At 37.6% G+C, this 70,655-nt stretch overlaps 7 protein-coding genes across 9 annotated transcripts in view; 5 read left to right on the top strand and 2 right to left on the bottom strand.

Annotated features, from left to right (window-relative positions):
* Positions 1-5,982, top strand: part of LOC131610842 (dephospho-CoA kinase) — a 6,825-nt gene extending 843 nt beyond the window's left edge. The window contains exons 1-4 of one of the 2 annotated variants that reach the window (XM_058882893.1): positions 1-702; positions 4,701-4,873; positions 4,973-5,118; positions 5,205-5,982. The exon at positions 1-702 is cut by the window's left edge and continues 598 nt beyond it. In XM_058882893.1, the coding sequence (XP_058738876.1) occupies positions 4,766-4,873; positions 4,973-5,118; positions 5,205-5,655 (705 nt within the window). In that variant the 5' untranslated portion in view covers positions 1-702; positions 4,701-4,765 and the 3' untranslated portion in view covers positions 5,656-5,982. The remainder of the gene's footprint in view (positions 703-4,700; positions 4,874-4,972; positions 5,119-5,204) is intronic. The other variant, XM_058882894.1, reaches the window with a different exon arrangement.
* Positions 5,983-7,399: 1,417 nt separating this feature from the next.
* Positions 7,400-8,862, top strand: LOC131612988 (heavy metal-associated isoprenylated plant protein 36-like). The gene is made up of 3 exons (XM_058884717.1): positions 7,400-7,559; positions 7,646-7,721; positions 7,922-8,862. The coding sequence occupies exons 1-3, from the start codon at positions 7,482-7,484 to the stop codon at positions 8,686-8,688; spliced, it is 921 nt and encodes a 306-aa protein (XP_058740700.1). The 5' UTR covers positions 7,400-7,481; the 3' UTR covers positions 8,689-8,862.
* Positions 8,863-15,626: 6,764 nt separating this feature from the next.
* Positions 15,627-18,480, top strand: LOC131610841 (bifunctional protein FolD 2). The gene is made up of 5 exons (XM_058882892.1): positions 15,627-15,899; positions 15,988-16,171; positions 16,513-16,670; positions 17,405-17,617; positions 17,933-18,480. The coding sequence occupies exons 1-5, from the start codon at positions 15,807-15,809 to the stop codon at positions 18,167-18,169; spliced, it is 885 nt and encodes a 294-aa protein (XP_058738875.1). The 5' UTR covers positions 15,627-15,806; the 3' UTR covers positions 18,170-18,480.
* A 949-nt stretch (positions 18,481-19,429) lies between these two features.
* LOC131612987 (protein LOW PSII ACCUMULATION 1, chloroplastic) lies at positions 19,430-22,728 on the top strand. 2 transcript variants are annotated; one of them, XM_058884715.1, is made up of 9 exons: positions 19,433-19,709; positions 19,795-19,898; positions 20,809-20,944; positions 21,041-21,272; positions 21,482-21,639; positions 21,724-21,912; positions 22,013-22,113; positions 22,223-22,319; positions 22,393-22,728. In XM_058884715.1, exons 1-9 carry the CDS (start codon positions 19,470-19,472, stop codon positions 22,465-22,467), a joined length of 1,332 nt encoding a protein of 443 aa, XP_058740698.1. In that variant the 5' UTR covers positions 19,433-19,469; the 3' UTR covers positions 22,468-22,728. The 2 variants fall into 2 exon arrangements, 1 of the variants encoding a protein (XP_058740698.1); XR_009287526.1 differs by lacking the exon at positions 22,393-22,728 and having other exon boundaries at positions 19,430-19,709; positions 22,017-22,113.
* A 3,489-nt stretch (positions 22,729-26,217) lies between these two features.
* Positions 26,218-28,658, bottom strand: LOC131610840 (heat shock factor-binding protein). The gene is made up of 5 exons (XM_058882891.1): positions 28,521-28,658; positions 28,212-28,265; positions 27,074-27,097; positions 26,950-26,992; positions 26,218-26,569 (listed from the first exon to the last, which is right to left on the bottom strand). Exons 1-5 carry the CDS (start codon positions 28,521-28,523, stop codon positions 26,427-26,429), a joined length of 267 nt encoding a protein of 88 aa, XP_058738874.1. The 5' UTR covers positions 28,524-28,658; the 3' UTR covers positions 26,218-26,426.
* A 14,680-nt stretch (positions 28,659-43,338) lies between these two features.
* Positions 43,339-48,344, bottom strand: LOC131610839 (dol-P-Man:Man(5)GlcNAc(2)-PP-Dol alpha-1,3-mannosyltransferase). Its single transcript, XM_058882889.1, has 12 exons — positions 48,086-48,344; positions 47,811-47,983; positions 47,484-47,552; positions 46,695-46,852; positions 46,556-46,622; positions 46,395-46,448; positions 45,975-46,063; positions 45,605-45,721; positions 44,374-44,507; positions 44,207-44,285; positions 43,914-43,970; positions 43,339-43,815 (listed from the first exon to the last, which is right to left on the bottom strand). Exons 1-12 carry the CDS (start codon positions 48,270-48,272, stop codon positions 43,647-43,649), a joined length of 1,353 nt encoding a protein of 450 aa, XP_058738872.1. The 5' UTR covers positions 48,273-48,344; the 3' UTR covers positions 43,339-43,646.
* A 13,653-nt stretch (positions 48,345-61,997) lies between these two features.
* On the top strand, positions 61,998-62,773 carry LOC131612986 (translocator protein homolog). The gene has a single exon (XM_058884714.1). The coding sequence runs from the start codon at positions 62,071-62,073 to the stop codon at positions 62,680-62,682; it is 612 nt and encodes a 203-aa protein (XP_058740697.1). The 5' UTR covers positions 61,998-62,070; the 3' UTR covers positions 62,683-62,773.
* The last annotated feature ends 7,882 nt before the right edge of the window (positions 62,774-70,655 follow it).

Genomic DNA, 70,655 nt, shown 5'->3' with positions numbered 1-70,655 from the left:
AAACCGAATCCGACCGGCACATTCACTATTTCTTTTATTATTAGTTTTGGAGTCTAGTTTTGGAGTAATAGACTGGATTGAAATCAATAAATTAGTTAACTAGGCCCAACCCCATACAAGACACCACCTCACTTCTATCTTCTTCTTGAGATTTAGCCACCGCCGCACAACCCCACACACACCATGTAACCCAGATTGCAAGAATTTATGTAGAAAATTTCTAGAGACTATATCACAGAAACAAAACTAATCTTAAAGTTAGATCTCTTCTAACAGTGTTTTGAGTTTCTTATAACTTTGCTGTTTGGAATTAGTTCAAAACCTTGTTATTCCTTTTTGGTTTTCTTAAATCTGTAAGCAAGAAATTGGGTCTGACTGTCTGAGAGTTGAGATATTTCCAAGTTAAGACAACACCGATTAAACCGAGTTACCAAACCGAATCCGAGAAAATCCGAACCCAAAAAAACCGACTACCAAAACGGACGAAATTGGACATGTATTCCTCAACCGTGGGTTGGTCCGGTTGAAGGTTTTGGACCCGAAACCGAACCGGTCCGACCGGTTGTCCACCCCTACCCAAAACCCAACAAGACTTCAATTTACTGTAGCTTGGAGACTCCATTTTTTTCAATTCCGCACAGCTTCACAGCCACCGCCACCGTCAACCGTGCCGCCGTCAAATTTTCCCCATTGCAAAACAAAGTACTCTTCTCTCTCCATTTCTCTTTAATCTCTAGTTTTTCTAAAATCAACTTTCATTTTTTATCTCATTTGAATTCAAATGATATAAATCTTCATGTTATAGGAATGAATTAATAGAATTATAAATGGATTCTTTTTCATCTTAATTGAATTCACATGGGTCACCCTTTGTTTATAATATTGCTTAATATATGCACTCACAAGCTGTTTGTGAAAATGCCTCAACAGCTTTATACATGTTATAAATTTGATTATATAACAAGGAAACATGTTATTTTTGAATGAAAATGGAGGAAATCAGACATGTTTATGATTTAGTACAAATGACATGTCATGCCTCAACAGCTTATTTTGAAAAATTGTACTTTTATTTCTCTATGATCAATGCATTGAGCTCTTGGTAAACAACTCTATCATCTAGTTTGAATACATATTAATATGATATTATGCTATAGCCTATAAGAAACTGAACAATCTATAAAACTAGACCAATGCTTTGCACAATTCGTACTAATATTTGCAATACTTGCCACTGTAAAACCAATTAAACAATTCACAACCAGCCCTTTTTAATCTTAACAGCCTTCTTGCATGTGTAAGAGGCAAAGAACCATGGACACTTCAAAGTAGCTGCTGCACTAGTGTTCAAGTCTATAGTTTAAAATCTAAATTCTAAAAGAATATTCGTTTGGATAACTCTTGTAGTGTTAGCTCTTGATGAAATGTACTACCATAGCTGTTAGTTGCTGCAGCTCTCTAATTATATTTGTAGCACCAGCAAGTTAGGATTTACTATTTGTATGTTGACCAGCTTTACTAATAATTATAGATTTATTTTCATTAAATTCTGTGCTAGTGAGAACTTCCTACTAATGCATGGAGGCAAAGGAAACAAATATGCATGTGTGTTATTTTAAAATGCTTCGCATGTGTTTTCACTCTGTTACATTTGAATCACATTGCTTCAAACTGAGTCTACAAATGTTAAATTAATACTAAATATTGTATTTTCTCATATACTTATCTTTTGATTGTTTAACCAATATTCAAGGTCACTTGTTAGTATTTTTAGAAAAATATTAAGATGATAATCTTTTAAATATATGTTTTTGTGACTTATTGTGAGCATGCCAAAAGACATCACTATCACAAGAATATAAACTTGTTAGATAGCTGGATGATTATGTAACATAAACTTGTAAGATAGCTGGATGATTATGTAACATAAACTTGTAAGATAGCTGGATGATTATGTAACGCTGAGTCGAATTATATTGATGTCATTGCCATCCAAACCAACTCACACCCGAGCTAGCATTGCGTTCTTTGGTTCCTTGAAAGCTTAGGAATAGATGCTTACTTTGTAAAAAAAAAATTGTGCGGATTTTTTGGTTACTTTAGGCCGCACTTTCCAATCGTTAACCATTTTTGACGTCATCCCCATATATATTAGAAGTGACTTTGTAAACAACAGGTTGGGGATGAGCTTCTCAATGGATAGCTTGTGTTTTAAATGTGGAGGTCCTTTTCATCCTATGCATCAATGCCCAGATAAACAACTTAGAGTTTTGATGGTTGAAGAAGAAGAAAAAGAAGATGTGGAGGGGAACCTACTGGCGGTCGAAGTAGATGAGACCGAAGAAGAGGTTGATGGAGAAATGAGTGTGCTGTGTTTGAACAACCTCATAACAAATCCTAGAGACAAGCCTCAAACAATAAAATTTCAAGGTAAAATCCAGGGGGTATTGGTGTTAATCTTGGTAGACAGTGGAGCCACCCACAATTTCATTTCCCAAAAATTAACACATAAAATGGGTTGGGCAGTAGAGGATACCCCAAACATGACCATTAAAATAGGGGATGGATTTCAAACAACCACACGAGGGAAATGTAAGCAGGCACAGATAGAAATTGGTGATTTCAAATTCCCCATGGAAGCATTCTTGTTTGAATTAGGAGATTTGGACGTAGTGTTGGGAATAGAGTGGCTCAAAACTTTAGGTGACACTATCGTAAATTAGACTAAGCAAACGATGAGTTTTTGGAGCGGTAGAAAATCAGCCTATGAAAAAGAGCTCATGGCAGTTGTGTTAGCCATCCAACATTGGAGGCCGTATTTGCTTGGTAGACGTTTTGTGGTATCAACAGATCAAAAACGCCTTAAACAATTGCTACAGCAAAAGATTGTAACTGTGGAGCAGCAAAACTGGGCTGCGAAGTTACTTGGCTATGATTTTGAAATTGTTTACAAACCTGGGAGATTAAACCGAGGTGCTGGTGCCTTATCCAGAGTGAATGAAGGCGCTGAGCTGAATAGTGTAGTTTCTTACCCTATATGGAATGACAAACAACATTTATTAGAGGAGGTACACCTAGATCAGCATCTAAGGAGGATTATTGAAGCATTGCAAGAGGATCCAACTTCTAGACCTGGATTTTTGTTAAGCTGCATGCGCACCGGCAGCAGTTGGTGGTGTCGCGTATCAACGCCAAATTAGCAGCCCGGTATTACGGTCCTTATCCCGTTATAGAAAGATTGGGAGCTGTGGCATATAAATTGAAGCTTCCAGTGGGTTCCAAGGTCCACCCGGTTTTTCACGTATCTTTGTTGAAGAAGGCAATTGGAGATTATCATGAAGAGGAGGAATTACCAGATAACTTGGAAGGAGACAGCACTGAACTGTTTGAACCTGAAATAGTGCTGGCAACACGCGTAGTACAATCACAGGGGGAGGAAAAGGCTATAGTTTCAGAAGGGAGTATTGATAGGAGCCGTACAGCCGAGGCTGTCCCAATTGAACAATTGATCCATCATGGATCATGTGGGCCTAAAGTATGGCAAGTTTATTCTAGAAGGGGCAAAAGAGGGAGTAATGAATAACTCTTGGGATGGCTGTGGGGAGAGCAACAGACTATAACCATTTCCATTTAGTGAGTTATTATGGATAACTCTTGAGATGGCTGTGGGAGAGCAATAGGCTGTAACAGTTTCCTTTTATAAGCAGTGGCAATGGGGATTGAGGAGGCATCTTGGTGAAACTGAGAAACTAGAAGGAATAGGGAGCATTAGCATCCTATAGGAGCCTAGCTCTGGTCAGGAAATTAGGGATTCTTCCCCTTTTCTGTAATCACCCTCAAATTATAATCAATAAAAGCTCTTTCCCTCATATTATGGTTTTGCTACTCTTATTCTATTTATTTCTACTTTCTGGTTCCTATCAGATGAGGGAACTGCTAATCAGCCCAAGGTGTGGAGAATGTATGAATGGAGAGGTAAGCTAAGTAAAAGGAAAGATGAGCTGGCAATAGTTGCAACTAACTGATTGTGAGGAGTACACAACTATGTAAGGGGAGAGATCATAGAGAGAGGGTATTGCGATATTTTGTATTGAGTTTGTTAGGCAGAGAGATGCTCTCTCTGTAGGAGCTTAGCTCTTCGCAGTTTAGGGATTGTAATTCCTTACTGAAGCATTTTCCATTCCATTAATAAAATTCCCCCTCTTCAACAATCTGTGTGTTATTTTCTAGTTCATTCTCTGTTTTCTTATCAGAACCCATGTATTATTTAGTTTGGGAAGCCACCAGTATAACCACCCTATCTAGTGTTATTTTAAGAATTCCCACGATCTTAATACGTTGTTTATGATTATTTCTTTCCTTGGCCCAGAAAATGTTATGCGACAGTAATATTTTAGCTTGGCGCCATTAAATATGATAACGGTTTTGCTTTTGAGAATAGTTATCTTGCTGATAGCTTGTTTTGGAACTGGTAGAGTTGAAGATGTTCACTGCTATAGGTGTTGTACCTTTATTGATGAACAAACATATTTGATCTGTGTTTTTACATCTGTATCTCATGCTCGCTGTGTTGTAGTTTGTAATATTAGAAATTTATGTACAAAATGCTTACATTTGGATAATTATTTGAGTTATTTATGTTTGTACCTATAATATGTTCCAAATATTTAGCGTTTTCCTGACCGTTACTGCTTGACCAGGGCAAAGGAAAGAAAGCTCAGAATATAGCTGACAAGCTGGAAGGGTGCAGTGATCGATAGGAGGAATGAGGATCGTTGGACTGACCGGTGGAATAGCAAGTGGCAAGAGCACTGTTTCCAATCTATTCAAGTCTCATGACATTCCTGTTGTCGATGCTGATGTAGTTGCTCGTGTATGTTTCTTTTTCCGTGCTTTATTTTACTTGTTAGGTTTTCTTTTAATGTGGCAAACTCCTTACAAGTTCTGCGGTTATTGGGATTTAAATTACCAGGAGGTTTTGAAGAAAGGGAGTGGTGGATGGAAAAAGGTCGTCGAGGCGTTTGGGGAGGAAATTCTACTAGACAATGGGGAAGTTAACAGACCCAAACTTGGTCAAATCGTTTTTGCGGATCCCGATAAGCGTCAATTTCTCAATCGGTATTCTAAATTTATGTTGCGTGAATAATATTTTATTTTATTTTATTCTATTTACATCGAAGTTCTGGTTGTGATGGTTGCTTTAGATTGTTGGCTCCTTATATATCGTCGGGGATCTTTTGGGAAGTCGCGAAGCTGTGGTTGAAAGGTTACAGGGTCATTGTTCTTGATGTCCCTTTGTTATTTGAGGCCAAGATGGACAAGTTCACGACGCCCATTATTGTCGTGTGGGTTGATCCTGAAACACAGATTCAGAGACTCTTGGCAAGAGACAAGTCTAACGAGGAGGATGGTCGGAATAGGATTAATGCTCAGATGCCACTGGAAGATAAAAAGAGTAAAGCTGATATAGTAATAGACAACACCGGCTCACTAGACGATTTGAATGAACAATTTCAGAAGGTTTTGGTCCGGGTCACGGGACCCTTGACATGGTGTCAATTTTGGCGTTCTAGGCAGGGGGTCTCGATCATTCTTGCTTCACTTTCCTCTGGTGTTGTTCTATGCGCAAAGGCATTCAACAACAACAGGTCATAGCCACTTGCCTATTTTGTGATTTATGAAGTGCTTCACACTGTATCTCTTTCTAAGTTCCGATCAAATAGATACCATACTACAACCCGAGTTTCAAGATGATATTAGAATTTACTTGTTTATTATAGGATTTATTGCATACTATTACTGTTAGTGTACTCCAAAAGACGAGATATGGAATATTGATAATGGTAATAACAGGGAATTTGTCCATAGACCTGTCAAACCATTGGCTTACATTAAGTGGAAGATGGCCTATTGTCCATTATCATATCGTGCTATATTGATATGGATGTTTTTGTTTTAATGTTGAATGTTACTATTTGCCAATAGACTCAGTAACATCTAATATTCTTTTTCTAATGATTGATGATTTGAAGTGCAACTCCTACACTTCAGTCATAATCCATGTTTTATTATTAAATTAATTTTTTGAGACACCACTATTGTATTTTATGCAATTTGCTTTCATTTTTTATTTCTAAAGATTAGGTGTATGACATGCATGCATACATTTAGTGTGCTATGAAGAAGCTGTACAATTTGGTGACTGGCTTCAATATCTTGGAAGATTATTATTATTACATGTGTGTATACAAAGACTAAAATTGAAAACAAGAGATTTGCACTTAAAGCAAGTAGGTGCATGCATGATTAATTCATTATCCTTTACACCCAATTCAACAGTATAAATAAATACATGTCTCAACAAAGGATCAATTGGCTTACTTGTTAATCAAGCCATTGCCATGATGTGAACTTAATTTTGAGTTGTATTGGATGATATTGGTCACTAAAAAATCATATCAGTCTTGAAGTAAAAAAGATAAAGATAAAAGTAGCAGATATGTACACTTGAAAGCTGAAAGCCTCTTCTTTTTGGATGTACTTTTTATTTTTATTTTAATCGTTACTGAATATTCTCTCTTTGAAATCACGTGATTGAATCACGTGACTTGATGATTTAAATGTCATAAGTATATTAAAGTATAATGGTGATTGCTTTTGTGGGATATACTTGTTAAAAGGGATGTGGCATCCAACACTAAAAGAGTGCTTTGATGATCACAACCAATTTTTTTAGGGTAATGCTAACGAGTGCCCCTGGGGCACTGGTTAAGAAATTAAAAAGGAAAGTTGAACATTGTTTAATAAAGTAAAAAAATAAGTTTTTTCTTAAAATATATGTATTTAATGCATTGAAGACATAAATAATTAATTTTTTTAAGGAATATTGTATGTATTTAATAAATTGCATATAGAATAATTTCTTTATAAGAAATGCTTAACCAGTGCCCCTGAGGCACTCGTTAGCATGACCCTATAATTTATAATTACTATCTTCTTCATATAAAATTATACTAATATTAAGAATATGATAAGAAACTAAAATTTACTAATATTTAATTGAAATTATGAGATAATTTATCATATTATTTGTCTTGTGAAAAAACCAAATCATAAATTTAAGACCATTATGTCAAGAAATAATGGGTAACGATGGTCGATAGACTTTGATATTATATTAAAGTCTGACCTAAGTTATCCTTACAAATAACATGTTGGTAAGATGATGGGTGACACTCTTCATAGGAAACTTGTTTTACCGATCCAAGACCTCGGGTGACCCTCTCAGATATCTCACTAGTGGAAGAATTTGTAATACTAAAATAAAAAAACATAAACTAAAAAAAAAAAAAACATTGACACATGTGTTTCTCACCCTCTTTAAAAGCATTGCAAAACCAACCCTCACCCACTTATACAAACTTTCTCCATCCCTTAATTTACACTCCACTAAGCTACGTACCAACCAAACTTCATTTCAAATGGCTGCACCCAAACTACCACCACCTGATCATCATCCACAACTTCCTCCTCCATCAGAATCGAGTCTCAAGTATCAGGTAATCATAATCAAACACAACTTTTAATTTTCTCTGTTATATCAGCTTCACTATAATTAGTAGTAATTAGTTATTATATATTACAGACGTGGGTTTTGAAAGTCTTGATCCACTGCGATGGCTGCACAAAAAGAATCAAGAAAATTCTTCAAGGAATTGAAGGTATATTTATGTATACATCATATATTTTTTTTTTTATAAACATGATGGTATCTTATATCATATATGCAATAATGCATGTGTTTGTTTTCATGATAATTTTTTATACAGTATTTCTATATATAGAAGAGTTATGTATATTTTTATTTTTTATATAAATTTCAATGAAACATTATTAATCATACTATACATGTTTGTGACAGGGGTTTACACGACAGAAGTTGATTCTATGCAGCACAAGGTTACAGTTACAGGCAACGTTGAAGCTGAAACTCTCATCAAAAAGCTTTCAAGATCAGGAAAATCAGTGGAACTTTTGCCACAAAAACCACCAGAGAAGAAAGATAAAAAACCTTCAACAAAATCAAAGGAAGAGATCAAGGAAGATCAAAAGAATAGTACTGAACCAGTTGGTGAAAGTGAAACTAGTCATGAAGATTGTATAGATGATGATGGTGGTGATGATGGTGGTGAAGAAGATTCAAATCATAATGATGGTGGTGATGGTGGGGGTGATAATAAAAGTGAAGGGGGTGCTAAAAAGAAGAAGAAAAAGAAAAAGAAGAATAAAAGTGGTGCTGTAACTTCTGCTCCTCTTAATAATAATGATGGAGGAGAAAAAGTGATTATTAGTACAGAAAAAGTTGATACTCCCAAGGAAATTATTGTCCCTCCAGTACTTCAACAACAGCATGGTTATGGTTATGGTTATAATAACCCATATCCACCACATATGTACTATTCACACCCTCCTATTGCTCATGCACCACCACCTTATGGGCTAAGCTATAACACATCCTATCCTGTTAATAGTACTTCTGGTTATTATGTTGGGGCTCCTATCATGCCTATGCATACTAATTACTCCAGAGTTCCTCCGCCTCCTCCTCCGCCGTCTGATCCGATTAATAACTATGGTTATCATCATGATCATGATGAATATGAAGGTGGATATTGCTCTATTATGTGACATGAATTTCAAAGTGGATGATGATGATGTTGATGTTGTGTATTACTTCCTAGTGTTGTTGCTTGTTGATTAGTGCTACTAATAGTAAGGGGAAGTGGAGGTTTGATATTTGTATTATGTGCTAAGAAATTTGAAGTTAACTACTAGTTAATAAAATCAAGATTTGAATTTGGATTTTCTGCGTCGGATATTGTAAATTTTAAATGTAGTTTTTTAGAATTTAAAGAAATTAAAATTTTTTTTTTTCTTATCGTTTGATCTTAATCGAACGATCATCGATCTACTGATGAAATAAATGTGTAAATTTGCAATTACATAGCGTAAACCTGTAAATTTGTAATTGCAACAAACTCTTTAAGGATGTTTATTTGTTCGTATGGTGGGTCTTCCATGTTTTTTTTATTCTTCTTTTTAATTTAAAAAGTTGAAATTTTGGAGTTTGCTAAAAAAAAAAAAAGGCCAATAGCATTATAATGCTATGCAATTTGTAGAACTAAAAGTCTCTCTTTCCTTCTCTTTGTTATGTACAAAGTTTAGTTTTCTTTTTGATAATCTTTATTTACATGCCATTCTTTTGGTAATTCACATGCATGCAAGTGAGTTCTAGCTGGCCAACAAATCTTAGCTACTAAGTAATTACTAAAGAGAGTGATTAATAAAACCAAAAGAAAAAAAAAGATAGTTGTTTGTATTTTTTTTTTTGCTAGCTTTGGCCAAAACCCATCTTTTCAACTTTTCATTTGTGAAATTCTTACTTTAGTTGAAGTAGGAGAGTTTTCTAGATTCTAGATAAGTTATAGGATTTTTGTAAGAAAAATAAACATCAATTAATTAACACAGAAGTAGTTAAAAAAAACAAAGAACTTATGATCCCAGTGATAATCATCCATTTATGAGCTCAGCTTTGGACAATATCTTAGTGACCCCATATCATAAAAGTATGTGTGAGTGTGAGTGTGTACTATTATCTCTATCAAAATGTCTATGTTTGCTTCATACTTCCTTCAAATTTTCTTCAAATTCTATAAAGTCACGTTGAATAATTATGACTGTAAGACTAATGATTAGGTCAAAGAAAGAGTAATTTATCTGTATTTAATTTTTTAACATATCTACCTCTGATGCACTTGATAATTGATATCAAGACCCAAAGCCAAATATGAGCATTCTCGTCGGACTGTATCATCTATATTAAATTATTATTATTATTATTATTATTATTATTATTATTATTATTATTATTATTATTATTATTATTATTATTATTATTATTATTATTATTATTATTATTATTGTTGGGAGTATGATTTTTCTCGACTTTATAGAACCCTTATTTCTGTTTAATAAAGGTAATCAAAATGTTATTTCAAGGTTAAAAAAAACGTTATAATTGGATCATACAGTCCATGATTTCTACATGTTCTCTCGTGAAACACCGTATGAAAAGATTCTGTTAAAAAATGAGATTCAGCCTAACTCATCATTACAAAATCGGTTTATAGGGTGAGCATTGCCCCCACTTATAAGCGGTGGGTGGCCCGATAGCAGAAACCATAGAAGGTGGCCCACCGGATCTTAAACGAGGCTCTTGATACCATGTTAAGAAATGTGGTTGGCCCTAACTCATCATTACAAAACCGGTTTGTAGGGTGAAGATTGACCCCCACTTATAAGGACATGTTTAGGCCATATATTGTTCGATGTGAGACTCTTCTTAACAAACCCCTTTTATATTAATTTTAAACATTTTAAATTGTCAAGAACAAATAAAATGATCAAAACTAAGACAATTAGTACTCCTTCTTTATTTTATTATAATAAGTCGTTTTGAAAAAATAATTTATACCATAATATAAGTCGTCTTACAATTTTAATAAATAAATAATATATTTTTTATATTCTTAAATATTTATTATTCTTTCTCCTTTCAATTATTAAATTTATTATTTTTTTAATATATATGGATAAATCAAAATAACTTATAATAAAAAACGGAGATCAAAACTAGATGTAATATTGAGGTAATGAAGATATCTTTTAGAGGTGTTATGGAATGGGTCAGGCAGGAGTGGACAACTGTTTTGGTGTAAAATAACCACTCAAACCAAATTACTGTGTACTTCAATCCTCATTTTTTCCCAAATGTTTAAACAATTTTGACGGGATTAAATTTGAACAGGTCACAAATGACTATTTTAGATTATACCCAGATGTTAGACTGTTCACATCTCAATAACATTTTTTTAAATAGAGATGGGCATCCAAACTCAAACCTACATTCGAAATCGACATCCAAACTCAAAGGTTGTTCGAGTGGCAAAACAATATCGACGCCCACATTAGTTGGGTTCGTGATTTTTCACCCAAACACAAACCTTCAGCAAAATACATGAAATATAGTTTTCCATCTACTCTAACAATGACATCCTCCAGTACTCCATATGAATATGTGATTAAACAATCAACTAGAGTCACGGTTATTTGTGTTGGATTTGGTTCACCACATTTCAACTTTCTCATCGTGGATAAAGGCATCAGATTGGTGTTAGCTCTTAAATCACATAATGCATGATTAATGGTTTGTGAACTAATTGAACAAGGAATAGTAAACATATCTGGATGAGTGAGTTTTGGTGGAAGCTTCCTCTGGATGATAACATTACACTCTTTCGTCAAAACGATGTTTTCATCATGCTTCAACTTCCGCTTTCCCATAATAACTCTTTCATGAACTTTGCATACACAAGCATCAACTCGAGGGCTTCACAAAACAAAATGTTGACTTGTATCTTGTTCAAAATTTTCATAAGTTTCTTAAACCGTCTCACTTCCTTCTTCTTTTTTAGTGTCTTTTTCAGAATCAGATAATGTGGTTTGATGTAGTCAGGTAGCTCGAGGTTTGGCTCAATGAATTGGTCAAGGGTTTAACTGCCATTTGACGAGACAATTGACCGACTTACATCTCTAAATTTTTTATGGATACTTCAGTATTCTTATTCATAAGGATCTAATTTTGTACCATCTCTTGGTGATATTTAGTCATGTTTCTTCAAGAGGTGAGGTCTTACGTTAATGTGCTTGGGGAGCTTGTTGAACACCTTGATTAGCATTCAAAGTCTGATTGTTGCTCCACTTGAAATTCATATGATCTTTCCAACCCGGATTGTAGGTGTTGGAAATAAGATTATTCTTCTAAAATTAGCATATTGAACTTCAACATTCTTAACCTGGATAGAACAATTATCATTGGTATGTTTTCCTCCATATAAATAACAAAGAAGTGCCTAAATCTAACTCACATTAGCTTGAGCTAGTTGGGTTGCAACTAACTGTTTGGTAAGTGATCCTATCCAAGCTGACAAAATTATGTTCGAATCAACTGCATGAACACCTTTTTGCTTCATAGCTCTCTCACTTGAGCGATACTCATTCGAACACATATTCTCAATCAAGGTTTTTAACTATTCATCAGTATTAAATCTCAGTGTACCTCTCATTGAGGCATCAAGAAGCATTCTCGTTTGTATTATCAACCCATTAATGAAGCGTGAAATCAACTCTATAGAACTCATGTTGTGATTCAGATACTTTCGGAACAGCAGTTTGAACCATTCCCATGCATCATCAGATAATGACTCTGCCCCTCATTGAGCAAAAATGGTAATCACGTCTTTTCTTTCTACAAAATGAGCATTGAAATAATATCTCTCGAGAAACTTGTCTTCAAGCTCTTTCCAAGTCTGGATAGTGTCATTTGGGATGCATTTTAACTAATCCTTTGCACGACCCATCAAGGAAAAATTAAACAAACGTAATTTTACCTGATCTTTGGTGATTTCACCACTTGATTTGCACGTCGAGCAAATCTTGTAAAATTTAGCGAGATGCTCCCAAGGATCTCTAATTGCTTGTCCACCAAAGAAATTCTCTTTAAAACCTTTAAGTACATAATTTTTTATTTAAAAAATAACCGGATTAGCCGGTTGAAATCCTAAACAAATCTGGTCGGAGTTGATTCTTCTATAATAGTCCCCCCAACGTTTGACATTATAGAGCATCCATCTCTACTTTCTCTTATTTTAATTCTTCGATAACTTGAATGCTTCTCTTTTCACCTTGCGAAGTATGCACACTATTCTTTCGACTTCGGGATCCACCGATATTTATGTTAAATTAGTACCTCGCACAAACAAACAAGAAATACAGTACCTTAGTAGCACTGCACAAAATAATAAAAAAGTAGAGATAAAATTAAAATTATAACTAAAATTAGAAAATGCAAAAGTTAAAACAAAAACAAAAGTTTAAAAAAAAATTGAAAACTAAAATATCACACTAAATTGCCTTGTTGAAAATCAACAATATATGACAATGGCGCCAAAAACTTGATGAGCTATCAGCAAGTGTATCGATAAAGTCGAAGTAATAATAAAAGATTGCCTACACGAGGATAGATTTTAACAAGAAAATTAATTGTATGTTGAGTTTCAATCCTATTATTATTTCATTGCGAATTAACATAACCACTACACACAATTCTTTGGTGTGTAACTCATTAATTTATACTCTAATTCTTTAATTTCTTAGACCAATTAAAAGTTAAATTAGGTGTTTTAAGTGTGTTTATTCATTTGTAACAACTTCTAAATTCCTATTCCTAGTTCATTACAAAGTTAATAAATTCTAGCTCAAATAGTTAGACTAACAATAAAAAATCTCTAATTATCTAGATTTATTTGTACGTCCGTAAGCAACAAAAAACATTAAACACAAGAATAATTTACATAAGATAATAACATTAAAAGTACTCAACAAATATCAAACAGACATATGATCCAACAGATTAAAAACAAGATTCATCTAAAAAAATCCATAATCTAGAGAAACTTAGTTACTCATTGATAAATAAACAAATACTATGAGTGTAGAAGTACTCATCATCAAAAATTATGGAAGAATTACTCTTCAAAGACTCAAATATGCTCCAAAACCGCTTATTGAATGACCCTAGCCGTCACTTTCTATCTCAGATTCGGAACCCAAAAAAAAGTGGCCAAACAATGCTTTAAATAGTACAAAGCGTGTCAGCTGTAAAAGTACCATCGCTTCTGCGACAATCAACATCGCTCGTGAGAGAATTATAGTGGCGAAACACATTTTTTCCTCCTTTTTTCCCCCCACAATTTTCACTAAGTCTTTGTATATTCCTTGTATTGGCTTTTTGCTCATTTATTCATACTTTAACATGATTTTTTTATCACTCTTCTTCATAATTTACCTGAATTTCTTCATAAAAAGCACATAATGACAATTGTCATCACCAGGACAAACCTTAGAAGGTTTGAGTCTGACCTACGATAAATTTATAAGGTCTAAGTCTGACATATAACCTATTATAAGCTTTTTTATTGAACTAACATGACCTTTTTAAAAAAGTGTGACATTCTCCGAAAGTCTATTTAAGGCAGTTTCACATTAAGGCTTTTAAATAGCTCATTTTACTTATGAATCCTTTTATATATATATATATATATATATATATATATATATATATATATATATAAAATTTCATAGATTTTTTAAAAAAAACCTAAGACTAAGCCTATTCTCATCCCTAATACCAAGTTTTAAACATTGGTAGAAAAATGTCATTAATGTTATATTGAGATTGTAAAAGGACTTATAATTTAGGATACATAGAGTATTTGTTATTTGTTAGGGGTGGCAAAACGGACCCGGTTTATCGGGAATGTCTGTTTTACCCGTATTTATTTATGGAGCGGGATAAAGTTTTAGGCCCGTCTCTTTAATGTGTCCGCCTCGCCTTGTTTTTTTCGGGCTTTTGCGGTCAATAGTTTTTTCATATAATTTTATTATTTTTATGCCTTAAAGATTCAATGTCCACGGACTTTTTCCGTCCTTCTTTCTATTTTTTGCAAAGTAAAACAAAGTTTTAGATCGACACTCTCAAATATGTTCGTCCCATCATGCTCCGTTTCTTCGCGGGCTTTTATGGGCAGACCTAGTATTTTCTCTGAAAATTTTACTTTGTACCCCTACGATTATACCCATACCTCTACACGAAAAAAATTTGGACCGAAATACCCTCTTATAAATAATATATATTTTAAAAAATTTCACTTTTTTCTTACATTTTAAAAAAAATATCAAAACATCCAAAAATATATAAACCGGAACACTTTTTCAAAGTCTTCCGATTTAAAAAAAACATACCGGAACACTTTTTCAAAGTCTTCCGGTTTAAAAAAACATACCGGAACACTTAGAAAAAGAGTTCCGGTAGTTGTTTAAAATGGTGGTTGTAGCTACATTTCGGAACACTTATTTAAAGTGTTCCGGTGGTTTTATTTTTTTAAAAAAAATTCTGGTCTTTAGGCAACGGTTATAAAGTGTTGCCTAAAGCTATTTTGACGTTACACTTTTTTAAAATTATACATTAGGCAACGGTTTTACTTATTTTCCATTCATTTTGCGCAACGGTTTTAAACCGTTGCGTAAAGTCCAAAATTATTTTAAAAAAATAAACCACCGGAACACTTTAAATAAGTGTTCCGGTATGCAACTTCAAACAACTTGAAAATTACCGGAACTCTTTTTTTAAGTGTTCCGGTGTGTTTTTTTCTAAACCGGAAGACTTTGGAAAAGTGTTCCGGTTTATATATTTTTGGGTGTTTCAAATTTTTTTCTGAAATGTGAGAAAAAAGTGAAAAATTTTAATATATGTATTATTTATACAAGGGTATTTCGGTCCAAATTTTTTTCATGTAGGGGTATGGGTATAGTTGTAGGGGTACAAAGTAAAATTTTCATTTTCTCTCCTAGTATTTTCTATAGCACGTTTTTCTTGCTGAGCATTTATATCCCAAAACATATTTATCCTTCAATTTTAATTCACCAAAATCACACATACTTTTTTTTGAGCACCACACAACCACAATACAAGCTTATTATCCACTTATTTATCTAAATTCATGCTTCTTCTTTTTATACGTTGAATGACTAGATAAATTAATCAGTCGCAATCACAACAAAATCCAATTCGCGAAGTTGCATTGTAAGAGAAAACCACACCGCACGATCTCAGCCTCACCGATCAAATGGCCACCGTAATCGACGGCAAAGCCGTTGCACAAACAATCCGATCTGAAATCGCCGACGAGGTTCGTCTCCTCTCACAAAAGTACGGCAAGGTAAGCATCTCCACCCCACCCCCGCTTATTTCCCCAATTTATCGCTAAATTCTCGTCATAGTCATCGTAATCACCTTAAGCGTTGCAGGTTCCAGGACTTGCAGTGGTGATAGTTGGAAACCGAAAGGACTCTCAAAGCTACGTTGGAATGAAGAGAAAAGCGTGTGCTGAATTGGGAATCAAATCCTTCGATATCAATCTTCCAGAGGAAGCTTCTGAAGCTGAAATTATCAAAAATGTTCACGAATTGAATGCTAACCCCGAAGTACATGGTTTGTCAGTTATTATTATTTACTCTTTTTTTGTTCTTAAGCACTTTCAGAATTCCTTAATTAATAGCTTTATATTCATCATGTATTGGTAAAATGAATAAATTAAAAGTATTCACAAGTGGCAGTGTAGATGTCTGACTGACAACTTTTTTTTAGCGGTGTCGGTGCTATTTAGAATATCACCACATACATGTGTTGATGCTACATATTGTATGAGTTACTTTATATGTGAAATTGGTAGATACAGATCCAGTTATGGGGATAAGATAGATGCTATTAGGGTGTTGTTTTAGGCCTTGTTATTTAAAGGTGTTTGGTTTGTTGTGTTGTTATATCTGCAGGTATATTGGTTCAACTTCCATTGCCTAAACACGTAAACGAAGAGAATGTTTTGACTGAAATCAGCCTTACGAAGGATGTAGATGGTTTCCATCCTTTGAACATTGGCAAGTTAGCAATGAAAGGAAGAGACCCTTTGTTTCTTCCCTGCACTCCCAAGGTAGATACTCTTGATTCTGATTTAATTTGGAAATTGGAATGGACTTAATTGTGTCAATAAGACAATAATTAGATGAATTCTGTGCACGTAGTTTGTTAATATAGGGTATACGTTCTTAAAAGATGTTAAAAAAGATGATTTTGATGTTTGGACTAGTTAAAATTTTAGGGTATATGTTCTTAATAGATGTCGAGAGAGTTGATTTTGAGTTTTGGATTGGTTAAATTACTACTAGGGGATAAAAAAGCGACAAATCTATTCAAATATATTGGTTTATTTTTTTAGACAAACTAACATGTCATTGATGTATAGTTTGTTTTCATAAAGGTGTCCGGCAATTTTCTATTGAATGAAATTTGGTGTGAAATTTATTGGTGGCGGCGATGTTTATTTTTATTGGTCTAAAGCACAATTTTTAAGTACGAGATAGCTTCAGCTGAGACATTGGTGTTTGATGTGAGATTCTTATCCTACTCATGCTAAGAGTAATTTATATCAAATATTTTCAAATTTACGAGTTGGATAAGAAAGTAAAAAAAGCTTTGCACAAAGAAATAGTAAGATACAACCATCTGTTATCCCCTAAAACCTGGGGGAAGATTGTTGCAATTTATGAATTACCCTAGTGTTGATTTTAACAGCTCATGTTGATAAAAAACGTACAATTACAAGTTAGTTTTTGTACAATTTTCTTGAAATCGTGTATCTTATTTGCATATGCTACTTGTATACAGGGATGTCTTGAACTATTATCACGAAGTGGTGTAAGTATAAAGGGGAAAAAGGCTGTTGTGGTTGGTAGAAGCAACATAGTTGGATTACCAGCTTCATTGCTGCTTTTGAAAGCAGATGCTACAGTTACCATTGTTCATTCACACACAAGTCAACCAGAAAATATCGTACGTGAAGCAGATATTGTTATTGCAGCAGCAGGACAGGCAAAGATGGTAACTAGCTTAACAAATTTTACTCTACCTTCATATCTATTATCCATCTATGTGCAGTTTTTGTCAACTTTCAAATTTAGATGGTTCTTTCCTTGGTCCTAGTTTTTAACTCGATGATGCTCTCAGGACTCCCCAACACTTTTAAACTTAAAAGATATTTCCTTTAGTGATGCTGGTATACAATACCAGTCTGCAAACAATTTTGAAAAATATTGTTGTTCAGGGCCTCACTCCATCAAATATATCTACGGTTCATCGTTTTCACTGATATAAAGTTCGTTGAATTCATAATAATATTTTTTACTTTGTTTCTAGATCAAGGGAAGCTGGATAAAACCTGGAGCTGCAGTGATAGATGTTGGCACAAATTCTGTGGATGACCCAACAAGGAAATCAGGTTACAGACTTGTTGGAGATGTGGATTTTGAGGAAGCATCTAAAGTTGCTGGTTGGATTACTCCTGTTCCTGGTGGTGTGGGTCCAATGACCGTCACAATGTTGATGAAGAATACTTTGGAGGGCGCCAAACGCATCATTGAGCAAAATAACTAAATATTCCTTTAGTTTTAATAAAAAGGAAGTTACTCTTCATTTGAGAATCAGCTTCTGCTGATAGATTAATGTTTTTTTTTTTTTTTTAAATTTATTAAACTGTAAGAATCAGTTTTGAAAGTTGTTTTTGGTTCTTCTCGTTCATTATTGTAGCTTCTCCCCCTTGTTGTAACCAAGTTCTCTGTATGTTCTTGTAGACTTGTATTGGAATGTCCTTGAGTCTGGTAAGGCTTCATAAATTATCTTTGGTACCCAAAATAAGGGAACTTAATTCTCATGTTAATGTTAAATTTTTGATCCTCTTTAAGCCATTTTTTCTTCCCCTCAACTATACATAGTTTTTTCTTTACCCCAATAAATTGGGTTTGTATTCTAATCCCGAAAAGAGGAGTATGTGACTATGTTTTGATTGAATAACTTTTGGAGAGGTTAAATTGATGATAAGATTGTAGAATTAATTTGATATTTAGATGTTTTTGGATACAATTAGGGCTGACGATAAATCAACGAACTTGAAAATAGTTTGGAATTTGGTTTGACAATTAAATCGGTGACATAGGTTTATGAGCTAAATGAGTTGAATATAAGCTAAAAACGAAGCTTATATGATTTTTATGAGTAGGTTTAAATCAAAGTTTATAAATTTCAATCTTATAACTTTTATTTTATTTTTATATTTTTTATTTAAAAAATATTAATTTAGAGTTGTCAAATATATAAAAAGAATAGACTTTAAAAAATGACTTTTAAGTTCGTGAAACAAACGAGTTGAACTGATTTATTCGTGAATTTTTAACGAGTCGTTGAGCTGAAAAAAAGTTTGTGACGAACTCGAACCGATATTTGAGTTGAATCAATTCTAAACTAATCGAGTCAAGCTAAGACGAGTTCGACACAACCCAACTAATTTTCAGCCTAAATCCCATTGATTTTTTCTTTCATATTTGATTCTTATTCTTATTGGTGTTTTTACCTCTATTTTAATTAATATGACTGCAATCAAAAATAAATTATTTTATATTTCAACTCATTTTTAAATAAATATTTTAAAAAATAATTAAACAAAATGAGTAAATGACTATCACTATCCAGTTTCAAACAGTTACTTAATTTAATTAACTTGATTTGATTTAAAATAAACTTTAAATAAAATTATCTGTAAGATGAAACTCTATTCCTTAAAATCCTGACCGTCCATTTCTACAGTTGGAAATTTGGCAATAACCGAATGGTTAAGATTGTGCCATGTTTGGATAATAGAAAGAACAAAAACAACATTAACAAAAACAAGATATGAAACATGGTGGCAATGGCCATGGTTGCAGCGCAACAAAACCTGTTCTTCTCATCACAATCAAATTCCAGAATCTCAAGACCATGCATTCCCATTCCTCAGTTCATCTCCATTCCTAAACTCTCACGCAATACTAAGATTCAGTTTCCACTCATTTCATGCTCTTCTTCACAAACTCCAGAAACTCAAACTCAAACGGCTGAATCTTGTGTGAATTTGGGTCTTCAACTATTCTCCAGAGGAAAGGTGTGGTTTATTATCTTCAAATTTTTCTTTTTAGCATTTGAATAATGATGTTTAAGTGGATTATTTTTTGTTGTGGATTGTTCAGGTTAAAGATGCTTTGACTCAGTTTGAAACAGCGCTTTCTTTGAATCCAAATCCTGTAGAAGCACAAGCTGCTTTCTATAACAAAGCTTGCTGTCATGCATACAGGTATAATACTATCAATCCAACATTTAAGTCACTTTACCTCATTAGATGCCAATTAAATAGATAACAAAGGAGAACATATCTTGGGTCCATAATATAAAACGATGGAGAAATAGAAGGAGATGTAAACCATCAAATTCAATCTGGGTGGTTGAAATGGGGGAGGGCTTCATGGATTAAGAATCAACACGAGATAAAATTATGATGTTGTGTTAAGTGTAGCAGAGATGAGAATGTTGCATTGGATGTGTGGTAAGACTAGACGTGATAAAATTAGAAATGACAATATTAGAGTGTTGGGGTAGCACATAGTAGAAAAGATTGTGGAAAATAGACTTAGGTGGTTTGGGCATGTATAGAGAAGACCTGTAGATTCAATGGTAAAAACTAAAAAGAGTAGATCAAATGGAAAGGAGTCAAATAACTAGAGGTAGATGTAGATCTAGAAAAACTATAAGAGAAGTTATCAAGAAAAATCTCAAGATTAACGATTTGGACAAAAGCATAGCCCTGGATAGAACATAATGGCGGAAGTTGATCTATGTAGCCAACTCCACTTATTGAGATAAGGCTCAGCTGTTGTTGTATGGTAGTTGGTCTAGTTCATTCATATTGAACAAATTACTTGAGTCGTGGGAATTTATACTGTGAGATGGTAAGGTGAGGAACCTACTTGCTATCTCTAAATGTCCTTGGTGAGTTTCAATTCATAATTCTGCGAACTTCGTAGGTGTTTTTGGCAAGGGAACCTCTAACATTATTAAATTTTCTCTATTGCTTGAACTTTCTAGATATATGATAAATGATAGTATAAATAATAATTGATTTATACATGAAGCTGGTTTGCTTATGCTTCTGTTTTTTCATCTTTTCTATCTAACTTGGATGTTGTTTGGTGATTATTTTCATGAAGAGGAGAAGGAAAGAAAGCTGCTGAATGTCTTCGCACTGCTTTAAAAGATTACAATCTAAAGTTTGGCACAATTCTCAATGATCCAGACTTGGCCTCCTTCAGAGCTTTGCCTGAATTCAAAGAACTACAAGAAGAGGTTTTCTAATTAGTTCCCGAGGATTTGGTATTGCAAAGTTGTACCATCATCTTTATATGCTCATTGATTTTTAATGTTTTTCTGCCATGTAATCAGGCGAGGCTGGGCGGGGAAGATGTTGGCTCTAGTTTTCGAAGAGATTTAAAACTCATCAGTGAAGTTCAAGCACCATTTCGCGGTATTAGGAAATTTTTTTACGTAGCATTTACGGCTGCTGCAGGAATATCATTGTTGTTTAATGTACCAAGGATATTGCGTGTAATTCAAGGAGGTGACGGTGCTCCTGATCTCTTGGAAACCGCTGGCAATGCCGCCATTAACATTGGAGGTGAAAGTGACCTATTTAACTTCCTGATAAAAACAATTCAGGTTCAGTTTATGCATTTATTAAACTTAGTGTCTTACTCTTTGTGTATGTCTTTACGTGTTCTCATGTCCGTGATTTTCCTTTTAAGGCGATTTCAGTGTGTAAACCTTAAAAAACACCTTCTACATTGCTTCAATAAACAACTAAGCAATTGAATCAACAATGTGCAGGTATTGTTGTTTTTGTGGCATTATTCCTTTGGGAGAGTAAAAAAGAGGAGGAACAGCTTGCGCAAATATCCCGAAACGAGACACTATCAAGGTTGCCTTTGCGCCTGTCAACTAATCGTGTAGTTGAACTTGTGCAGCTAAGAGACACAGTTAGGCCGGTTAGTATAATAAACATTCTTCCCCTTCTGCTCTTTAACTTGGCATTGTGAATGTTCTATGTTTAACTTAGGTTTGGACTTTAGGTTATAATAGCTGGGAAAAAGGAATCAGTGACTTCGGCTTTGCAAAGAGCAGATAGATTTCGCACCGATCTTGTTAGACGCGGTGTTTTGTTAGTTCCTGTCATCTGGGGAGAAGGTACAGAAACCAAAGTTAAAAAGAAAGGTTTTGGCCTTCGACCAAAGGCGGCCGAGGAACTTCCATCCATTGGGGTAAGACTCGATATAACCATGCACCTTCATGAATCCTTTTCTTTTATCCAAAGCTTTTGTTTCTTTGGCGAAACGAAAAGTAACCATAGAATTTTGCTAGGAAGATTTTGAGAAGCGGACACAGTCCATAACAGCACAATCAAAACTGAAAGCTGAAGTTAGGTTCAAGGCTGAGGTTGTATCGCCAGCCGAATGGGAACGGTACTTAGTTCCGATATCTTGTTTATACAATTGAATTGCCTAAATTCAACATATTGTAAGTGTGGATTGATGTCAACTAAGAATTGCTAATATATGCTAATTTAACTAGGTGGATAAGAGATCAGCAGGAGTCTGAAGGAGTTCCCGTTGGCGAAGACGTGTACATAATACTGCGCCTAGACGGGCGAGTTCGGAGATCGGGGAAAGTAAGTGCGATTTCAGAGAAACTCACCATTATCAGCAATCTATATACACTAATATACGCTAATGCATTTGCAGGGTATACCTGATTGGGAGAAAATTGCGCTGGAGCTGCCGCCAATGGATGCAATTTTAAGCAAATTGGAAAGATGACAAGTAGTATTATGTTGCATACTCTTCTTCTAGAATTTGGAGGGTGCTATTTTATCTTATTTTGTCATTTCACAAAGCAATATTTATCTGTGCTACTAAACTAAGCATTGTACATTCACTCCTCTACTATCACAACAATAGACAGTTGCAAAGTAAATGTCACAACTGAGATAGACAATTGCAAAGCAAATGTTACAATTGCAACACTGTGCATTCTCCCTTGTCCTGTCCTAGCTATAAAATTGAATTTATTTGGAGATTTCCAATTCTTTTGATAGAAAGATTACCTAGTACAATTTATATGGTGAAAGTATATTCTAGTTGAAAGTGAAATTGAATAGTGAAATGTAGTTTGAAACATTTAAAGCAATCGCGTTTAAATCTAGAAATTAATTTTATACTAACAATCAATCATTTATTTATAAACATTTGACTTATTAACTAAACAGAAAATGTCCTTCTTCAATGTTGTCTATAGGAGTGTAAACGGTTCAGTTTGAACTGATGTTTGGTTTAAAAAAAAAAAGTTCAGAAAATGTAATGTCTCTATGGACTTGGTAAGATTCGGTTTTTAATGTTTTTTAAAAATGGAACTGAACTAAATTAATCGGTTTGATTTGATTGAGCAGTTTACATCCTTTTTTTTCTTCCAAATATTATATTAATTTGTGTATTTTTAGCTGTAACGTTTTTCAATGTATTTTTGTTATTTTAAATAATACATTTCATATAATCATTTTCTTCTATTTTATGTTATAATTTTCAAACGACTTACAAGTTGTACTTAATCCATATAAAGTATTAATAAATAAAATACAACAATAACAACCAAGGTTGTCATACCCTGAAACTAACATGCTTCACACCTCACATACACACCAAAACTATTTTGTAATATGAGCAGAACGAATTTTGTTGAAGAAAAAAAAAGTATAAAAAAATGAAAATTAACCGTGTGAATTTGAAACATGAAGAAAGATAATTATAATTATCGGTTTAGTTTACCGGCTTGACGGTTCATAAAACCCAAAATTAAAAACCAAATCAAACCACCTCGATTTTCATCAGTTTGATTCGATTTTTAAACTAAACAAAAAATTAGTTTTTTTTCCAGTTGGTTTGAATTGTCGATTTAATCGATCTTTTGTTATGTGCTTACACCCATAATTGTTGATAATTGAAGATTTAGAGACAGCCTCTTAATCAATCATACGTTCTAATTAGGTAGTGAAGAATGATCTTATAATCACTCTGACGTTCTCAAGTCAACGACGAATTAAATGTAAAGTTTATGTTAGAATTTGTGTATTTGAGGCCAACTTGTCTTTTAGTCTTTATTGTGGATCACTAGAGTTAAGGCTTTAGAAACTTTTCCAAAAGACACTTGTCAACAAATCATGGGACTATATTATTCAACCGTTCATAATAGTTGAGTGTTTCAATTTATTGTATCTCTAAACTGAGTGTAAATTTCAACCTACTCTATCAGCTGGATTCAGTTGACTCGGGCTTAAGTGGGCTAGACTTCGGCCATAAATAATTTTTAATTACACATAATTTGTTTGATGTGATGACCGAGTAAATTTAAGGAATTGCTTAAAGCATCCTAAGATTTATTACTATTCCCTTGTGAAAAATCAAAAATACTCTTAAATTCTGGAGATGCATTTCTGGATGCACCCCAAACACAAACAATTCATTCGGTTTTGACTGATGCCCCAATTTTATGACTAAATTTATTCTGGAAATGTATTTCCTGAACCTACTGCTAACGATCACACACATCTTGCATTCATTTGTTGTCGTCTGCGCCTTTTTCCTTCTGCTATTCTTTTTAATCTTCATTTATTTTTCATCCTTCTATTTTTCCGCACCTTTTTCCTTCCGCTATTCTTTGTAATCTTCATATATTTTTCATCCTTCTATTTTTCCATTTTAATATGGAAGTGTCTCAAGAAGACATTACTTAAGAGATATTTTCTTGGTTACCCGCAAAAACTATTTGTAAATTTAAATTAACTTGCACAGTGCATTCTTCGAATTTCAAGAATTTCAAAGCAAAACAGCCTTGTAATGTACTATTAGGATGAGAAATACATGTTTCTTCCTCCAACGTGATCAGATAAGTCAAAGGTATCAAAATAAGGTTCACAAGTTTTTACTGTCTGAATGTTTCGAAAATACATTTTCAGAAACATTTCGAGAATACATATCCAAAATAAATCTAGTCATAAAATTAAAACTTGACTTAAAAATCAATAAATTGTGTACAGGATGCGTCAAGAGATGCATTTCTAAAATTTGATCGAACATTTTTGAATTTTTGTAGGGTGTTTTTCCATCACTTACGAGAATAGCAATTCTCTAAATTTATTTGCACTCTATGAAGCATGAAAATTGAATTCTTCGTTGCGTAGTTAATAATGATGCACGTTTATTCCTATAATATAAACCAACCCACCCCTGAATCATGATTATGATAATCTCTTGGATTACTGAAATGATTCTAAAGAAGTAATTAAACCTTAAACATTCAAGCTATAATAGTGATGTTTGGTCTATGTTGTGTTAATTTTCCCTCGGAAGAAACTTGACTTGGATAAGCACAAGCCACAAGCTACTCCTTCCAGAAGCTGGTTCTCAATGTCAATTGGCCAATGGAATCTTAGGAATGAAAAACACTTAGTGGGCAAAATGAATTCAAACCCAACATCAAGTTTTTTAAGGGCTCAAACACAAACACAAAGTTGAATTAGACATCTGCGTAATTCATACATATTAAACTTTCATTATCAACTTTCAGTTAATGCTTTGAATCCAAACCTAGTATCATCCATGCCCCTTCATTCTCAACATCATTTTCTTGGTAGGTTTTGTACTCTTATCTTTTACCAAACATTCTTCTCAGTAATTATAGCACATTTGAACTTGTAAATCTACCTTTGTGGAATATCAGCTTTCTCCATTTGTTGATTTTTGTTACCTAATACTTGATAAACAAGTTACTTACCCACTCTCACTCCCCAGGTTTGCTTCTTCTATAAATTGGTGGGAATAAAAATGAATGAAGACTTGAAAGCATAAACAAGAATAAGTACACGCTCACCATTCACCACCATCTCCACAGAACAATGTCAAATGCTTCTTTTCTCCTACTAGCTTTCTACTTGTTTATGGTTTCCATGTTCATCTTTTCGACCACCACCGACAGCGCAAAAGGCGAGCACAGTCTAAGGTGGGAGGGGACAACGACAACACCAACATGCCAAGGCTCCATAGAAGATTGCATAGAAGAAAATGACTTTGGAATGGGTTTTGAGTCTCACCGGCGGATCCTAGCAACAACAAAGTATATAAGCTACAGAGCACTGCAGAGAAACACTGTGCCATGCTCTCGTAAGGGTGCATCCTATTATAACTGCAAGCCAGGTGCAGAAGCTAATCCTTACACCCGCGGCTGCGCTACCATCACCCGTTGCCGTAGTAGCTCTTAGAAGAAGCTTAACTTTCTTTCTATGATTCCTCTATAGACTATAGTTATGATGATTTCAGGTTATGTGTGTTTTACTTCTTATGGTGTTTGTTTCCTCCTTTGATTTCCGAAAGTTTATGTAAACTTAACTTAACTGATATTGTTGATCTTGTAAATGGACTGTCTTCTCTTAATTACTTGCCCTGTTTGTGACATCTAAAACAAATGAATAAAAAGCAAGAGCGTGCAAATAAAAAGGGGGGGGGGGGACAAAGTAATAATATAACAAATTTCTCACTCAAATCAGAAAAAGAAAAATTATTCAGCAGTACAATAATTTAACAGAAAGATGAACTTTAGCTATAAAAGAGAGAGCACTTATGTTCCATGACAAGTATCTGAATTCTGAATCAATTCCACACTCACAAGATACAGGGACAAAATCCTGATGTATCATGAGACAATAAATAAGGTAGTTGGATGCTACTTATGCCGAACCTTCTTTGTTTGACTCTTCTTCCTCTGGCTTAGCAGGGGCCACAGGTGATGGAGAGCTCTCCACTCCCATCTCTGCTCTTAGGTCATTGATGCTTTGCTCCAACTCATTTATACGGCCTCCCATATCGTCAAGTGCAATGAAGTTAAGAAGAACATTTTCTCAACAATTTGAACAACGGTCAGCAAAACTCATATAATAGAACTAGCACCACTACTCATCCTGATTTTTACAAGTATAATTAACATACCATTTAGACCCATATAACAAAACTTAATCAACCAACTCTCCAAAGATATTCCTAGCAAAATTGGTATGCAATAGTACAGGTTGGTGATATTAAGAAACTATAGATCTTTTGTGATTTTACCTATTTGAATGACAACATTTAAGGGGAAAAAGCTAGATCAATATCATGCATTAACATTTCTGAAATTAGTTTCCTTAGCAGATTTCTATTCAACAATAGATTAATTTATCATATCAACAACTTGAAGAATGCTAAAAAGGATATTCTTTGAAATAATGGAGTCGGACATTGTCTGGAACCTAGTTTGCTGGAAACAAAACTCTTGTTAGCAGCAGTTAATTATATATTCAAAATAAGCAATGCAGCTTCATGAACCTATACAACTCACCATCTGCTGAAGAAGATTTTGCACCTGAAAAAGAATAATGGAGACAAAGGTCAAATGTAATATCTTTAGCACCGACACCTTTGAAAAAAGGCATGCCAGTGTCACCAACACTAGTGATTACGTTCAATTTATTCATTCTTTGAAATTAATGTGTCGGTCGGTGTCGTGCACGGTGTCCCTGTCTGTGCTTCATAGAATGCAATCGACATACACAAAAAAAAAAAACAACAACTTAATCTTCTAATTAAAACATATCCTCCAGTATTACAGCAAGGACATCAATTAGTATACTCCTACTCCAACCACAGACTTTGGGCCAACCAGTGAGAAATGGCTCAAAAATAGAAGCTAGAGCTAAAATCAGTGTTGACAATCGCAGATCACGGTAAATAACAGTTTACTCGAATCCGCTATACTATAGTTTTATAGCACCACTAATACTGCTACTTGACATGACTATACTTCGTACTAATACTAAATAGTGGATCGCAAAACATTATTGATCTGTTCAAATTCCAATATGCTATAGTCGCAATTTACACACTGGCTTAAGCCTTCTACAAATGTTACTATTATGGATGTTACTGTTTAGGGCCGGCCAACAAGAGAAAGTCCCACATCTGATCAAGGTCATGGATCCCTGACCACCGTTGAATATTATCTAACATCTCCCACCATCCAAGCAGCGAATCATGGACACCTCAACCAACTTTCATATATAAGGTACCCCATATTAAGAAATGATTTAACTCGACTCTCACACACACTTTATTCCTTATTCTCTAATTAACTTGGGCGTTGGAGTGCTAACCTTGCAGGTCAGCCCCCTCTCCGCCGCACTAGAACTTGCTCCACCTATCCAAGATCTCATTTTCACCGTTTCACTAATCATTTCTGGTTCCCGTGGGGAACAGTTACCATCAGGCACACCAATTCGTATATCATTCCCCTTTCGCAATGGATAACAGAATTCAAGTGGACAACCAGCTATCCACAATGACTCGGAATACAAACTAGCCAAATCGATAATATGATCCGAAATCACGGAACTAAATTACTAGCATTCATTGATATAAACATTATGCAAATGCAATCATAGAACAAAAAGCATTACTCTTAAAGATGGTTAAAAACTTACAAAAACAGTCATATCAGCAGGGCTTTGTTTTGGATCTTCTGAGTCATGTCCATCCTGTCATCAAACATGAAGAAATGAACCAAACAATGAACAAAAGCTTAACAAAATAGTACAAAACTATTCAATTCAATACAATTCAATTAAGCAGCAGGCTCTAATACATTGAATCCGCAGAACATCCCTAATCAAGCAACGAAAAGTTCAAAATCGAAATTAGATATTGGAAACCCTAATTGCTTGAATATTGAAAAAGGGGATTCGCGTGAGAGAAAGCGTAAGAGGAAATTAGAGAGAGAGAGGGAAACTCACCATGATTTGAACGACGCTTCACCTGAAACTCTTTCAACAAATTTCAAAATCTGAAGTTTGGTACCAATAAAGGACTTTCTGGCTTTATGTCCATAGATATTCATCTTAAATCCAAGACAACCTGGTGTAATAATTACAAATTTAACACTTTTCAAATTTTGAAATTACTCCAAAATATTTTAAGTGTTTGATTTAAAGTTTTGGTGTATTTTATGGATAAGAGTTCAATTAAATTATTAAATATAATTTTTTTTAGAGTTTAATAGTTATGTACTATCATTTAATTATAATATAATATTTTGCTATGTCGTACAAATTTTTTTAAATTTTCAATCTGACTTGTCCTGATTCATGATCGTCATTCGTTGAAAACGTAAAATTATTTTACAATGTCAATAATACATATCTTTTTTATTATAAAGTTTACTATATAAAAGAAAAATATATAAAGTTGGGGACTAGATCTTACAAAAACTAAAAAAGATACAGAAAAAAAAATAGAGATAAATAAATAAATAATTCAATCAATTATAGATCATTTGATATGTTTTTCTTTGTTGTCTAATCAGCGTTACGTAAGTGAAATTCTTTTGATATGTTTTTCTTTGTTGTCTTATAGATCATTTTGATAAAATAATTTATTTTTTATTGTGTTAGTTGTATCCTTAATATCTCTAGTATTTTTTTTTTGGCAGCATCTCTAGTATCTTTATTGATTCAATCCTTTAAAATCTTCATACAGTAAATAAAATTAGGATGCATTTTAGTTGTACTACTTTGCTTCTATGTTTATGTCATTTTTTATTCTTTGTAAATTCTTAATTGTTTGAGAATTATGAATCTCAATTTCTTGAGGTATTTTTTTCTTTTTCTTCCAGTTTATGAAAGTCATTTTTTCAACATCTTGCCATAAATCTAATCTATATATTTAACTAATCCCCTAGTATCATTTTAAAAAAATGGTATAGTCTCATTCACGAGGAAATCTTTCAACATAATTGATTATTATCTTATTTTGGTAGATCATCTAGGTAACATTTTTTTACATGAAGATTAGATTTTATTGGAATACAAAGTGTCCTCTTTGTTATTTTTTCCTTCATCGACTTAGTAACATTTTTTTGCACAACAATGTATAATGAGGAACCAATAATATAACAAACAAAATATTTTTCGTACTCAATATCAACATTAAAAGCATAACATTATCTTTCAACTAGAAGAAAATTGAACAAGGAAAATTAGAGGATCCAAATCTAGATATCTCACTTATTCATCTTTAAGATAATTTACAGCCACTTGACCCAAAAAAATTAAACAAGAATTCTAACAAAGCAAAATCCACCAAAATTCTAACATAATATTCAATTTTTTACTAGTTGCTTCATCTAAGACTAGAAGGACACTAATACCTTTTGCAATTAAAAAGAAATTTTGGTCTCCAATATTAAAAGGGAAGATTATGTATTTTAATCCAACATTGTACGTTAGTATTTCTAATTAAATTTGAATCGAAATCTAGTGTCTAGATGAATACACGAAAGATACCCAACGATAGAATTTGCGATCTTATTCTTACAATCCTCATAAGTTTCTCAATAGATGAAAATGAAGAAAAAAACTAAACAAAAAAATCCTTATCAATAGGTGTGAGAGGGCACTTGTCCATAAGATTCCAAAGAGCATTTACCTTTCCTTGCAATGCATCAATTTTGGAGATAATTCTCCTTTCCTCAATATTATCCTTCTATGAATAAAATTTTCGCAACTATTAAGACCATTAACATATTCGTCTTCCGGATTTTTTATGACTATTACATCTCCTTTAAAACAATGCATTAGAAGTTGGCTTACAGGTGTATCGCAAGTGTTCTTCAAAATTTACTTGAAGTCTTCATCGAAATCGAATAAAGAATATTTTGTTGAGTTTGTAAGTAAGACTATGGAAGATTGTTACTTGCACCTCTTATTAATAGGAGATTTCGCGATAAGGCAGAATAGTCTATCACTATTAAATTTCAGTCTATCAATTACAACCAAACATGAACATAATTCTTGAATACTTAATAAATTATTTAAGATTGATGTAAAGTTGAAATTGCAAATTATTTTCTCTTTATCACTAAAATGCATGAGATAATACTTTTCAACTAACTAAAGTACAAATAATGTTAATTTTAAAAGATTTATATTCATCCTTGGGAAACCAAGAAAAAAATTTTTTTTAACAAATTCATTTCTTACTAGCCGAGCAGGCCCAGCTCTTCTCACTAGCCGAGCAGGCCCAAGTCATTTGGGCCCATTTACTGGATAACCGTCAAGAGTTATCCACGCGCGAAGACCACGCGTCACGCAGCGGAGGATTCGGTCAACCATCTCCGAACCCTACGCTATGCTCATCCAGAACGTGAGTCTCCTGCTGACTCAGCCCTAGCACGGGACGTTCTGGCAGTTCCCTAGCACGTGGGCCTCCAGTTGGATTTGGCCCAATTAGGGAACCTTGGCCCAGCGCTGGGGGCTATAAATACCCTCTTTCACTAGAGGGTCAGGTATTCCATTCTTCACTCTCAACCCTCATTCTCTGATAGCTACTAACTTAAGCATCGGAGAACCTTGCAGGTACCCCCCCCATCTTGCTCTCCAAGCCAGATTCCGCTGCCTTGACGATTCTTCTGATCAGGTACGATCAGTGGCGCCGTCTGTGGGAATCTTGCTCCCCCTTCTTTAACAAAGATCAAAGCATTACCTTTCACGATCGTCATGGCTAACAACAACAACATCCCAAACCCCGATCCCTTCCTCCTGGAACAGCTGATCGAAGATTCCACCCGCGAGGTGATGAATCGTCGTCGGCAGGTAGGGGTGGAAATAGGCTGGGCCGAGCTAGGCTTTGCCAAGCCTAGGCCTGGCCTGTCAAAAAAATCGAAGCCTAAGCCCGGCCTGTGGCCTGTCATAGGCTTATTTTTAGGCCTGAGCCTGGCCTTTTCGAAAGCCTGGTTAGCCTGTTAGCCTACATAAAAGCCTATTTGTTTTGACATACTAACTAAAATATTGTTTGAATAGACTAACTAACTAAAATACCAAGAGACCAAAAATTTATTTACATTGACTTATTTTAACTTACCTATTAGCATAAGTTATGGCAGACTATCTGTTTAAGATAACTTATGAAAACAATGTTTATTAGGTATTTTCATCTTATTTTCACAAGTTCTTTAAGATAACCAAGTTTTATTTATGTATTTTAATTCAAACTACAAAACATAACATACTGATAATAAAAAAATTATTCATATTTATTTAAATAGGCCGGCCTGATAGGCCTAAAAGGCTTTTTTTTGAGCCTGCGGCCTAGCCTTTTTAACTAAATAGGCTTATAAAAAAGCCTAGGCCTTTTCTATTTATAAAAAATGTGTGGCCTGGCCTGAGCCTTTATAGGCCAGCCTGTAAGCCCCTGTTATCGGCCTGGCCTATTTCCACCCCTATCGGCAGGAAGGACCACAACATGCTCTTGCCGGACAGAGAAGGCCGAGACATGAGACCTCGCAACCTAGGAGGCAGCGGATCCAGAGCATCCAGCAGCTGCAGGGCCTCCAACAGGTTCAGAATGTCGAACAAGCCCCTCCCGAGGGACACATTCAGAACGGGGAAGACGAGCTGGCCCGAACCCACAATAGGCCAGAACATCCCCAAAATGAGAATGAAACTGACGCCAGAGACGGGCACGCTGCTTCCTCATTCACCCACACCTCCGACAGGCGGAGAGCCCGTCATGAAGAAGAGGAAGAGCCGCTCAACATCCCCGAGGATGCTGACCCCATCACCGTCCGTCTGCTCAAAGAACTGCAAAAGACGAACAGCCTCCTCCGACTTCAGGACGACCGTATCCACGAGCTGGAAAGGAAGCGACGACACCGCTCCCCTCCGCGGAGACACTACCGGTCGCGCTCCTACTCCTCCTCGCGCTCACCACCGAGGAGACACCGTCGGCGTTCCCCATCTTCTTCACGCTCTCCACCTAGAAGACATCGCCGCCGGAGATCACATTCCCGCTCTCCACCAAGAAAGAGCAGGAAGAATCAGAGACCAGATGTCACTGAAGCAAGAAGCCTCTCCCCTGAGCAGGATCATCGGGGCCCTTCCAAGGCTGTGCTGAAACCCCGCGAGCGTCCTCCTCCTCGGGACAATCGCGTCAGTCCCGACAATGACCAGGGAAGACCCCGGCGAGGCAGACATTCAACTTCACCAGGACTGAGCGACGAAGAGGACTTCCGCAGCCCTTTGTCCGAGAACATCCGAAGAGCCCGCCTCCCTCGGGGGATGGAAAAACCCCCAGTGTTGGACCAATACGATGGAACCACTGACCCCGACGACCATATTCGGAGCATCGAAGCGGTCATGGACTACCACGTCGTCAAGGGCTCTATCAAGTGCCGCATCTTCCCGACCACCCTCAGGAAGGGAGCAATGACTTGGTACAGAAAACTCCGTCCCAACTCCATCCATTCCTGGACCGACCTCAAGGAACTCTTCTTGAGCCACTTCACAGCCTCCCGACGACAACCGAAATCGGAGGCCAATCTCGAGGCCGTGATACAAGGACCCAACGAACCTCTTCGGGATTACCTCGACAGGTTCAACAAGGAGGCCGTCCAAGTACAGACGGCCGACTACATGAAGAGATACCTCTTAGAACGAGGACTTCTCCCCGGCAGTGACTTTAAGAAGGCCATCAAGATTGAGAAGGTCCACTCCATGAACGCCCTCCTTCGCAAAGCTCAAGCTTTCATCGCATTCGAGGAAGGAGAGGCTGCTGCCATCAAAGCCTCGCGAGTTAATGATGCCGCTCGCAGTTCAAACTATGAGCACTCAGGCTCGAAGCGAGGGCATGAAAAAAGGAAAGACGACAGGTCTCTCGACATCAAAGAGCGCCGAGGACCATCTGGTCGCTTCAACGACTACACCACTCTGAACACCTCATGGGAGAGGATCCTGGCCGAATGCCAAAACACCGACTTCAAGAAATCGAACATCAGACCCCCGAAGTCGAACCCCGCAAGGCCAGGAACCGACAAGTCAAAGTACTGCAAATACCATAAAAGTCACGGCCATCTGACCGAGGAATGCATCCATCTCAAGGATGCCATTGAAACACTGATCAAGGAGGGTCGCCTTTCGAGATACACAAAGAAAGGGGAACCTTCTCGAAGGGACGACCAAAGAAACTCTGACGAAGGGAACTCGCCGGATAACAGGCCCCTGCAAGTAGCACTGTCCGTCACCCGACCGGAGGATTACATGCCATCGGCCGGGATCCCTACCGCACTCAGCAAATGGGAAAGATTCCCATTCACCATGGTCGTCTCCAACGGCGGGGATCCAGGCTCCCTCACCATCAGTTCAGTGAAGAGAAAGTTCGATGAATTGCTTAGCGCCAGCGCGGACCTCGGCCCTACGCTGCGAAAGTTCCGGGGAAAGTCAGAACCAATCACCTTCTACCTGAAAGAACTGCCCGGCGGAGCTCCAAACGCCACAATTCCCCTGCTCGTCCGATCTAGAATGGCGAATTTCGACGTCCGACGGGTCCTGGTCGACGAAGGCAGCTCGGTCGACATCATGTATTTCCACCTCTTCCAGACACTCCAGCTGGACGACTCACACCTCACTCCCTATGTGGGTTCGGACCTCCAAGGTTTCAACGGAGCTACCACCAAACCCTGGGGTTACGTCGAGCTGATTGTCACCTTCGGAGAAGGGGAAGCCTCCAGGCAAGTCAAAACCAGATTCTTGGTGATCGACTGCAAAACCCTGTACAATTGCATTATCGGGCGCCCCACTCTAGCCGAGCTAACCGCCGTACCCTCCACTGTCCACCTAAAGATGAAGTTCTACACGAGGACAGGACGAGTGGCCACCATCAACGCCGATATTGAAGCTGCCAGGAGAATCTTCGACGCCTCCGTCAAGGGACTAGAACTAATCGCCCCTCCAACCAGCTCCAACAAAAAGCCAAGGGCCGAAGACAAACATCCTCGAGAAGACCAGCCTCAGACAACCAACGTCAGTTCAGTCGACCTTGATGCACGGTTCACAGAAGAAGAACTGAAGATCGGGGAAGAGACGCGATCAAAGGCACCTCATCCCGTCCGACCTATCCCAGACGGAGATTTCGAGCTGGTCCCCTTGGGCGACAACCCCGACAAAGCGGTAAAGATCGGCAAGGGCATCCCAGATCTACCAAGGAAGCAGCTCGTGGCCTGCCTTCGAGCCAATGCAGACTTGTTCGCCTGGAGCGCCGCAGAAATGCCCGGACTCGACCCCGAGGTCGCCTGCCACCACCTCTCCATCGATCCAGCCGCGAAGGCCATAGTTCAACGTAGGCGTCGGCAGTCCCCCGAGAAAGCGGAGGCTGCCGAGAAAGCTGTAAAAGACCTCCTAGAGGCAAATTTTATTTCCGAGGCCAAGTATTCAACTTGGCTCTCAAACGTTGTACTTGTTAAGAAATCTAATGGAAAATGGAGAATGTGTGTTGATTACACTGATGTTAACCGAGCATGTCCAAAAGACGCCTATCCTTTACCTAACATTGATAGACTGGTCGACAACTCGGCCGGCTATAAACTATTGTCTTTTATGGATGCTTATTCAGGTTACAACCAGATCCCCATGGCGAGGAGCGACAAGCAGTGCACAGCGTTTATGGCAGAGTCGGGCAACTATTACTACAACGTAATGCCCTTCGGCCTCAAAAATGCTGGGTCCACGTATCAACGGATGATGAACAAAGTGTTCCGAGGAGAGATCGACGACACCCTCGAGGTATATATAGACGATATGATCGTCAAATCTCGAGAAGACACCAACCACACCTCCCATCTCGAGCGGGTGTTCGAGCGGGCCAGGTCCTGTAAGATGCGCTTCAACCCGGAGAAGTGCACCTTCGGCGTCCGAGCAGGCAAATTCCTCGGTTTCTATTTGACCGAACGGGGAATCGAGGCCAACCCGGATAAATGCCGAGCATTCTCTGAACTCCCCACTCCTAACAATAAAAAATCCATCCAAGTCTTAAACGGGATGCTCACCGCACTATCACGTTTCGTCCCGAAATCCGCCCAACACGCACTCCCTTTCTTTAAACTGCTACGCAAAGAAGCGGCCTTTAAATGGTCCGAAGAATGCGAGCAAGCACTTTCACACCTCAAGCAAGTGCTCTCCAAACCGCCCGTCCTTTCTCGACCTGATGACAATGAGCCTCTGTATCTTTACTTAGCCGTTTCAAACGAAGCAGTCAGCGCGGCGTTAATCCGAGAAACCGAAGACGGGCAAAAACCCGTATATTTCACCAGCAAAGCCCTACAAGGACCCGAGGTGCGATACCAACAGATCGAGAAAGTCGCCATGGCCCTAGTGATAGCGGCCAAAAGGCTGCGATACTATTTCCTCGCCCACACCATCTTTGTTCGAACAGATCAACCCATCAAGCAACTCCTCAGCCGACCAGACATGGCCGGCAGAATGCTGAGATGGTCCCTCGAGCTTTCGGAGTTCGACGTAGAGTACGAAAGCAGGAGGGCATTGAAAGCTCAGGCGTTAGCAGACTTTGTAGCAGAGATGACCTCGATCACCGACTCCCCGGACCCGACCAAGAACAAATGGACCATCTACGTAGATGGCGCCTCAAGCAGTTCGGGAAGCGGGGCAGGCATTATCTTAGAAAACGACGAAGGACTCATCATCGAAGTATCGTTAGTCCTATCTTTCAACACGTCGAACAACCAGGCCGAGTACGAAGCCCTCCTTGCAGGCCTGAGACTTGCCGAGGATGTGGGCGCACGGGAGGTCAAGATCTACACAGACTCCCAACTCGTCGCGTCCCACATCAGCGGCGATTACCAAGCCAAAAACGACATACTCGCCGAGTACCTCACGCTCGTCAAGGATAAGATGAAAAAATTCGTCAAAGCAGAAGTCGAGCATATCCCCCGAGAACACAACCCGCGTGCCGACATATTATCCAAACTTGCGAGCACAAGAAAGAAAGGGGGAAACAAGTCGGTCATCCAGGAAATCCTACCCAGACCAAGCATAGGCAAAAACGCGCGAGCTCAACAAATATTCGCTATCGAGGACGACCATTGCTAGATGACCCCAGTATATAACTTCCTCACGAAAGACGAACTTCCTGCTGACGCGAAGGAAGCTTCAACGATTAAAAGACGAGCCTGTTCGTATACTATCATCGAAAACAAACTATACCGACGAGGCTTCTCCATCCCTCTCCTTAAATGCATCGACGCCTCGCAAGCACTTGAGGTACTCCAAGAGCTTCACGAAGGAATCAACGGCCAACACCTCGGCGGACGATCACTGGCGAGGAAAGCCCTCAGAGCCGGCTACTATTGGCCGACCATGCAGCAAGATGCCAAAGAATACGTCCAGAAATGCGACAAATGTCAGCGTCATGCCGACATGCACCTGGCTCCCCCGAACGAGCTCAAATCTCTCTCCTCGCCTTGGCCTTTCTCCACCTGGGGAATGGACCTCCTCGGACCTTTCCCGGTCGGGTCTTACCAGAATAAATACCTAGTGGTCGCTGTGGATTACTTCACGAAATGGATAGAAGCTGAAGCGCTCGCTAAAATCACGTCCCAAAACGTACTCCGCTTTTATAAGCGGAACATACTCGCTCGGTTCGGGGTGCCACAGGCGATCATAACCGATAACGGCACCCAGTTCACGGACAGAAAATTCTAGGAGTTTGTAACCAAACTAGGGACGAAACAGCACTTCACTTCGGTCGAATACCCTCAAACGAACGGACAAGCTGAAGCCGCCAACCGGGTCATTCTCCGTGGACTAAAGAGAAGGTTGGGCGAGGCGAAAAAGGCTTGGGTCGAAGAGCTACACAGCGTCCTTTGGGCATACAGGACGACCCCACATTCGAGCACAGGCGAAACACCGTTCAAGTTAACCTATGGCACCGAAGCCGTGATCCCCGTGGAGATCCGAGAACCCTCTCGTCGGACTGAGTCACCTCTCGAGGAGGAACTCAATGACGAAGCTATGAGAGAAGAGCTCGACATGGTCGAGGAAATCCGAACAGGATCTTCCCTCCGAGAAGCAAAATTGAAACAACAGATAGCCTTACGCCATAGCACTAAAGTTATCAAACGCGGATTCGAAATCGGAGACTTAGTTCTCCGCAGAAACATGAAAGATTCGCGCGAGGGCAAACTAGCCCCGAACTGGGAAGGCTCGTACCGAGTTTACGATAAAACCGAAAACGGTGCATATTACCTCGAGAACCTTCTCGGCGAAAAACTTGCTCGACCTTGGAACGCTGAAAAACTCAGACGCTATTACAGTTAGAAACAACCTAACGCTACCCGGCCGCTCGTAGCGAACACGAGGAAAGGCTGGGCAAGGACTCGCGCCATGGTACAAGCGCGTATGCTCCACGACAGCTTCGGTCGGATAACCCCTATCAGGAGGCAAAGCCGACTACGCGGCGGGCCTTACACACAGACCCTCCGCAGAAGTACCTGCACGGCAGAACCCCAGCTCGCGATGGGATCGTTCACGCCGCGAGCACCTGGCCCCGACCGCGGTCTCGAGCTCGCTTATAGCGCACACCTGCTCTGCGCACCCGGACCGTTCCCTACACGCCCGGGCTATAAACCTCGGCCGAGCACAAACATAAATATTCGACAATAAAAATCAGATAAGCACAAATAAACGCATAATAGTATTAAAAACCGACCAAACTGGCCAGAGATATCCAAATATTACAAAAAATTATCCGGGCATCGCCCAACTAACTTTACTTTGGCACGCAGGCCACAAAACATTGGCACGCAGGCCACTATCAAAAAGAAACTGGTCAGACGTCATCGTCCTCCTCCTCGGCGCTGTTGTCCTCACCCTGGGGCCCCTGCTCATCTTCCCAGTCTTCGAACTCCGGATTTGACTCAATCTGCCCGTCCACAACCTTATTGTACGGACCGATGCCTTTCGTCACCAAGCGCGAATTGAGGACTTTCAGCTGATCCACCGCGGCTTTAAATCCAACCCCCAGGGTGGCAACACAGTCGACCTCCAGCTCCCTCACCTTACCCAGAAGCTGGGAGCGGGACACCAAGGCTTTCTCGTCTTCATCTTCCTCGGCAGCAGGGAGATGAGACCTCTCTAACTCAGCAATTCGCTCACGGAGCCTTTTTCCCTCGGCCTCCAAAGTCCTGACCTTGTTCTGCTCTTTACAGAGGTCTTCAACAATGCCGCTCTGAACCTCATACTTATCCTTGTACTGTTCAAACTCGTGCTCTAGCTCATCATATTTGGTCTGCAGAGCATCATAGTCCTTCTGAGGGCAGACCCTTTGGGCATTGAGGGCCAAGGCCAGGGCGGCCACCCTCATCATCCCTTCAAGATCCTCGGACAAGTCCTTATCCCGGGCCACCCGATCCCGCCTGACTATATGCCTCACCTCCTCGCGCTCCAGCAGCACATTTCTCTTCGAGAAGATCCCCCTGTGCAGAGTACATGAGGGCAGCACTATGTCATCCTCGAAAGGGTTGTCGTTGATAAGGGGGCGAAGTTCGGGGGTCCCCTCGTTCTTTTGTTTTTTCCCGGCCGGAGAACCTCCCGAAGTCGTCCCAACCGACGAAGGGGAGCCACCATCAGGCGCGCCCGCAGCAGCCGCCTTGACCTCCTCGACCCGCGTTCGCTTCACGGTCAGCTTGACGGCCGCCTTGTTCTTTGCCCCCATCTTCACAATCTTGTCATGCAGGTCGGCCATTTTTCCTGCAAAATAAAGAGTTAGAACCGAAAGGATATTGTTCGAACAAGAAATAGTTATCTCACCTAACAAAATTATCGCATCCCCGTAACTCCCACACTCGAGGATAGCTTTTGTGTTGATATACCGAGGCTCCAGCATAGGACCTCCATCTTCCTCGAATAAGGGATCCCCGTTGGGATATGTACATACTGCCGGTCTAAACCCGTCCACGAGAGAAGCGAGCCGCTGATACCCCCCCGTATCGCGCTCATTGAGATCCTCATCCCGGAAGATGTAATAGTCGGTCCCATGCTCGAAGTGGTCAGGCTGCCACTCCAACGGGAACCGAGCAGATGGGCCCACTCTCCTCACCCCGTCCTCAATATACTCGCGTTCCTCGAACAAATGGTTCTCGGCCTCAGGAGTGAGCGGCTTGACCATAAAATACCGACTCTTGAAATGCTTGATAGAGTCCTGATAAATGGCGAACAGCTTCTTCGGCTGCTTAAAGGACACCCAACTCCACTTGCCGTCCGGATCGCGCAACCTCTGCAAATGAAACACTCTGAAGAAAAGAGGCAGAGTCGCTTCGACCTCCAAGAACCCACATACAACTTCGAAGGCTCTTAGGAACGCGAAGGCGTTAGGATGAAGCTGAGACGGGCACAAGCGCAACCAACTGAAGATACTCCGTTGCAAATGAGTGAAGGGAAGCCGGAGACCAGCCTCCTTAAAGACAAACTCATACATTGCGAAACGAGGACCAGGGAATTGCGAGCAGATCCTCTGATGAGATTTAGGCACAAAAGCGCCCCAAGAAGGCTCCTCGTCCTGGTCAAGGTCCTCGATGACATTAAAGGCTTCCTTAGGACGCGTCGAGAAACGCGACGCAATCGTCCTCGGAGCAACGGCCACCCATTCCTCAAGTTTCCTCGGGGAAGTCTCGACGACGGGAATGCCCTCGTCCTGCGGGCAACCAACAGCTTCATCCCCTTCTGATATGTCGAAGACGACATCATCTTTGTTCTCGTCGGCCATTTACCTGAAAAGCAGAGGAAATAGTGAATTCGACTGGTCAAATCCACCCTTCCACCGCAAGTCAAGTGAAAGGGCGAGGAAAAGAGACGAGGAAAGAATTCCGCCTCCCATCGAATACCGACGAACTAAATTAGAAACACCCGCAAAATAAAGTCACCACGTACAACGATGGACGGTAAGTGCATCTAGCTCTCCGGCAAACTCATACCCTAACTGAGGCATGCAATCTCCTTCGCTCGTCTCATTCAAACTATTCATGATTAAATCTAAAGCCTGGACGTCTCATTCAACTATTCTTGCCCCGCTCACTCAAATCTCACTCGGCAAACGCATGGGAAAAATAACGATCTCCTAGGACTACTCGGCAAACTCATGAACCTTGCTCGGTACGCTCATCAATCCTGCCCGCCGCGCTCAAAGCTAAAACATAAAACTTAAATAAAAGCAAGAAGAAGGCGAGGAACTTACTTGAAGGAGCGGAGAAGAGATGTACGAGACGAAGAAGAGAGCAGTGAACGAATCTTGAAGGTTTGAAAAATGTTAAGTGACAAATGAGTGATCTCCTCACTCCTTATATAGGAAAAAAAGGCCAAAGGGCGTCATGATGGCCTAGGCAGCCTAGGAGGCGCCATCATTGCCTACACCCCAAGGCGGCTCCACCCACGAAAAGAGGCCACGTGTCCTGAAACAACTTGGGAAACCCAAAGGGCGCAGTCAGCTTTCATGCCTAAAAACGGCGCAACAATAATGGCAGTCTCCACAGCTGCCACCTGTCAATCACGCTGACAAACGGTAACCGAAACGTGTCAAGTGGAAACCAAGGGACAGCCGCCTCCCTGGTTCCCATGGGCACTGGCCGACCACCATTCGGTCTTATGACCGGCAGCAACTCCTCTCCCCGTCAACCTAAGCGTGCGAGGAGTCCACCGTCGAAAACCATTGCTCGTGCTCTTGCTCGGCTAACCTCCTGGTTGAAGTCATCACCCTTACAAGACTAATGACTTGGGGGGCTCCTGTTCTGGACTGGGCCGAGCAGGCCCAGCTCTTCTCACTAGCCGAGCAGGCCCAAGTCATTTGGGCCCATTTACTGGATAACCGTCAAGAGTTATCCACGCGCGAAGACCACGCGTCACGCAGCGGAGGATTCGGTCAACCATCTCCAAACCCTACGCTATGCTCATCCAGAACGTGAGTCTCCTGCTGACTCAGCCCTAGCACGGGACGTTCTGGCAGTTCCCTAGCACGTGGGCCTCCAGTTGGATTTGGCCCAATTAGGGAACCTTGGCCCAGCGCTGGGGGCTATAAATACCCTCTTTTACTAGAGGGTCAGGTATTCCATTCTTCACTCTCAACCCTCATTCTCTGATAGCTACTAACTTAAGCATCGGAGAACCTTGCAGGTACACCCCCCCCCCATCTTGCTCTCCAAGCCAGATTCCGCTGCCTTGACGATTCTTCTGATCAGGTACGATCAAAATTCATTTCTTCCTCACTAAATCTATTATTCAACTATTCTTGTAATTGTTTGTTAATTATAGTGAAAAATATTTCTACTCTAAAATAATATTGAATTGTTACTTAATTATCTTTAAGACAAGTGTATCGAAATCTTATGGTTAAATAAAAGTCATTAAGATCAGAAATCTCACTACCATGATTTTCGCAAAAAGAAGTTAATCTAATAAACAACAATTTTTTGATTTTTCAAAGGAGAATACACCAAGTCTAAACCAAAGAGAAATGAAGAATAGAGAGAATTTTGCCGAAAAGTATAGGATATTTTAATATTTTCAATATATAATTTTTAAAATATAAAATAAAAGGGTCGGCATAGCGTTTTCCCGTGTACCTACGTGGTTCTGCCAGACTGTCACTGCATCACTATAGGTGTGTTGCTATTTGATCAATATTTCAATATTTATATGCAATATGGGGTATGTTATATATATATATAGGTGATGATAGATTAGATGAGAGTTATTACTCCTGGCCGCTATCCCGGCGCTCCGTAGCGGAGCAGCACCCTGCCGCACGATATGAAGGATGCGGAGGCGGAGATGAGAAAGCGGCCGCTTCAGCCGCTATACCGGGTCGCGAGTCGTGGAAAATTCCCGGGCGGAGCGGCTCCGGTTCTTTTTTACCTTTTTTTTACATTTTTCTGGGCAAAATTAACAAAACACCCTGTGCAAGAGAGAGGTTGAAGAAGAAGTGAAATCTGATTCGTAGAGAGAATGAGAGTGAGAGAGAGAGAGAGAGGGGTTGAAGAAGAAGTGGATTAGGGTTTCCCAAGATATGATTCATAGACAGAGAATGACGCAAAGCGAGAAAGAGGTTGAAGAATAAGTGAATTAGGGTTGAAGAAGTGAGATCTGCGCCGCCGTGGAGTTAGAGATAATTAGGTTAACATACTGTATATGTTTTTGAAAGGTAGTGTACTAACTAAGTATCAATCTTATTATATATTTATTCAAAAAAATCATATCTTATATTATTTCCTATTTTTTATAAATAATTTTGTATCTATCTATTATCTTAAGAAAATATATAAACAAATTATATATTTTTTGAGTCTATTTATTAAATATTATTTTCTATTTTTTATAACTAATTTTGTATCTATCTATTATCTTAAGAAAATATATAAACAAATTATATATATTTTTAAGTCTATTTATTAAATATTTAACTTATTTATTAAAATTAAATTGAATTTGAATCTTTATGTTTTGAATCTTAATTAAGCATTATTCTGTTTCACATTATATTTTATAAATATTTTATGAGTGTTGTGAAATTATTTCATTATATGACATATGTTTTATAGATTATTATATAATTATTAGTATACAAAAATTTATCCCGCTATCCAGGATGCTGCTATTCCCACTATTCCCGGAGGTCGGCCGCTCCGCTCCGCTATCCGGGATTAACAACTCTGAATGTGATATACCTTAATCCTAAGAGTATATCATGTCAATATACTTGAAAGTTGAAACAACCAACTAGTCGACAATAACACATTTATGATATCAAACATTTATGATTCCTATTAAAATACAGCCTTTAAACATAACTTCCAAGTACAAAATTTTCAAATAAATAAGGAAAATAAAACAAAAACTTCTCGAAATGTGGCAACCATGATCTATCCTGATTGGTGACCCTAAATTCTGTTTTACAAACCAGTTAGGCAAATAGTAATTCTTAAACTAGCTCCCAGATACACCACAAACAAACATTTACGTCAAAGGGAAAGGCGCGATAAGGGAAAATCACTTTCCCAGGTCATTCGAGAGGAGCCTTTGAACCTTCTATTTGTCTTTGTGGGATGATGGTTCTTTTTCTGCATAAGGATTCTCGGGTGGAGCAGACCACAAACCCCAGAGAATAATTAAGTGAAGGCAGAGAAGTAAAGCTGACGAAATGTTGTTTGAAGGATAGATATTCCAGCACACCTCCACTCCCACGAACAAAATCAATCTACTCGATTGTATAGAGAGAAGAATCATTTATCAATTCAACAGAACGTAAAATCATTTTAAAAAATCATCCAAAAGCAAGGATGTGAGTTAACTTACCGGATCAATGTTGGGTAGTTTGTTCTCCACAATAAGTATGGTAAGGTATAGAAGTACCTGTGCCATATGCCAAATTACAAGAATTAGCACCATTGCATTTGTTAGAATACAAGACCACATAAGTGAGACATCTGCTATTATTTGCATAATACCAGAAATAGTTCAAGAAAGCTCAGCATAAAGAAGTTAAGAATTTATGAGAAAATGTGATATAAGCGAATCAGTATTTGTCAACAGAAAAGGTAGATTAACTCATGATACATCTGCAAAAAGGGCATTCTCAGCATACTTACCATGAATAGAACTGATAGTGCAACGACCGAGCGCATACAATGCCAATGAAGTTTCCAACAAACATAGTAGTCACAATATCTGAGTGAAAGGAAATATAAGTATCACTTATCACAAAAAAAAGTAGGTAACCTTATCTTTTTAATTCAACATTAGACTGATTACTTACGTTCTCTAGTAAGGTTCTTGATGGACGATGAACTGCTCTTGCCAGACTTCTTAAAAGAGGAGAAGAAAAGTGCAAACCTCAGTCTCATAAAGACATATTTTGAATGCAGAAACTTAAGAAGCCCTCCTTCATGTCTGTAAGCAACTAAATTAGTGAACACATATAATCCATCTCATCAATATTTCAATCAGATACATCTCGGCATCCCATATATTCAATTACAGTAGGAGTTTTCTGTGGCACGGCCAATACTAAAACATTAACCGTACAAGAACAACAAAACAATTCACAGTTCACACCAAGTCTAGTCAACTCAACTATATGGAACAAATACCACAGTTATGTTCTATCAAAAATCACGTCTTCAAACAAACAATCTCATTCATTTTTAACGGGTTTAGTTACAGGCTTACAGCTAGTCTTCTACCTCTAAATATTGGGTTATTAGAGACAAGCTAGCCTAGGGTAGTTATAACAGACAAATGTGAGTATTAGTTTGTTAAGTAACCTGCTATTGCAGGTTACCTGATTGCTTCAATAAAATGCAATCAGTTGTAACACTTTGAATCAAGAAAATCAGAAAAAGTTAGTTACAACAGAACTATGATCAATGCAACCATAACTTTCTAACACGGATTATCATTCATCCACTCAACTCTTATCATTGTGGCTTTTATTGGTCTTATATTCTCACATGACCAAAATATCTTTTAGACAATTCTTCTATCTTTTCCTCGATAGGTGATCCTCGTACTTTTTGTGTTTGTCAATTCTTCATTATCTTATCTACTCTTATATGTTCGCTAAACCATCCCAATATTTTCATTTCCATAACACTCAGTTTATAAATCTTGTTGTAAGTTGGAACTTTGCTTCACAACATACAACACCACAACACATTGCTTGTTGCATGCTCACATTATTTATTGCAAAAAAAAAAGGATAAAGAATTTATCAAATGTATAACTTGACAAGATTAATTAAGAATTTTGTTAGCTAAAATGCACATAGCCTACTCCTACTGCAGATCAATGGGAGAAAACCTCCATGTGGTTCAAAACACGAACTCAACTCCATAAATTCAAGAAATCATATTGTATTTCCTTAAACCATGGGTTTTTCCCCCATTGGCTTGTAGTTGATGGGGTTCCTTGTACTTTAGGCAAACAAAGTTAGAACCCATTTCTGAATAGAAAGTCATAAAACAATAAAATATAACTTTTATACCTACTTGCACCATCTATAATGTGCAAATGAAGCAAGTGTTATGAGGTGAGCAGCCAACAAGAAGATCGCAAATCCCTTGGATACAAATACTGGTTCAGGGATGAATTTGAAATTAACAGACCTGATAACATGCAATGGAAATAATATATCAGAAAATTGAACTGAACCAAGCAAAATAAAGGAAAAATACACTTTACCCTCCCGCCCCCACCAAAAAAAAAAAACTCAATATACCAACTTCAATTCCAATTCCAAACCCCCTTGATGTTTGGACTTTAGTGAACTAGTATAGATAATAAGAGCAATACATGGCCACTGGGAAATTATGCAAACTTTTTCAACTCCTCGTTCACAATCAAGTTAAAACTAAGTACCAGAAATGGATGAAGACGCGGCCAAGATTGAAGGCTCCTGATATGTATGCAACTGGATATGAAACCAAGAAAGGAAGCCCCAATAATATCTGTGCAGCAGTCATTCATCAGGACAGGAGTTAAATAATGTCACTACAACTAGACATAGCTCACCCTTGAGAACCAATCAATCATGAAGCCCAAGAAAAGAAGCTCACCTGAAAATATGGAAAAGAGTATTTGAGAAAAAAATATACCAGCCATCAGGAAACTAAAGACTTGTTCACTCTGTAGATCATTTTGTATATGGAAATTAAATACCAAAGCATTAAGAATACAGAATGATCCTCTAAAAAATAATGCAGAAAATAAGTCTAATGCCACGACATTTATGGAGTTATAGCATCACAATTATATTAAGGAAACAGAATGCTAAGAGACCTGAACCAGTGCTGCACCAGCTAAGGCTAATAACACACCGCCGATATCCATAGCCTGCATGTGTGAAAAGAAGAGGAGGCTACATGAGAACTGTTGCTGTGGCTAGTGCATAATAACATTAGTTAACAAGTGCTACATAATCAATTGTAAAAACTGTATACCTTTAGCATGAGGAGCAGTAAAGGGGGAGCATAAAGAAGCACATTCATCTTTATCGAAACAGCCCCACTAACAAATAAGTATACAGTCATGTAAAGAATTTAATATTAGAGAAAGATAAGTTAGGAAAGTAGGCTTTACCTAAACACAATCAAACCCAGATTCCACTTTCTGTGCATGAGTAAGAGCAATGCGGCGTGAAGAAGAGTCATAGCCACACAATCATTAAAGAGACGGAGAACAAAGATAGAATGCACTCGTTTTGACAGAGAAAGCAAGCAAAGAGCCCACCATGGAAGCTGTTAGGATTTCAAGAACAACTAAATTAACACAAGTAACCAAGACCCATTTAGTATCCAAATTGAATTTTGCAGGTTGAATGAAATGGCACACAAGAATTTACAGAATAAAAACCAATGTGAAGCACAAAAACATCTATTATTGGATAAAATGAGTTCCATGAATCATCCCCACATGTCAGCAAAGACTCGGACCAAGTTAGGATTAACTTTGAATAAACCTTCAACTTAGTCCTTAAACTATCACCTTAGCTTCTAATCGGTTTATGAACGGTTTAAATATAATAAATAGTCTCTAAACTATTCTCAATCAATCAAGCTAGTTCATCAATTATATTTATAAGCAAACATTAGTGGACAGTTTGTTAGGGAAGGGGAAATTTGTTAACCCCAATGTTCAAACTCCGTCCCTCCCTAACACTTCATCAACTTCCCAATCCATGACACTTGACTACACCTTTGGCGACAGGTTACCCCATTATTTACTTTCAGAATAGGAGATAAAGTAATAATTCAGATACTAACATGATAGAATGAGAATAGTTCAATGACTATTTAATATCTACTACATTTTTATAGTTTACTGAAGAAACTAATGACTACGCTTGCTATAGAGGAAATTCCTGCTTACCACATCAGTCTTAACATAGATGAAGAGAACAATTGCAAGATTAACAATATACAACACTCCGAACAAAATCTGCAATGAGAAAAGAGAAAGAGGTTAATAAGCTCAGTGACACCGACAACTCTGAAAAAATACGTGTTTGTGTCCGTCTCTGACACACAACACCTACACTTGTAATTAGGTTAATTTATTCTTTTTTTTCAAATTATTACTGGTATATGAGTGTTTGGTGTCTCTAAGCCATAAATAAGTGCATGCGTTGAACAAATAAATACCAAAACATTACAATCCTGTAAATATAATGATAAAAAAATAAAGAGTGAAAAAGACCTGAGCAGGGTAAACTTGTCCTCCAGTAAGATAAAGAAACGCAGAGTAAATATAGAGAAAACCAGCAGGATACACAAGAGGACCAGTATCACCCTTCAGATTCCTATAATCTCTCTCACCTCCTAGAAACCCCTTAACCTGTGACATGTAAGCATCCCAGTCTATCTTTGTATCTGAAATTATTAAATTGAATACATCATTTCAAGCTCATATATCAGCATATGCATTGACTCGATTCATGGAAAAATGGAATTGAAGGTTTGAAGGTGACTTACATGGGACAAATGCGATGATGAGGAAGACGAAGATGGCATCGGCAATGAGAAGAGCAACTGCTATGGGTATTTTGGGGTTTTCGAAATATGTGTTGTTTGGTTTTGATCTCGGTGGTGGTGCTGATTGGGTGACCGATTCGACGGCCATTGTTTCTGTGTTTTTCAATTTTCTGCCTCCGATTTCCATTTTTACTACAATAAACGATTTATGATCAACGATCTTTGTCTGAATAGAATTTGCTACTCCTAAGCTTTGAGAACTACTCTCTCACTTTACTTGTTTTTGGGCTCAATTAGATGGGCTTTGGAAAGAGAAACATCAATTTTGTATTTTCTTCTAAATTAAAAAATTGAAAAAAATTACAAAGGTCCGTCCCTGGAAAAAAAATCTCTATTAAATTTCTTACAAAATTTAACCGAGTTATATTAGTTCTTCTACTAATATTTTTTTTAAATGAGTTTTTCTTACTTTTAAACTGTGATTGGACTGTCAATGAATATCCATTTTAGTCTCTCGCAAAAAAGGGAAAGTCCAAATTAGTCTCTGACGAAAAAAAATATATATTTTAATCTCTTACATAATTTAACTGAATCATGTTAGTCTCTTTATTAATATTTTTTCAAGCGATTTTTTTCTATTTTTAAACCGTGACTGGACTCCTATTTTACGACTGTTGATTTGAAATTATTTGTGAATGGATTGTAGATAAATTATCGCGATACCATGATGTTCTTTTTTTGTTGAATTTATTATCAGGCTTATGGGTGGGTGACTACGATTTTTCTTGTTATGTATTCTTGTGTATTATGTGTTGTTATTGTTTCAGTTGTTAATGATCTTTTAGGAAGATTTAGTTCTGTTACTGGGGTGATTTAGGCTAATTCCTTACTTTTGTAAATAATAGTTGTGGCAAAAATAATACACATAATATGTTGATATGTTGGAAGAAAATTGGTTTATACCATACTCCTTAAATTTTGATGATAACAAAGTATTTAATAAACAATTAGGTATACTAGGTAATTCAGCTTCGGGTGGAAACTCAGACTCTAAAGACCATGTGCAAAGGAACTTAACATCTCACTCGTACTCAGTTTCTAAAAGCATGTCTATCTTGTCAAGTACGGTCACGGTTTAATAATAGAAAAAAATAGTTTGAAAAAAATATTAAAAGAGGAACTAACATGCCTCAGTTAAATTTTGTATGGGATTAAAAAGAGACTTTTTTTCTTAGGACTAATTTGGACTCTCTTTTTTGTGAGGGACTAAAATGGATCTTCATTGGCAGTCTAGTCACGGTTCAAAAGTAAGAAAAAAATCGGTTTGAAAAAAATATTAGTAGAGGGACTAACATGGCTCGGTTAAATTTTATAAGGGATTTAATATGAACTTTTTTTCTCAGGGACTGATATAATCTCTGAAGTTTTTGTGAGAGACTAAAATGGATCTTCACTCTAAAAAATTTTACACACTCAATACATCACAATTATTCATAATCATTATTTTAAATATAGTTAAAATAAAATTTAATTATTATTTAAGATTTAATAATTACGATTCACTCACAATATAAAATAAAATATTCATGTGTCCACACATAAAAACTTATTTGTAGCACTTGTAAATAATGTAATATTAAAGATACTATTAATATTATATGCATTCTAAATATGAAATAAATAGTTTAAATGTGTAATATTATAAAAATTGATTGTATAAACTGAATTGTATTAAAATAATAGATTAAATATGTTTTTCATCTTTTTAAATATTTCATAAAAAAAATTTAAAATGATCTTCTTATAATTTTCTTTCACACTTTTGGTCCCTCCTACAATTTAGCGACAGAATTAGCGACGATTTTAACGACAGTTTACTAATTAGCGACTATTTTAGCATGAGAAACCAAAAATGTGAATGAAAATTTTAGAAAGATCATTTTTTGAAAGAAATATTTTGAATGACTAAAAGTGAAATATGAGATATTTAAGAGGAACGTAAATATATTTAACCCTAAAGTAATCCATAGATATGAAGATTTAATTACACATGTTCATTCCAATTCAAAACATGTATGCCAATATATAATATTTCGTTCCAAAAGGAAATCGATGCATCAAATTATTAATATACATGTCTAAGAAAAATGATATTTTTTAAAAGTGAAGACATGGTCAATGGGCCTGTAAGAAAAACAAAATTGTTTCAATAGATTATAACTCAAGATATTACAAAATAAGAAAACATAAATTAAGTAAATATAATGGTTATCTATAACATTGTGAAAGACTTCTTTGAAAACTACAAAGTTATTATTTCATTTTAGAATCAGAAATAGAGTGAGTGTCGAAAGTGATAATAAATCTGAGTTTTAGGCTTGGTGGAGAGGGGCTGACCTGCAAGGTTGACACTCTAACGCTCAAGTCAATTATAGGAAAATATTTCGATGTCTTTTATTGATCATGAACATGTATAATAATAGATTTTTTCTTTACCCACCTCCCTATGGGGGTCACCTCCAGCGAAATTCTCAACTTACCCCTGCTTCGGAGATTCATCTCCGAAGTTATTTTTTTTTTTAGATTTTTTTAGATTTCGGAGATGCATTTCCGAAATGCATCAAAATTCATTTATTTTTTACAATCAGGTAAGAAAACCATTACAGGACAAAAATTGTAATCAACCTGATTTGAAATTTCGAAGTGCCTTTTCTTTCTCCCCCACCACTCTCAGACGGTTACCTTCTAAGAAATATGGTAACACTTTCCTACTTAAAAGTCTGCTCTCTCACCCATTTTTCTTCCAATCACATCCAAAATCATTTTCGATCCTTACTCTTTTCCTCTACTCACACATTTTCTCTCTTGTAATCGCTTTCATCACAATGTCTCGCCGCGGTCGAGGAAACCATCCCGAAAATTGCGGAAGTGCATTTTTGAATTCCTCCAAGGGGGGTGAATTCGGAGATGAACTTCCGAATACACCAATTTTCTGAAAATTAACCTTATTTCAGAGATACATCTCCGAAATCAATATTTTTCATTAAAATATTCACCTTTTCGGAGATTCATTTCCGAAAACACATTTTTTTCCAATAAAAGTACGTTTTCGGAAATGAACTTCCGAAACAAGGGGTATTTTTGTAAATTCGCCAGAGGTGACCAAAAAGGTTAGGAGGTTGGTTAAGAAATTTTCATAATAATAAAAGAATTACAAATTGCATAATAGGAAACTAATTATGCCTAATCAATAAAAATATTTCATTTATAATATATCATTTAGTGTATAATAAATATTCCAAATATATGTGTGGGTGAAATTATGTGTTTCATCAATTCCCCGCAATTAGCGGGAGGTTGGCGTACGATTGAACTGTCTCGAAAATCTTGAAAGAGTATTAGGGAAAGACCATCGATGAAGATATCCGCAATTTGATAGCATGATGGAACATGCAGGATGCGTATTTGTCCACGAGCTACTTTTTCATGTACAAAATGAATGTCCATCTCGATATGTTTTATATGTTGATGTTGAACGGGATTACTGAAAAGATATATGGCACTAACATGATCACAATATACCATAGTAGCTTTATGTATCGGAAAATGTAGTTTAAGGAGTAAGTTACGTAACTAGCATGACTCAGAGACGAAATTGGCAACCTCTCGATACTCAGCTTCAACACTCTAGGATAGTGTGGGTTGGCGTTTAGGAGACCAAGAGAGTAAGTTGTCTCCAAGAAAAATATAATAACTTGAAGTAGAGTGTTTAGTGTCGGGAAATCTACCCTAGTCAGCATCTGTGTAAGAAATCAATGATGTAATGGATGAGGGATAGAGATGTAAAGTGTATTGACGAACACCTTGAATGTAGCGCAAAATGCGCCAGAGAACGTGCACTTGATCATCCAGTGGGTCATGCATAAAAAGACATATCGGTTGCACTACATATGAGATATCAAGTCTCGTGAAAGTGAGATATTAAAGAGCACCGACAAGGCTACGGTATAACGATGGGTCTTCATAGGGAGTGTTATCTTTGGCGCCAAGCTTCAGTTTAGTGTCAACTGGAGTGGGACATTATTTGCAAGATGGCATGCCTGTTTCATCTACATGCTTTTTCTGAGACAAGAAAAGATCACCATCATGTCGAGTAAGTGTAATACCTAAAAAATAACTCAGTTGTCCCAAGTCTTTCATAGAAAATGCAGAGCATTAGTATTTATATGATAAACTTGTGAAGATCAACATAGGAAGTAGCGAGAATGATGTTGTCCACATAAAAAAGAAGATAGGTCATGTGTGTATCTTTTTGGTAGATGAATAAAGAGTTGTCTGACTTGCTTTGAGATAAATCGATAGAATCTACATAATATGCAAATCGTTTGTACCAAGCCCTTGGAGGTTGGACGAGCCCATACTGAGAATTTCTCATATAGATAACATCATGAGGATGACTCCGATCCTTAAAACTCAAAGGTTAATGCATATGCACTATTTCTTTGAGTTCATCATGGAGAAAAGCATTCTTAAAATTTAATTGAAGATTTTTCCATGCTTTTGAAAAAGAGAGACTGAGTACCGTTTGTATAGTAGCTGGTTAAACAAGCAGACTAATAGTTTCTCCATAATCTATGCCAACTTGTTGACCTCCACCGTTACTGACATGTCAGGCTTTATGCCCCTCAAAAGAATCGTCAGATTTTTCTTTATGCCTAAAAATCCACAAAGAACGAATAACATTTTCTTTATCAAACCTGCGAAGGGTAGGTGGGTGTCTTCGAGAAGTCAGGTGGGGAGTGCCTTTTTTGTGCCCTATTTTAATCACTATAAGTATTGGAAGGATAAGTTTGCTTGTGTGAGGGGCGAGATGACTCCCTCGGGGTGTTGGGATCTGACACCCCCCTTTTTCCCTATCTTGGACGAACGATCCTATGGAGATCACATGATATGACCAGGTGTTCCTTACTTTTGAGGAGAAGAGGATTATTTGCCTTTTGTGGCAATTCGCAATTTAGGATTTTCGCGAAGTGATTGAACTTTGGTTGAGAGGTGAGAAATATCTCGCCTCCTACTTAGGTAAGTTGCATAATGATTTTCCTTTATAGGTATTTATAGACAAGATATATGATATTTACGCATTGTTTTGCATATCAAATGTCAAGGATTTCTACTTAGGAGAGGAGACAGAGGTGAAAGAAGCTAAAGGGTGTTAGTTCGGGTACCAACAATCCCCATAGTTACCCTGAGGGTTTCAATGTCAAGGGGGAGAAGAGGCAAGTTGATGACCTAGCTATAGACTCTCCCAACATGAATGCTCAAAGACAAGAGGAAGGCCCTTCTTCTACTACAAGGAATAAGAGTAGTTATTCACCCCTACACGTGAGGCTCCCTAACCTCCTATGATTTTATGGAGCAAATTCGGTTTTGAAACCCTCCGATTCAAGAGTTGTTACCTCCCTTTCTACAAGGAGTTCCCTATTGATTATCAGGCCCTTCGTTTCAAACAATTATCGACCATTGTGAACATGAAGGATGATCTTTTGTTGAGGGCGTTCATGTTGCAGAATGTCGACCATGAAAGGCGCAACAGAGTGGAGAAAAAGCTAGAGGCGAAGCTTTAGGAGCAGATGGATGCTTAAAACGAGAGCCAGAAGCTGTTGCGGTCTCTCTAAAAAGACAACGAAAAGTGGGAGGAGAAGATGGCATGTGTAAAATCCAAGGCCCCAAATAATTCTTTGTTGGGAAGGAGGACTTGCAACAATCCTTGAACATCACCCTCCTTCATTAAAACGAGTTAGAGAAGGTGGTATTGGAGCTCACCAATGAAGGGGTGTCTTCTTCTAAAGTCTATTTTGAGCGTGTCAATGAGCATATCCTCTTCCTTTACCCCCGATATAGATTTGACACCAATGAAATTTCTTAAAGTCGTCTATGGCGGCAAGCTGGTGGATGAGGATGGAGTGGCCTCACTAGAGCTTGAAAGTCTCGCCCCATTGAGAACACCCATGATAAGGGCGGGGCGATGGATAGAGGTGATTTTGGAGCCCCTCATTCAGATAATGTTATTTAGAAGGAGACGACTCAGGGGAGATTGATGGTTTCATTGTTTCTTGGTCCTTAGTGACTTATATTTATTTTCCCTTTTTGGGATTTTTCTTGTTGTACTTAGTCCCTTCAGGGGCATTTATAATTGTAATGAAGAATGCCGCTCGTTGAGGGTGCCTTTATGTTAACTACTCTTATAATTATCCTTTTCTGTAGTTATCTTTGGTTAACCTTTTGGTGTTTGGATGAAGGCGTCTGTTATCATCGTTTCTCTTGCAATAATTTGACTGCTTACTAGGAGACATAACAAGGATCCCGCTTTTGGGTGGTGAGGATCTCACTCAAGGATCTAGCGAATTGATCGCCCCTAAGGGTGCTAAAGATCCCACTTGAGGATCTAACGACTTTGATCGCCTCTATGGGCAGCGAGGATCCCACATAAGGATCCAACGACTTTGATCACGTATATGAGCGACAAGAATCCCACATAAAGATCTAACAACTTTGATCACCTCTATGGACATCAAGGATCCCACATAAGGATCCAGTGACTTTGATCACCTCTATGGACACTAAGGATTCTACATAAGGATCCAACGAATTTGATCACCTTTATGGGTGATTTGGATGCCACATAAGGATCCAGTGAATTGATCACCTGTACGGGAGGAAAGGATCTAACTTAAGGATCATATGACTTGATCACCTCTAGGGACGACAAGGATCCCATATAAGGATCCAACGACTTGATCGCATCTACGGCCGACAAAAGTAAACTTATTCTTACAATCGTTAGTGATTTAATTCTCGCCTATAAAAAATCAAACAATATCCAAACAATAATAAAGAGAGATGAATAAAACGATAGCAATGTGATGGCTCTAGAGGTCATCCCTTCTGGGTGGAGGGGAAACCTTACCGCCATCACAGACCTCTTATGACGACTTTATTACTAAGCTCAACTTCATGGTGTTTAGAGTACGGTCTCTCTTTAACTTGAGGCTCCCTACGTAACACCTTATGGCGATCTCTTGATTTTTTTGGACAATCCCAACTCGCTCATTAGAGAGGGGGTACTTCGTGCATAAATACAGGGTGGACAAGGCGGCGCCTAACTAGTTAAAAGTTGGTCGCCCTATAGTCACATTATAAGAGGAGGACGCATCAATAACTAGATATCTAACCTTTATTTCTTTGGTTTGATCCTACCCTCCAAAAGTGTTCTTTAAGGTGATATATCATTTTACTTGTACCTGTTCCCCAGAGAATCTAATCAACGAACCTTTGAAGATCTTTAAGTTATCCATGTTGAGGTGTTATATTTCGAATGCCTCCTAATACATAATGTATGTATAATTTCCTTGGTCTACAAGAACTCTCTTGATCACCAATATTCTGTTTTGAAACCAAAATTGATGTTGATCAATGAAAGAGGACTCGAAATTTATAGTGTTGATCTCTCCTGCGATGGGGCGAAGTGAACTTGCATGATTAACATTCCAACACTCAATCCCATGGGTTGGCCTTAGACATGGCAATAAAACCCAGACCCACAGGTACCCACCCGAACTCGCCCCGAAGTTGACGGGGAAAACCCGCTTTGACTGGGTTAGGGTTTGGGTTCGGGTTTGAGTTTTCCCCGATTAGAAAACATGGGGATGGGTCGGGTAATGGGGACACTAGTACCCACCTCGAATTCGCCCAGTTTATTTCAATATGTACATTATTATTTATATTTCATAATTTATATTATTAAATATGTGGTTAATGTTTTAATAATTTGATTTGTATTTATTATTTTAAATATTTGAAATATATGTATGAAATTTTTTGAGATTGTTTTATTTTGTTATTTATAATGTAATTTGATTTTTGAAAAAGTAAATATTTTTATTAAAAAAATTGATTTTACGAAATACATGGTGGCGGAACGGAGATACCCGAATCCGTTAAGGACGCATTTGAGTTTTAATTCTCAATTCCCGTTTGGGTTTGGGGTGGGTAACGGAGATTGATTGAGGATTCGGGTTTGAGTTTGGGGAGGTAAAAACCGTCCCCGATCTGTTGCCATGCCTAATTGGCCTAGTGGTTGAGGTTTGGATCTTAAGAGTGTACTCCTCTCAAGGTCTCAGGTTAGAATCCTACTAGGTACAAACAATCCATGTGTTTGGTCAGTCCATAAAGCTCCGCTTTAAATAGGGTTCTCGCAACTGGACGGTAGAATTATTAGATTAGACATGCATCTGATTGAACCTTTATCTTTGGCGGTGAAAACTGTTACAAATATCGAGTTGAATTGGTCAAAAATAAAAATCTCATATTTTTGTAACTAGATTCTTTTAACATTATTTTAAAATGTTTCTGTTGTGAAAAACGATACCAATAACAAAGTATAATAGGGAATTAGGGAAGAGAATAATAACACAAGAATTGGTTATAACTGCTATTCTTTTACTTTCTCTTAAAACAAGATTACAAGTTTACAAGAATAACAAATAACCTCTCTCACCCTAAATTAGGATTTGCAGCTTAGCAATGATGAGAGACTAGTATGCTATTTATAATAAAACCTAACATACTAACTAATGGGCTTTTTCAGCAAGACCCATTACACAAGCCAACTTAATACACAAGGTAACTTAACAAATTAGGGTTTAAACACTAAAACCTAATTTAACATGCTAACAACTCTAGCATCTTCGACATCTGCATGCTAGACCCATCTTCGACTACAGCATGCACACTTCGACACCAGCATGTGAACAATCCTTCGACTTCATGCTTAACTCTGTCGAACTGTCGAACCAAGAAGCTACCCTTCGACAATACTAGAGTTCGATCCAATATCTCACAAATCTCCACCTTGGACCTAACTCTACAACGTCAAGGAACAAACTAGCTTTCTTCATGCAGCTTTATCAACTGCATACAGTGGAAAAACTTGCAACTCGGCAATGTCTTGGTGATCATATCAGCAGCATTGTCTTCAGTCGAAACCTTCAGCACTTGGACTTCTCCACGCTCGATTACTCCTCTGACGAAATGCAGCCTCACATCAATGTGCTTAGTTCGCTCATGATAGGCTGAATTCTTCGACAGGTGTATTGCACTTTGACTATCACATTTAACAGTGATACCTCGACCTTGAAGTTTCAGCTCCTTCGCAAAACCTTCAAGCCACAATGCTTCTTTCACAGCTTCAGTTAGGGCAATATACTCCGCTTCAGTGGTTGATAGAGCAACAACCTTCTGAAGTGTTGCTTTCCAACTAATTGCAGTGCCAAACATAGTGAAAACATATCCAGAAATAGATTTTCTGGAATCCATACACCCTGCATAATCAGAGTCGACATATCCTTCTATTATTGCTTTACTATCTTCACCCAAGGCTCCACCATAAATTAGGACTCTATTCAGAGACCCATTTATGTACCTTAAAATCCACTTCAATGCTTGCCAGTGAGCCTTTCCAGGATTCGCCATGTACCTGCTTACAAGACTTACTGCGTAAGCTATGTCGGGCCTAGTACAGACCATAGCATACATCAAAGAACCGACTATATTAGCATATGGGATGCTATTCATATAGGCTCTTTCGACATCAGTACTGGGACACTGATCAATACTCAGCTTGAATTGAGGGTTTGTTGGAGTCACAACTGGCTTCGAATTCGACATACCAAACTTTTCAAGAATCTTCCGTAGATATGCCTCTTGAGATAGACATAACTTCGACTTCTTTCTATCTCTTCGAATGTCAATTCCAAGAATCCTGGAAGCAGCTCCCAGATCCTTCATATCGAACTCCTTATTGAGTTCAGCCTTCACCCTCATCACATCTTCAACATTGTTGCTTGCTATGAGAATATCATCCACATAAAGCAACAAAATAACAAATGAATTACCAGGTCGAAATCTGAAGTAAACGCAGTGGTCGAACTGACTTCTAATGAAACTTATGCGTGCCATGAACTTGTCGAATCTCCTATTCCACTGTCGAGGAGATTGTTTCAGCCCATACAAAGATCTCTTTAACTCGCACACATAATCTTCCTTCCCCTTTTCGACATACCCTTCAGGTTGCCTCATCAGGATCGTTTCATCTAAATCACCATACAAGAACGCAGTCTTCACATCCATTTGTTCCAGTTCAAGATCGAACTGTGCCACCATGGCAAGCAACATTCGAATGGACCTATGCTTCACAACAGGAGAAAACACATCATTGAAGTCGACACCTTCTTTCTGAGTGAAACCCCTTGCAACTAACCTTGCCTTGTATCTTTTCGACGTCACTCCTTCAATTCCTTCCTTAACTTTGAAAATCCATTTACAGCTGACTAACCTTGCCCCAGCAGGTTTCTTGATCAGTTCCCAAGTATGATTATCATGAAGAGATTTCATCTCATCATCCATGGCCTTCTCCCATTCAGTCTTATTTCGACTCCTCATAGCTTCCTTATAGTCTCTAGGTTCATCGTCTAGAACCTCACTTGCAGAGATTAAGGCATAAGCTATAAGATCTGCATATCCAAGTCTCTGAGGTGGCTTGATGACTCTTCTCGACCTATCTCTCGACAATAGGTAGTCATCGTCAGTTTCCTCAACTTCAGCTTCTTCTTCGACTTCATCAGGGATATGCAATTCAGCATCAACATGCTCCACCTCAACAGGAATCTCTACCTGTTCCAGCTCTTCGTCAGATGTTTCTGTACTTCGACCAACATCATCAGTTTTCTTAAAAGCCATTTCAGCTTCATTGAAAACTACATCTCGACTGGTGATACACCTCCTGTGACCTGGCTCTAGGCACCATAGCCTATAAGCTTTGACTCCTTCAGGGTATCCCATGAACATGCATTTCAGAGCTCTAGGTTCGACCTTGTCTTGCCTAATGTGAGCATAGGCTATGCAGCCAAATACTCTCAGTTTGTCGAGATCTGGTGGATGTCCCGACCAAACTTCTTCAGGTGTCTTCATATCTAACGCTGTCGAAGGACATCTGTTTATCAGATATGTTGCTGTCGAAACAGCCTCAGCCCAGAACACCTTCTTTAACCCCGCACTAGTCAACATACATCTAACTCTCTCCAAAATAGTTCGATTAAACCTTTCAGCCAAACCATTTTGCTGTGGAGTACCTGCAGTAGTTCTATGCCTTGCAATACCAGAGGCAGCACAAAAACTGTCGAATGCCTCATTGCAAAATTCAAGGCCATTGTCGGTTCTCAACCTCTTGACCTTTCTGCCAGTCTGATTTTCAACCAGAGTCTTCCAACTTTTGAAATTCTCAAAAGTTTCATCCTTAGTCTTCTGGATGAATACCCATAATTTTCTGGAATAATCATCTACTATGGATAGAAAATACCTTGCTCCTGAATGTGATGGACACCTTGCAGGCCCCCAAAGATCAGCATGGATGTAATCAAGGGATCCATGTGTTCTTTGTTTGCCTTTGTTGAACTTCACTCTGCAAGATTTTCCAAGTACACAGGGTTCACAAAACTTCAGCTTTTCGACTTTGTCTCCACCAAGCAGATTTTGTTTCCCTAATTCGACCAGACCCCTTTCACTGACATGGCCCAATCTCATGTGCCAGATTTCTGTCTTCGACAAAGGTTTCATGGATACAACATTTGTCGAACCACTTACAACTTCAGCCTCAAGGGTATACAAGCCTTGTTTCTTCACGCCTCTCAAGACTTCCTTCGACCCCTTCATGACTCTTAGGATACTTTTCTCTCCTTGGAAAACATATCCTTTCTTGTCGAATTCACCAAGAGAAAGCAAATTTCTCTTCAAATCAGGAACATACCTGACTTCAGTCAACAACCTTATTGACTCATCATGGAGCTTGAATCTCACAGATCCAACACCTGCAATCTTGCAAGCCTTGTTGTTTCCCAGCAATACTGATCCACCATCTTGATCACATAATTCCTCGAACAAGTCTTTGTTTGGAGTCATGTGCCAAGTGCAACCTGAATCCATAATCCACTCCTTTTTAGAGTCACTGCTTGAAACCACAAGAACATCAGATGATTCGAAATCATCTTGAACAATGGCAGCGTTGCCATTATCCTTACCTCCATGATATTTCAGGCGTTCAGGGCACACCTTTCTTGTGTGACCCTCCTTCTTACAATGGTAGCATCGAATGCCAGATGCTTCGCCACCGTAAGACTTCGACTGGCTTTTGCCTTTCTTCTTGTCAAACTTACCATCCTTTCGTAAGAGTTTTCCTTTAACGGCCAAACCTTCGCCAACAGTCGAAGGTTTATGCTCCTTTCGTTCATTCAAGTCCTTAGAGTACAAGGCTGATTGAACTTCTTCAAACGTCAGGGACTCCCTTCCATACAAGAGAGTTTCTTTGAAGTGAGCATGTGATCGAGGCAAAGAACACAATAGTAGCAGCGCTTGATCTTCATCATCGATCTTCACATCAATATTTTCAAGATCAAGAATCAGCTTGTTGAACATATCCAACTGCTCAGCCAATACTTTGTCTTCAATCATCTTGAATGAATACAAAGCTTGCTTCAGGTAGAGTCGATTTACCAGCGATTTGGTCATATACAAACTTTCAAGTTTCACCCATAACCCTGATGCCGTCGTCTCCTTTGATACCTGCCGGAGAACCTTATCACCAAGGCTTAACAGAATTGCGCTGTGTGCTTTCTCGATCATAGTTGTCTTCTCCGCTGCCGTTAATGCAGCATTCATGGCTGCCTCTCCCTTCAACGCTTCCAAACAACCCTGCTGAACCAGTAGGGCTTTCATCTTCAAGCGCCACAGACCGAAATCATTCACTCCGGTGAATTTTTCAATCTCATACTTTGTTGACGGCATCTTCTCCACGCTCACCGCACCAATTTGTTGTGAAAAACGATACCAATAACAAAGTATAATAGGGAATTAGGGAAGAGAATAATAACACAAGAATTGGTTATAACTGCTATTCTTTTACTTTCTCTTAAAACAAGATTACAAGTTTACAAGAATAACAAATAACCTCTCTCACCCTAAATTAGGATTTGCAGCTTAGCAATGATGAGAGACTAGTATGCTATTTATAATAAAACCTAACATACTAACTAATGGGCTTTTTCAGCAAGGCCCATTACACAAGCCAACTTAATACACAAGGTAACTTAACAAATTAGGGTTTAAACACTAAAACCTAATTTAACATGCTAACAACTCTAGCATCTTCGACATCTGCATGCTAGACCCATCTTCGACTACAGCATGCACACTTCGACACCAGCATGTGAACAATCCTTCGACTTCATGCTTAACTCTGTCGAACTGTCGAACCAAGAAGCTACCCTTCGACAATACTAGAGTTCGATCCAATATCTCACAGTTTCTTTATAAAAATTGTTTTAACCTTCTATCTCTTGGATCGGCCTTGAATTTACTGTCAATTTTTTGTTTGTTAAAATAATTTCTCTTTTATTTTTTAATCTCTTGACTTATGGCTGAAATGCATGTCTTAACATGAATCAGTACAAAATAATAAATAAAACAACAATATAATATCTCAGTCAAGTCACTAAAACATAGCAATGTCAAACAAAAGGAATAACATCACACTAGAAAGTTTCGGTAAATTATGTTTTGTTTTCCTCTGTTTCATCCTCCTACTCTGTTATCGTCTGTCGGCAAGAAACTACCGAGTGAAGAAAAAAAAAATTGCCACGTGGAGCTGGTACCCGCTTTCCACACCAAACACAGACAACAACGTAATCCTCATTCCCTTCAACACGCGTAATGTTTTACGCTAAAACATTTTCTCTCTCCTCCACGTGTCTCCCATATTCGAGATTTCCACGCTCTCTCCTTTAAAACCAAAACACTCTCCTTCACTTCCTCTCCAACACTCATCACTTTCTTCTCTCAACCTCTTCTCAACATCTCAACCTTTCTCTTCTTCCATGGCTTCTTCCACAACAGACCTCAAACAACGATTCGTCACACCCACACCCGACCAAACAACAACCACAACAAACGAAGACAACAAAAATGGAACAGTTAACCTCAAAAGAGACAAACGAATGGCCATGGCCAAACGCGGTCTTAGATCACTCATAATAGCTCTTTCAGTCCCTCTCTCAATAACCCTCCTCTCCATCTACATAGCCTCATCCTTCACCTTCTCCAACCACAACACCCAATCCATAGCCTCTTCAAGAAAGCCCTTCTGGTTTCCACCATCGTGGCTCCTGCATCTCATGTTACCTTCCTCCAGCCTCCTGATGGGTCTCTCAGCTTGGTTGGTGTGGGCCGAAGGTGGCTTTCATAGAGACCCAACTGCTTTTTTGCTTTACCTGATTCAGCTTCTCTGCACTGTGTTGTGGGAGCCGGTGGTTTTTGGAGTTGGGGCGACGAGTTTTGGGTTGTTGCTTTGTGTGGGAATTTTTGGGAGCTTGATTGGGTGTATGTATGTGTTTGGGAAGGTTAATCCTGTTGCTAGTGATTTGATAAAGCCTTGTTTGGCTGTTAGTGCTTTTCTTTTCATTGTAAATCTTAAGTTAATTTATATGTGAAAACCTTGAATGCATACATGTTGTTTGTAATGTATGTAGTATACAAATCTTGTAATGGAAGGAATCATAAACAAGCTTATCTTAGAAACAATACCAGGTGTAAATAATTTCCACTATTTTGTGCTGTTTTTTTTTTTTTTTCTCTTTTGGGTTAGATATTAGGTATTTTTTTAGTTCAAATATGAATTAGTGTAAATAGATGGCGTTTTTGTTCTATTATCATATTCTTTATTAGAAATAGAAACAGAAACATCTTAGTGTTATAATAGAAAGCATAGCTCTCTCTTCAGTCAAGGTCAACTGAGTATGTATACACAGGCACTTGAAAGGGAGAGATCCAAACTAAATATTATGAATCAGAACGTTTAGGCACTTGCAATTTGGCAGAAGCATCTTTGATTGAGCAGTTTTAATACTTAGCAGAGGGGTAAAACAAAATCAATAATACTAACAATAAACAGCAGATTTTAAATCCTTCTAATCATCTTAGTTACCACTGATAGAAATATTGTAGCTGAAGCAACTGCATATACCAATTAAGAAACATGACATAAAACAGCACCAATGCAGAAAATTATTTTTCTGTCACTTGCTAGTGATATTTATGTTACATGTCACTTGCTAGTGGTATTTATCTTACATGTAAGCTTCTTTTGAAAGATAGACCCATAGTACAGGCTCAATTGTGAGGAAAATTCCATATTATATACTTGTCTAACTAATCTTTAAAGATGAGCTAATGATTTGGAGACATATTTGGATTAAGGAAGTGACTCATAGTGCTACGTGTCATCCTCTATTTTTCTTAGGATTTTTTTTACACGACTTTTCGATGGTTCAACTTTCTCATATTCTAATTTTTCTGTGATTTATGCAAACAGTATCAACTCGAATTCCTTTATGATCACGGAGATTGAAGAAATTGACAGAATCCATTAATTCCCTTGTAACTTTTAAACTTTTTTATGATCACGGAGATTGAAGAAATTGACAGGATCCATTAATTCCCTTGTAATTCTTATAGACGAGAAGCTTAGTTATGGCTAATCTTCTTTCCTTGACTTTGTCATTAAAGACTTGTGGTTCTTCGAATCCATTATATAGTTACACACCAAAGATACCATAAATTTAAAATTTGGGTTTATAATGAGTGATAGAAGAAAAGGTGTGTATGGGAAGTAAGGGGTATGATATGGGAGTTTCCTTTTTATAATCTTAGTCATGAAATAAAAAAATTATTTATGGCATATTCTTTGAGTTTGGATGGTGATGAAGACAAATCTACTACAGGAGAAAGATTCTTAGTCGTAGATGCATGGGCAGGTAGGGGTTGACCATAAGAATCAAAGGAAAAGTGTGATCGGTAGTAATGATGTTTCATAGGTCTAGAAAGCAAATTAGGGATTCCATTTTGAGTTCCTTTGATATGTTTTATAGTAAAATCATATTTGGAAAACCAATCTTTGAGCCTAAAAGTTTGAGGATCTGGAGGCATTTTATTTTTAAATTCAAGAATTTTAAAAAAAGAGGAATTCAAATTGATGGCCTCTTAGATGAAAGTCAAATGTTTGGATATCTAGCTTAATTGCAAGAGCTTCCTTATAAGTGGTATGATAATGTTGTTCAACTTCTTTGAATTGACCACTAGCATGACCGCAATAATACTTTATCCCATCAATTTATTCTATTAATATGACACCCAATAATGATCACCGAACATCAATTTGTAAGATTCTTTTACCATTCCCTGAGATTTTTAAGGCAGATGGAGTTTGTGCGATCTTCTTCAAAGCTCTTATTGTTCCAGTTTGCTTTATTCCTCATGGTGGTGGTTTTTCCTTGAGCAATTTGGACAGAGGACTCATATATCTCGCCATTTTCGACAGGAAATCTCTAATATAATTAATTATACCAAGAAATTTCTGAATTTGCTTAACTATGATATTTTCATCGGGAAAGTTTAACAAGTCTTGAGAAATATGGGCCTGAGGTTGGTATTTCCCTTGGGAGAAGTGCATTCTTAAAAAATCTATTTATGTTTGGCCCAAGCGGGTTCTCTTTTCAAAGAGCGTCATTCCATGCTCTTTGGGCTATTTGAAGGAATTGACCCAGTAACTTTTTATGAGCCTTTTCTTCTTTAGAGAATAATAACACGTCATCTTTATAGATGAGGATATTATTGAGAATGGACTCAAAAATTCTATTCATGTCCTTTTGAAATAGTGACGGAGCTACCTTAAGCCCAAATGGTAATACTATCCATTGGTACTAGGCATTAGGAATGCAGAAAATCGTTTTGTAATTGTCTTTAGGGTCAATACCTAATTGCCAAAATCATGACTATAGATCAAACTTGGAATAGATCTGGGCATCTCTGATGAAAACTTTTAAGGAAGAGGCTTTTGGAATGGGAAATATTATCAACTTTAAGAAAATGATTTAGAGGTTTGTAATCAATTACTAGCCTTTTTTCCCTCTTATTTTTCAGATCTTTTCTCCACATAAAATACTTGGCAAGCCTGTTCATATCTAGTGGGTTCCATCAGACCTTGTTTGAGAAACTGATTGAATTCTTCCCTAGCTAATGTATAATCTTATGGACTCATTCTTGGATGAGTGATCTTGGTTGGATTAACATCTTCATTGAGCTTGAAAGGAAGTTGGACACAAAAGTCTTCATTTTTCCAAAGAGGTTTTGGATGGAGGAATTTTTCATGGTTGTCTGCCCAGAGCTTGAGTAATTTAGACTTGATTTCTTCGTATCCAGTAGGGATTTTGGAAAGGTGATCGTTACTTTATGAGTCTATTGGGATACTAACTACAAGCGCACAGTTTAACGCGTAGTTTTAAAAGATATTGAACCCATAGAGACTGATAATCAATTTAATACGATTAATGTTACTATGTAATTTAAAGCTACGATTTTCTTTGGTTTAGAGGGAAACGAGAATTAAATAATGTTTAAGTTAAATAATCAAAGGCAGGACACTGGTATGTAATATGTCGGACTTCGGGGATTTAGTAAGTCATTGGGCATTGTTTTAAGTATTAAAACAATCTTTCAGTAGAAACTATCAGTTTAAAAACCTTTACCTCACACTCTTGTGTTTATTGATTTGGATTATATTATCAAATTTAAATGATTTCTCTCGATGTCTCATTTAAAATTTGAATACATTTTGAAAACAAATAGAACCTAATTGATCCTAAAGCACTCTCGCTGTATTTAGAATCAACGTTCGATTACCACTATTCGGTTAAAATCTCAAACTCTCGTTGTATTGATTTTAACCTTTGTTTATCTTTTACTCTCGTAACAAAATAGTTTAGATATTAAGTTTGGAAACCAGAACCAAAAAGATATTTTATGAATGTTTATGCCAAATTATTACCGAACCCCTTCGGTTCTTATGATTCTACATACCAGTATCGAGAGAATTAGCCAGATATGGTTTCGAGTACAAATATAGAATAACAGTAGACAGATAGAGATTCAATAATGATTATTAAATATAAAAATAATAAATGCATATAAAATTAGAACCTGGAATTAAATAATGGAAAACTGGAATTATAATAATCTTCAAGTGCCAAAACAATCTTCAACAGAGCGTAGAGGTTGGTTCTTGAGATTACAAATTGAATCGAATAACAAAATCCTAAATCTATGATTCTTATAGCCTCCCAATGTAAGAAACTATTGCTGTTGAAGGTAAATTGACTGCTTAAGAAAATTTATGAATTGGATGAGAGAGAGTTTTCGTTTGTTATTGCTCTCCTTTTATAATGCTCTCCTGTGACCTCTCCTCAGAAAATCTAGGAATAGTGATGTTGTGGAGCTCCAATCTTGAAGAATAGGTCTTGTGAGAAAATATAGGGAGTGATGGTTTTTGGTGCGCTCTCTTCTGACGTGGGGAAACGACATATCTTAATTACTGATATTGGTCTGTGACGAGCGTAACAAAAAGTGTGTCGAGAGGCACACTTTGAAGCTGTGACGGGCGGCATAAGGCTGTGTCGGACAACATAGTCTTCTGTCATGAGCTTTTGCTGATGTTTCTGCTACTTCTGCCAAAGTGTGGTTTTTTTTTTAACTCATTTTTCTTCCCATTTCTTCCTATTCTCACATACAAGTTTAGTTGCATATAGTTACCTGAAACACACTAAAAATACCAACGAAATGCAACATAATCAATGAAAACGGTAAATTGATTCATGCTAATCAAGCCGAATATGCAATGTATTTTCGTGTTATCAAAAGGGAATATGGTTTCATTATTCCAGAATAGGGTTTGAATTTGATTCCCATGGTGGAGGATTTGGAGTCTATTTGCTGATTAGTAGACATTCATTCCTACAACAATATCTTTATTTGGAAGATTACTGCCAATGACCTTTGTTCAGATAATGCAGTATGGGAAGAATTTAATTCCTATCCTCTTCTTAGTCATTAAATTTGTCTTGAAAACTTTTCCATCTGCTGCTACAAAGTATGCCACATGTGTGGCCCATGATTCCATCGGGAAGATGCTTGGGTTCGTCATTGTAAGCTAGGCCCCATTATCCATATAAGCTATAACTTTCTTGGGATGGGAAAACTTTGATGTGAGGACATGAATTTAGCTATACACGTGAGACAAGGAGTAGGAAGAGACTCCCTATTTCTTTGGAGGAGTAAATAGGAAAATATTCGTCATCTTCTGATTCCAAATATAATGCTTCGTCAGATGAAGAGTTTTAATGGGCAAAAATTTTTTCTTCATCAGCAGAGTTTTTTTTCAGAATATGAATATTCTTGGTCTCCTTCTATAGGTTGAAGAGAGTGTTAGTACCATGGTTTTAGGGTTGGCAATAATTTTGCTAAAACATGGTTCATGACAGGGGTTGAGCAAGATGTCATAACATCTTGATCAAGCTAGTACAATAGAATGAGAAGGTTGCATTGAAGACAGATGTTGTGACATGCTAAACCAGAACATCAGTACAAGTTGTTTTAAATCTTGACATATTTGATATGATTTTGTGATATCTCTTTTAGATATACTCCAATGATTTGCACAGATCAAGAAGATTTAATCTGGAACAAGAGAATCAAATCTCCAACAAAATCAAAGTTTCTAAAATTGGATGATTGGACAATTTAGGAAACTTGAAGATTTGTTCCAATATTCAAAAAGATTTCTCTGCAGAATTGTTGCAGCTCTCAGCTCGTGGATCTAATAATATTTGGGTAATGGTTTTGAAGCCCATGGACTACTGAAGACTATTTAAAGAGAACCCTAAACCTAATGTAACCCAGTCTTTCACAATTGTAAAATTAGGGGAAGTTAGAATTTTGAGGTTTCGAGAGTATCTTGTGTGTGTGTAAGTCACCCACATATCTTTTAATACAGTGCGGTAGAGTGATTGTTACTTGATTGTTTGTCAAGTTAATGTTCTCACTCTTTAAGCTTTTAAGCATAGAGTTGAGTATTGTTCTTAGTTGAAACTTTGAAGCAAGACTGAGTATATTGTACTAAAAGTGTAATCATCTTTTTGTCACGAGTTTGTGATTAGTTTTGTCACTGGGATTGTGACTTGTTTTGAAATTGTAACTGGGATTGGGATAGTTTGTTTATCATTAAGGTGATTGGAAGTGAGATGATGATTTCTCATATCTAGAAGGCTCCTAGGTAGAAGTGGCATTGGGTAGTGATTAAGTGAGAAGTTGTAAACTGGGATTGTTTAGCTTCGAATTGATATTACTAATAGTGGATTTCCTTCCTGGCTTGGTAGCCCCCATAGTAGGTGACGTTGCACCGAATTGAATTTTCTTCCTCTTTTATATTTTCCATGAAGAGTCTTAGGATATAATTATCTTTAGATTATGATTCTTATGAAAAAGATATCGATGTTTCATCAGCAGATGTTTCTTGATAAGAATCGTTGTCATCATCCGATGAGGGCTCTTCTCCCTTTTGTGCTGAGGATTCAGCAAAAGAGTAATTTTTCTGGGGAAATTCATGATTTCCAGTGATTTCCATGGCTTGGAAACATTTATTAGAAATGTTATCTTCCTTTTGGAATTTTGGAGGAGGTGTTTTAGGAATATCCTTAGAATTTGAGGATGAAGCGCTGAAACATGTAGTTTTCCCTCTTGTCTTGGAGGTTAAGGTAGTGGTGGTTTTGGAAAATTTTGGTCTATAAGTTGTAGGTATGTATTTGACATGATTTAGTGGTGATGAGACATAGGTAGGGTAGAAAGGAGAATCCATTTTTGGTTGTTTGAAATATGTAGAAAAGTATAAGGGTCAAACAAAGAGTTTTCGACACGTTTGAGCTTTCTTTCATGAGATGCTATTAAGAAATCATCTATCTTTTTACTTGAACTTGTGGATTTTTTATTTCTCTTTCCTTTTGGTTAAAAGTTTTGCCAAAAGTTCTCTCTTCTAGCATCTGTCTCAAATCACGATCCAGTTGAGAGACTTGAGCTTTTAAGCGTCTGTAATGCTTCTACATTTTCTAGGACAAAATCTTGAGACATTATTCTGCTTCTTCTATTTTCTCAGTAATCTTATCCACCTTTTTGTCAAGATTGTGAAGGATAACATTTTTAGAAACCATGTCTTCCGATTTGCCAATTTAGAACTTCGTCGGCTTGAGTTAAAGATTTAAGCCTTCCATCAGACTGGACTTCTTTAGGATGAATGAAGCGTTTGGATGTTCTTCCTGTGATTGGGTTTGTCTTCCTTTCTAGAGCTGGAAATTGTTGTCTATAATCTGATGATGTAATTGAGTACATAAAGCAAGGGATTAACTCAAAATTTTATGGAGGATCCAAAGGTTTATAGTAGATAGACGGTGGCCACGTAACAAGATTAAGGTCATCAGGTGGCAACAAATTTTCTTTCTTGAGAATTTTAAGAGCTTCCTCATAAATAAGAAGAGGTTTCTTTTGCTCATGGATTGATTCCTACCCACAGAACATTATCCGGATCATATCTCCGTTGTGGTGGAAGATATGGTTTGCATGCATTATAGTGCATCCAACATTCACATCTTGGGTCACATTTATTAGGATCTGCGTCCCAAATAAAGAATTCCATTTATCTTGTCAATATAGATATGTTCTTGTTTACTAGTAACAGCATGAACCAGGCACCAATCTTCTTTGAGAATTGACTGGATCATCATGTTTTGGAAAATAGCATAAACTGAACTTGATTTTTTATCTGGTTTTTTTGAAAATTGTTTTGACAATTTTGTCGATGGATCTTTTGAAGGTAGACTTTTGAGATTGTATTTGTCTTCTATCTTTTTTCATAATTTATTATTCATTCAACGAGAATTAGCTGAGTTAATTCTTCGTTTGTGATCCTTTTTGGTATCTGGATGATAAATGGTATATCTTCATCTCTATTAGTAACGACTAACAGCGAATTAGAATAACATCCCGTGAGAGACAAATATATCGAGTGAACTTGTAGGTGATAGATTATTTGGTGATGGAGAGTAGCAGACATGGCTTTTGAAACTTGATCAAATCTAGTGATTTGGATTTGGAATTTTAGTCTCGTGGGTAGAGTGTTTTCGTTGAGGCTTACATTATAATTTGGAAAAACACTGAGGACAAAATTTCCCGCATGAAGTGTGGTTAGAACAGTCCCTATGACAACATTTTCATAATGGAGATAACTCGAATCTAGGAGAGCTATTTTACAAAAGACATGTTGATTTTTTTTCTTCCATGGAGAGAGAAGATGAGCCTAATAGCTCTCAGACTACATTGGTCTAGTCAGCACGACTAGACATACTCTTTTATATGAGGGCGGTTTGTAAAGATTGGGTTTCTGATGGATCTAGTCATTATTTTTTTTTATAAGATATTATAAGGACTTAAAAGGGGAGGTACTGTTTCACCAATTTGAGCATCTTCTGTAACATAAGAATACTCAACAAGGAATCGGCCAAAGGCATCTATCATCTCATCGGAG

Source organism: Vicia villosa, linkage group LG6, assembly GCF_029867415.1.
Source record: "Vicia villosa cultivar HV-30 ecotype Madison, WI linkage group LG6, Vvil1.0, whole genome shotgun sequence".
NCBI lineage: Eukaryota > Viridiplantae > Streptophyta > Magnoliopsida > Fabales > Fabaceae > Vicia > Vicia villosa.
Note: the sequence above shows the minus strand (reverse complement) of the source record. Positions and strands in the feature narration are given on the sequence as shown.

Excerpts from the sequence above, each read along its gene's own strand:
- LOC131612988 (XM_058884717.1), top strand. The coding sequence starts at position 7,482 with ATGGCTGCACCCAAACTACCACCACCTGATCATCATCCACAACTTCCT. Across the intron at positions 7,560-7,645 it reads AATCGAGTCTCAAGTATCAG|ACGTGGGTTTTGAAAGTCTT; the intron begins GTAATCATAATC and ends TATATATTACAG. Across the intron at positions 7,722-7,921 it reads AATTCTTCAAGGAATTGAAG|GGGTTTACACGACAGAAGTT; the intron begins GTATATTTATGT and ends TGTTTGTGACAG.
- LOC131610841 (XM_058882892.1), top strand. The coding sequence starts at position 15,807 with ATGGCCACCGTAATCGACGGCAAAGCCGTTGCACAAACAATCCGATCT. Across the intron at positions 16,172-16,512 it reads TGCTAACCCCGAAGTACATG|GTATATTGGTTCAACTTCCA; the intron begins GTTTGTCAGTTA and ends TTATATCTGCAG. Across the intron at positions 16,671-17,404 it reads TTCTTCCCTGCACTCCCAAG|GGATGTCTTGAACTATTATC; the intron begins GTAGATACTCTT and ends ACTTGTATACAG.
- LOC131612987 (XM_058884715.1), top strand. The coding sequence starts at position 19,470 with ATGGTGGCAATGGCCATGGTTGCAGCGCAACAAAACCTGTTCTTCTCA. Across the intron at positions 21,913-22,012 it reads AGGAACTTCCATCCATTGGG|GAAGATTTTGAGAAGCGGAC; the intron begins GTAAGACTCGAT and ends GAATTTTGCTAG. Across the intron at positions 22,114-22,222 it reads TCGCCAGCCGAATGGGAACG|GTGGATAAGAGATCAGCAGG; the intron begins GTACTTAGTTCC and ends TAATTTAACTAG.
- LOC131610840 (XM_058882891.1), bottom strand. Across the intron at positions 26,993-27,073 it reads AAAATCTTCTTCAGCAGATG|CAAACTAGGTTCCAGACAAT; the intron begins GTGAGTTGTATA and ends TTTTGTTTCCAG. Across the intron at positions 26,570-26,949 it reads CGACTCCATTATTTCAAAGA|TTGACGATATGGGAGGCCGT; the intron begins ATATCCTTTTTA and ends ACTTCATTGCAC.
- LOC131610839 (XM_058882889.1), bottom strand. The coding sequence starts at position 48,272 with ATGGAAATCGGAGGCAGAAAATTGAAAAACACAGAAACAATGGCCGTC. Across the intron at positions 44,286-44,373 it reads CAAGAACCTTACTAGAGAAC|ATATTGTGACTACTATGTTT; the intron begins GTAAGTAATCAG and ends CCTTTCACTCAG. Across the intron at positions 43,971-44,206 it reads CACTATCAGTTCTATTCATG|GTACTTCTATACCTTACCAT; the intron begins GTAAGTATGCTG and ends CATATGGCACAG.
- LOC131612986 (XM_058884714.1), top strand. The coding sequence starts at position 62,071 with ATGGCTTCTTCCACAACAGACCTCAAACAACGATTCGTCACACCCACA.